At 44.4% G+C, this 72089-nt stretch overlaps 3 protein-coding genes across 3 annotated transcripts; 2 read left to right on the forward strand and 1 right to left on the reverse strand.

The window, feature by feature from the left end:
• The first annotated feature begins 22889 nt into the window (after positions 1-22889).
• Positions 22890-26383, forward strand: LOC123428211 (shikimate kinase 3, chloroplastic-like). The gene is made up of 10 exons (XM_045112395.1): positions 22890-23499; positions 24566-24618; positions 24743-24797; positions 24892-24964; positions 25080-25167; positions 25410-25492; positions 25568-25697; positions 25785-25863; positions 25985-26049; positions 26128-26383. Exons 1-10 carry the CDS (start codon positions 23274-23276, stop codon positions 26179-26181), a joined length of 906 nt encoding a protein of 301 aa, XP_044968330.1. The 5' UTR covers positions 22890-23273; the 3' UTR covers positions 26182-26383.
• Positions 26384-26455: 72 nt separating this feature from the next.
• On the reverse strand, positions 26456-34239 carry LOC123428210 (uncharacterized aarF domain-containing protein kinase At1g71810, chloroplastic). The gene is made up of 21 exons (XM_045112394.1): positions 33831-34239; positions 33668-33712; positions 33522-33560; positions 33117-33287; positions 32469-32621; positions 32246-32281; positions 31727-31770; positions 31127-31217; positions 30992-31033; positions 30784-30892; positions 30523-30637; positions 30333-30382; positions 30118-30196; positions 29982-30032; positions 29648-29789; positions 29438-29482; positions 28963-29070; positions 28840-28881; positions 28202-28381; positions 26971-27090; positions 26456-26855 (listed from the first exon to the last, which is right to left on the reverse strand). Exons 1-21 carry the CDS (start codon positions 34194-34196, stop codon positions 26751-26753), a joined length of 2133 nt encoding a protein of 710 aa, XP_044968329.1. The 5' UTR covers positions 34197-34239; the 3' UTR covers positions 26456-26750.
• Positions 34240-34438: 199 nt separating this feature from the next.
• On the forward strand, positions 34439-37004 carry LOC123428212. Its single transcript, XM_045112396.1, has 10 exons — positions 34439-34663; positions 34788-34883; positions 35016-35090; positions 35287-35355; positions 35494-35570; positions 36030-36118; positions 36203-36332; positions 36437-36527; positions 36690-36755; positions 36873-37004. The coding sequence occupies exons 1-10, from the start codon at positions 34514-34516 to the stop codon at positions 36990-36992; spliced, it is 963 nt and encodes a 320-aa protein (XP_044968331.1). The 5' UTR covers positions 34439-34513; the 3' UTR covers positions 36993-37004.
• The last annotated feature ends 35085 nt before the right edge of the window (positions 37005-72089 follow it).

Raw genomic sequence — 72089 nt, forward strand, 5'->3', positions numbered from 1 at the left:
TTTAAAAGAAGACAGACGATGATGGTGATAAGTCACTATTAAGAAAAGCTCGACTTGTCGCAAAGATGTTTTCGATAAGATCAAACAGTTGACTATGATGAGTCTTTCTCACTCGTAGCGATGCTAAAGGTCTGTTAGAATTATGTTAGTAGTTGCTGCATTATTTATGAAATATTGCACGTAGGATGTCAAAACATTGTTTCCTCGACAGTTTCCTTGAGCAAACATTGTATGTGATACAACCAGAAGGTTTTGTCGATCCTAAAGATACTAGCAAGTATGCAAGCTCCAGTGATCCTTCAATGGACTGGTGCAAGCATCTCGGAGTTGGAATAAGCACTTTGATGAGATGATCAAAGATTTTGGGTGTGTACAAGGTTTATGAGAAACTTGTATTTCCAAAGAAGTGAGTGGGAGCACTATAGAATTTCTGATAGGTATATGTGGTTGACATATTGTGGATCAGAAGTAATGTAGAATTTCTGTAAAGCATACAAGGTTGTTTGAAAGAAGTTTTCAAAGGAGTACCTGGATTACGCTACTTGAACGTTGAGCATCAAAGATCTATGGAGATAGATCGAAAGCGCTTAATAGAAGTTTAAACAAGATGCATGCCTTGACAAGTTTTTGAAAGAGTTCAAAATAGACCAGCAAAGAAGGAGTTCTTGGTTGCGTTGTGAGGTGTGAATTTGAGTAAGACTCAAAACCCGACCACGGCAGAATAAAGAGAATAGACGAAGGTCGTCTTCTATGCCTTAGCCATAGAATCTAAAGTATGCCATGCTGTGTACCGCACCTGAAGAGTGCCTTGACTCAAAGTATGTTGAGAGGTACAGAGAGTGATCCATGATTGAATCACTAGCAGCGGTCGAAATTTATCCTTAGTAACTAATGGACTAAGGAATTTTTCTCGATTATGGAGGTGGTTAAAGAGTTTGTCGTAAAGGGTTACGTCAATGCAAGCTTTGACACTAATCCGGATAACTATGAGTAGTGAAACGGATTCGTATAGTAGAGTAGATATTTGGACCATTTCCGAATAGCACGTAGTAGCAGCATCTATAAGATGACATAAAGATTTGTAAAGAATGCACGAATCTGAAAGTTTCAGAACCGTTGACTAAAACCTCTCTCACGAGCAAGACGTGATAGACCCCATAACTATATGGGTGTTGGATTCGTTGGAATCACATGGTGATGTGAACTAGATTATTGACTCTAGTGCAAGTGGGAGACTGTTGGAAATATGCCCTAGAGGCAATAATAAATTAGTTATTATTATATTTCTTAGTTCATGATAATCGTTTATTATCCATGCTATAATTGTATTGATTGGAAACACAATACTTGTGTGGATACATAGACAAAACACTGTCCCTAGTAAGCCTCTAGTTGACTAGCTCGTTAATCAAAGATGGTCAAGGTTTCCTGGCCATAGGCAAGTGTTGTCACTTGATAACGGGATCACATCATTAGGAGAATCATGTGATGGACTAGACCCAAACTAATAGACGTAGCATGTTGATCGTGTCATTTTGTTGCTACTGTTTTCTGCGTGTCAAGTATTTATTCCTATGACCATGAGATCACATAACTCACTGACACCGGAGGAATGCTTTGTGTGTATCAAACGTCGCAACGTAACTGGGTGACTATAAAGATGCTCTACAGGTATCTCCGAAGGTGTTAGTTGAGTTAGTATGGATCAAGACTGGGATTTGTCACTCCGTGTGAACGGAGAGGTATCTCGGGGCCCACTCGGTAATACAACATCACACACAAGCCTTGCAAGCAATGTAACTTAGTGTAAGTTGCGGGATCTTGTATTACGGAACGAGTAAAGAGACTTGCCAGTAAACGAGATTGAAATAGGTATACGGATACTGACGATCGAATCTCGGGCAAGTAACATACCGAAGGACAAAGGGAATGACATACGGGATTATATGAATCCTTGGCACTGAGGTTCAAACGATAAGATCTTCGTAGAATATGTAGGATCCAATATGGGCATCCAGGTCCCGCTATTGGATATTGACCGAGGAGTCTCTCGGGTCATGTCTACATAGTTCTCGAACCCGCAGGGTCTGCACACTTAAGGTTCGACGTTGTTTTATGCGTATTTGAGTTATATGGTTGGTTACCGAATGTTGTTCGGAGTCCCGGATGAGATCACGGACGTCACGAGGGTTTCCGGAATGGTCCGGAAACGAAGATTGATATATAGGATGACCTCATTTGGTTACCGGAAGGTTTTCGTGCATTACCGGAAAAGTTTCGGGCTCATCGGTAGTGTACCGGGAGTGCCGGGAGGGGTGCCGGGGACCATCGGGAGGGGTGTCACGCCCCAAGGGGTCTCATGGGCTATGGGAAGAGATAAACCAGCCCCTAGTGGGCTGGAATAAGTTCCCACTAAGGCCCATAAGGTTTGAGAAGGAAAAAACACAAGGTGGAAAGAGTTTCCAAGTGGGAAGGTGGAATCCTACTCCAAGTAGGATTGGAGTAGGACTCCTCCACCTCCAATTTCGGCCAAACCTTTAGGTTTTGAGGCTGCCTCCTCCCCTCCCTCCCACCTATATATACGGAGGTTTTAGGGCTGATTTGAGACGATTTTCTCACGGCTGCCCGACCACATACCTCCATAGTTTTTCCTCTAGATCGCGTTTCTGCGGAGCTCGGGCGGAGCCCTGCTGAGACAAGATCATCACCAACCTCCGGAGCGCCGTCATGCTGCCGGATAACTCTTCTACCTCTCCGTCTCTCTTGCTGGATCAAGAAGGCCGAGATCATCGTCAAGCTGTACGTGTGCTGAACGCGGAGGTGCCGTCCGTTCGGTACTAGATCGTGGGACTGATCGCGGGATTGTTCGCGGGGCGGATCGAGGGACGTGAGGACGTTCCACTACATCAACCGCGTTCACTAACGCTTCTGCTGTGCGATCTACAAGGGTACGTAGATCACTCATCCCCTCTCGTAGATGGACATCACCATGATAGGTCTTCGTGCGCGTAGGAAAATTTTTGTTTCCCATGCGACGTTCCCCAACAACGAGTCCCGTGCTGGGACCCAGACGTGATGTCTGCATCATCCTCGCCCCAACAGTCCCCCTTGTTCTCCAGGTAGATTACTGTCCAACTTTGCACACATCACATTTTTAGGATAAATTGTGTAATTGGGCACGCGACTGCATAATTTATCTGTAGGTTATGACTGAGCACAACTGTACATGTTTATTAATTGCTCTTCTTCTCTGAAAACAAATCTGCTCTCCTTTTTTACAGCAAGCAACGGTGATTGCTAATTCCACCAATTTCAGAGTTCAAAGTTACTACGAGGATGGTAAAAACCCAAGAGATCACGGGGACTGGGAGACAGAGATGGGGAATCTGAGGTAAGGTTTGCTCGCCATTCTCCTTGCAGGTTAATCACAATGATTTTCCAGCTTGGAAAATGTTGTAGGGAGCTATTTGCCTTATCATAAATTAGGTTATGACGCCTGAGTACTTCTTAGCAAACTTTCACCCAGAGATTATTGAACACACCCTTGTAATTTCTTCTGAATTAGTGGTCTAATTCTGCTTCATCAAGATGGACTTGTTGGAGCCACTGCAGGTTCTTGTAATGACTCCCCAGATTTTGTTGCATAGTTTGCGGCATTGTTTCATCAAGATGGACTCAATTGCACTTCTGATATTCGATGAACGCCATCATGCACAAGCGCATAAGCGGCACCCATATGCACAAATTATGAAGGTAGTGTCAAGATCTTCTTCCTGCAGTACAATTTGCAATGCACAGACTATTTTCATATGATGGAATAATTAGGTTGTCATTTCTTGGCCATCCAATGGTAGCATTGCATCATTGAATTTTCTTTGCACTTGAACTCGTCTCAATAAAACTACATCCACATGCCACAGTTGTTAATAAAACACTATTGGAGCTTAAATTGTTTGGTGCATGCTGATGGGAGAATTCATGCTTGTTGGTTATGTTTCTAATAAATGGAGAACTAAATGAAAATAACATGTCTATGTTATTGGTTTAATATCTCCATATATTTGGTCATTAACCAATACATATGTTGGTCGCCATATGTGTACTTGTATGTTTACCAACTAAGGATCACATTCAACTATAATTATTAAGATAACACAAACAAGTCGAATACTTGTCATCCATACTTTTCAAGGATAATTATGTTGATGCCTCACAACAATACAATGTTTGTACATGATTTGTTTGGCCGTGGAGTTACGCTCGGGCCACCTGGGATCACCAGACAACGATTTGCCTATGTTCAACCCCTCTCGATATGATCAATGGCCCTACTCTTGCTTTGCTTGGATTATATCTCGAGATGGGAGTACAATTGCTGTCACAATGAGGGAATTTGTCGAGTTGATATGCAATCGGATGACTACTACAGACGCACTAGATAATGCACTCTAGATCTGTAGAGTTAAGCTTGGGCATTTTGCGAAATTGTTTTGTTCGAACTTCTCTTATTATACAGTTCAACTGTGAGGTTATTATCTATGTGCAGATTTCCTTTTGGCATTGCTGATTGTGCCATAAATCTACTTATTTATCTTTTTTCGGTTGTACTAAACTTACATCCTTCTCTTGCCTAATGATTATTTAGAACGGATGCTACATGGTACTAGATCACCGTACCCTTCCCTATCCACCAGATAGCCGAAGGAGGAGTTGTCATCTCCCTCCTTTCCGTACACCAAAGGTTTTAACGTGTTGAATGGTAATGAAGCATTTTTATTAAAAACAAATAGCAGATGATATGCATGTTGATTCTCCGGTTCCGAAGAATATATGCACATTTGATTTTAGCTATTATAAAAAAGCTTATTACATCAAATTATATTTCAAGAAAGTTTCAGTTGGCTCCCATCCGTGGGATAATTCTAAAAAAAATCTACAAAATAACTAATATGGAAATTTCCTAGCGGTACTGTATATGTCTGGAGTAAGGACGTAATTTTATCCTATGTGACTTTTTTCTCTCTTACATTTCCTGATTTCGTTTTTCTTTCAATTTTTTTAGGTTCCAAGCCTTGGCCGCATCTAGCTTTATTTGGAGACATTTTCTGTTAGGAGTTAAACTTTGATTTTGACTTTGGAGGCATTGAGCTTTGGCTGTAACTAGCCGTGTTACTTGGTATAATCCTATCAGCATTCACATAAACAACTATCTACCACACTTTAATCTTGGATTTCCTCCCAGGTCAAATGCACCAAATCGTGCTTTGTGTGGAGATCTGATCATTCTTATATTGCTAGATTTGACTTTAATCTATATGTTGCTCTTTATGTATCTCGGCATAAATGATTCATCATATTATGATCATATGTATTGATTTTAATTATGTTCTTGGCGAATATGCACTACATTGTATTTTCATGGAAGTCTTCAGTTTCCCCTCTCTAATCATAATGCTGCTCTTATCCTTGCCTCTATATGAACAAACAAATATCATGGCTGGCATAGTGATACTCTCCCTCAGCGACATCCCGACGCGTGATGTTCCATCAACAACTTTGTAGCAAAACTACCTTTTGTTTTATGTAGAAAATTAACAGATTTTGTTATGTGTTTCAGTATGACATAATTATAAGAAAATGTTTTTTGTGAATTATGAGATTATGGGATATAAAACGTACTTTTTAGTACTTCTAATACTGTTTTGTGACTTGCAAAGTAGTTTGAGTCTTTTTTAAAATAATTGTAAGCACGTATTTATTGATTTTGTACCCTTTGGAACACATAGACCCTTTTGCTATCTTCCATAATATATATATATATACCTAATAATAATAAAGCGGCTATTGTTTTCGTCGGAAAAACCCATCGTGACATTTTTATAAAAAAACCCTGTAGTTTTTGTTATTCAACCCGCGCTCCATCATTTATCTGCAACGCAAAAGGAAAAAAACGATCCGTTGCAAAAATTATACCCGTACGCATCGACTCCTTCCGTCGACCCTCGGTCACCGTGGCCTGTGCCCAGGCTGCCGCCACACCACTCGCCGCCGCGGCCGACGTCAAACGCCACCGCTGCCAATCTCAACCCACCCGCCTCCGCGGCCGTACCTCTCCGCGCTCACTGCCCCCGTTGCGGCGCTCGAGCGCATCGCGTCGACCCTGGTCCACCCTGGCCTGTGCCCATGCCGCTGCCACACCACTCGCCGCCGCGGCCGACCTCAACCACCACTGCTTTCAATCTCAACCCACCCGTCTCCGCGGTCGTACCTCTGCCCGCTTGCTGCCCCCGTTTCGGCGCTCGAGCACAGCTTCTGGATCAAATCAACGCGACAAGTACAGTGACTCGGGATGATGCGTCTGCTCGATGCAGAACGGCGGCGACACGCGGATAAGGCACGGCGGAGCGAAGTACTTGCAGGTGGAGGCGGGCCTCTATGGTTCACACGGGGAACTCCGAGGTTATGGCGCGGCAACGGCGAGTCCTTATGGCCAGATAGAGGCGCCTAACCCTTGCTCCCCTCATCGTTTCCCCTCCTCCGGCAGGAACTCATCATCTGGTGAGATCCCCTCCTCATGCCTCCAACCGTGTGCCAAGCGTGTGGTATTTTTTTTTCTCCCGTTGCAACGCACGGACCCTTTTGCTAGTTTAACTCTAACTTGAGTTCCACGTAGATGTGCCGCGATACTTGTCAACAACGCTCTTACATCTGACCCGAGTCTCTTGCTTGAAAGCATCTAGACAAACAGTTTTGTAGGTCAAAAATCAGTTAAGAGAAAAAGACTCATGGATTGAGTAGAACCACCGCAGGCCTCCGGTAGTGGCTTGTCAGCTGTCACGCTCACTCCACGGCGACGCCGACGGCACCTAGTCCGATCGAGCTTCCTACACAAGAGAGGAGAGGAGGAGACGTCGCGAGCCGGAGCACGAAACCTTTTGGACGTCTCACCTGTCACCCGCGCGTCGCACTCGGCCACCAACCCTTCTCCCACGGAATCGTCTGACGTAGGTAGAAGTACTGCAGAGGGACGTCGATCGTTTTCCTTGCCCGTCCTACGGTGACCGCTAGAACGGAGCAACTAGTTAGCGAGCGTTCTCTGGCGAGCCTTTCAGCGATCGCTTCCGGGCGCCGCCACTTGATGCGTTTTCAGCCGTCGTTACGTGTCGCGTTCTGAGTGTTTCTTTCACATTTTATTTTTTTATTTTTTCGCATGCGTTTTTGATTTTTTTTGAATGGTTTTTTCTGATTTTTTTGGTGTTATGATTTTTCATCGGTCTTTCGTAACTTTTGGATGAAAAAAAACTCGCGAAAAAACGCGTTTTCTTTTCTTTACGCGGAAAAACTCGTTTTTTTTGCGAAAGGCACGCTTTTACTTCAGCAAGAGGCACGGTTTTGCTTTCGCGAGAGGCACAACCGTGCCTCTCGGAAAGGAAAAAAATGTGTTTTCATTTTTTTGCGAGAGGCACGGTTTTCCTTTCACGAAAGACATGGTTTTGCCTTCGCGAGAGGCACGTCCGTGCCTTTTGAAAAAGAAAAAACGTGTTTTTTTGTTTTTTTGCCGAGAGGCACGGTTTTGCTTCCGTGAAAGGTACGGTTTTGCCTTCGCGAGAGGCACGCCCGTGCCTCTCCTGAAAGTGGAAAAAACGTGTTTTCTGTCTTTTTTTGCGAGAGGCACGGTTTTGTTTGCGCGAAAGGCACGATTTTATCTTTGCGAGAGGCACGTCCGAAAAGGAAAAAATGCGTTTTCTACTCTTATTTTTTTCCACGAGAGGCACGGTTTTTGCTTCCGTGAGAGGCACGACCCGTGCCTCTCGAAAAGGAGAAAAACCGCGTTTTCTGTTTTTTTTTTCTATCACGTAAGACACGGTTTTTTCGTCCGGTTTTTTCATAAAAAAAAAGTTCATCAAAACCTATCAACATGGGATCTAGTTTTGAAGATCTCGACGCGAGAAAGCCAACGGTGAAAACGGTTCGAGATTTGAACGCACGGTTTAGAAGATAAAACGTTTTAAAAATACGGATCTACGAAAAAAGGAAAACTTCCTGGTTGCGACAAATGTCACGCATGCAGTGCGCCATTTGTGACAACCTGTGAAGATGGGAGTAATCGTTGTAAAGTACATTCGCTAACTAGTGATTTTGCCGCTAGAACCGAACCAAGACAACGCTCAACGTACAAAGGCCTTGCAGCACACGAGCGCAATCCCTCTATGAACAGCCCATTAACTCGTCCCAGGAAAAAGAAACAGGGGAATCCAAAAAAAAAAAGAGGAAAAAGAAACAACGTAGATACTGCCGCGGCCAACAGTAGACTAGTTAGGGTACTTCCGTGGATGCTGCTCTATGATGCTCGACTAGTGGTTGGGGCGCCACCTCTTAGTGCCGTTTGAAACTACTCACAATGTATAATAACATAGAGTAGTAACATACATATGTTACTAATCTAATTACTATTTTCACAATGATAGTAACATAGATGTAGTAACATTGAGTCTTTTGTTTATTAGACTATAGACTCATGTTGTCTTGGTATCCGCTATGTTACTCCTAGTATGAGTAACGTGCTAAGTTACTCAATTTCTCTCTCCTCTCATTAATTAGTTGTCACATCATATTTTTTGCTTAGGTGACATCTATGTTACTACCTATGTTATTTTCATTGTGAGTAGGCGTGATGCCGCGGTGCCTAATTTGTTGTTGTCCATTGAGCTGGCTTGTTTGGCCCATGTTTTCACAACATGAGCATTTTTAAAAGTCTGAATAGTTAAATTTTAAAAATAACAAAGTTATATGAGCTTTTTAAAGTATGTCTATATATATCCATATGTAATCTATAGCGTAATCACGGGAGAGGTGTTTTGGCTCCCGGGTGCATATGCACCCGGATGAGCAGTACCGCGAAAAATAATAGTAAATGTTTTCAAAAAATTCTGATTTTTTTTGTAGATGATTGTATTAGTGTCGCGAAGATGCACGACAATTTTCGTGCGATAAGGAGCATCGGTGTTTCGTCAGCAAAAAAAACAAATGTAAGGTGACATTTTGGGGTAACTTTTGGTGTTGAATTTGTTTTTTTGCACAAACCAAAATATTTTATCTTTTTGTCTCAAAATTTGCAGGTATTACTTGGATGTGACAAAGCACACAAACAAATTTTGTCTTGATTTTTTTTGCCCCGGGAGCATACCGAATTGCATTTCCGTGTAATCTCTATGAAAACTTATATTTAAAAACGAAGGGAGTAGCTACTTGTTGCACATGCATAGGGAACCTTGTGCATGTGTAACTAAACTGATTATAGAGATAATGAAGTCCACACAATATAGTTGGTCCAAAGGTAGTTAGCACAGGAAAGAAGACTTACGAAGATACAGACTGCTCTTATTACTTTCACAGCTCTCCACTATCCACCATTGAGCCGACACTCGCCTTCATCATCGCCTATTTGAGCAGCTGTTCGTCGGCGCCATCATTGGCTCGCCATCGTGGTACTCCTTGATGAAGACCATGTCCCTCTTGCGGGCGTCACACAAGAATGTTCTTCTCATGCCATAATATATTATGTAGTGTACAATAGAGATCAAGTGTGAAGATAGTCACCATCCACTGGCCCGTCCTTGTAAATTTTGTTGCTGCTAATGATTATTGATGTTTGAATGCATCATAAACCAATGCTCCAACAAAATCTAGGAAAGAAACAAAGAGAAGTGAGTAAATATCCAAAATTGGAACTGAACATATGTTTTTAGTGAGAAGATGAGCATGAACTAATCATCACTATGAAGTGATATTAATAAGATATTTTTTATCACTAAAATCTTATATTAGTTTACAAATGGAGTATCATACAGTGCAAGCCAAAATAAATAAATAAATTACCATGTTGTCCAAATCGATGGTTTACTTTTCTTATTTTCAAAATTAAATCATGGATCACAACCATGATTGTCCAAATCCAATGTGTATAGCGGAAAAATTATGGAGATGGGAGGGGCGGGGAGAAATCACCATTTCAGGGCACCATGTTGAGCTCAGTAACGACGTTGATTCCACATGCTTCTCATATGAACTGACAATCAAATGAATTAAATGCTACATGTCACTGCACGTAATCATATTTAAGTGACGAAAGACAATTGAAACCAATTTAGAAACCCTATATAAAGGGGAACTAAAATCAATTTAAACATGGTGCTTTCTGGTAATGGGTATATTAATGTGGATTTACGTCCAAAATTCAAGTGAGCACATATGAGTTAACGACATAAATCTTCAACAATAGATCTGTTGGGGAACGCCGCATGGGAAACAAAATTTTTCCTACGCGCACGAAGACCTATCATGGTGATGTCCATCTACGAGGGAGATTTCAGATCTACGTACCCTTGTAGATCGCACAACAGAAGCGTTAATAAACGCGGTTGATGTAGTGGAACGTCCTCACGTCCCTCGATCCGCTCCGCGAACCGTCCCATGAACCGTCCCGCGATCCGTCCCACGATCCGCTCCAATCTAGTGTCGAACGGACGGCACCTCCGCGTTCAGCACACATACAGCTCGACGATGATCTCGGCCTTCTTGATCCAGCAAGAGAGACGGAGAGGTAGATGAGTTCTGCGGCAGCGTGATGGCGATCCGGAGGTTGGTGGTGATCTAATCTCAGCAGGGCTCCGCCCGAGCTCCGCAGAAACGCGATCTAGAGGAAAAACCGTGGAGGTATGTGGTCGGGCTGCCGTGGAAAAGTTGTCACAAATCAGCCCTAAAACCTCCATATATATAGGTGGGAGGGGAGGGGCCTTGCCTTGGGGCTCAAGGGTTCGGCCGAAGCAAGGGGGAGAGTCCTCCCCTTCCAATCCTAGTCCAACTAGGATTGGAAGGTGGAGTCCTTCTCCACTTTTCCACTCCCCCTTTTTTTCTCTTTGATTTTTCTTTCTCCCGCGCATAGGGCTTCTTGGGATGTCGCACCAGCCCACTAAGGGCTGGTGTGGCACCCCTAAGGCCTATGGGCTTCCCCTGGGTGGGCTGGCCCCTCCCGGTGAACAACCGGAACCCATTCGTCACTCCCGATACATTCCCGGTAATGCCGAAAACTTTCCGGTAATCAAATGAGGTCATCCTATATATCAATCTTCGTCTCCGGACCATTCCGGAAACCCTCGTGACGTCCGTGCTCTCATCCGGGACTCCGAACAACATTCGGTAACCAATCATATAACTCAAATACGCATAAAACATCGTTGAACCTTAAGTGTGCAGACCCTGCGGGTTCGAGAACTATGTAGACATGACCCGAGGGACTCCTCGGTCAATATCCAATAGCGGGACCTGGATGCCCATATTGGATCCTACATATTCTCCGAAGATCTTATCGGTTGAACCTCAGTGCCAAGGATTCATATAATCCCGTATGTCATTCCCTTTGTCCTTCGGTATGTTACTTGCCCGAGATTCGATCGTCAGTATCCGCATACCTATTTCAATCTCGTTTACCGGCAAGTCTCTTTACTCGTTCCGTAATACAAGATCCCGTAACTTACACTAAGTCACATTGCTTGCAAGGCTTGTGTGTGATGTTGTATTACCGAGTGGGCCCCGAGATACCTCTCCGTCACACGGAGTGAAAAATCCAGTCTTGATCCATACTAACTCAACGGACACCTTCGGAGATACCTGTAGAGCATCTTTATAGTCACCCAGTTACGTTGTAACGTTTGATACACACAAAGCATTCCTCCGGTGTCAGTGAGTTATATGATCTCATGGTCATAGGAATAAATACTTGACACGCAGAAAACAGTAGCAACAAAATGACACGATCAACATGCTACGTCTATTAGTTTGGGTCTTGTCCATCACATGATTCTCCTAATGATGTGATCCCGTTATTAAGTGACAACACTTGCCTATGGTCAGGAAACCTTGACCATCTTTGATCAACGAGCTAGTCAACTAGAGGCTTACTAGGGACAGTGTTTTGTCTATGTATCCACACAAGTATTGTGTTTCCAATCAATACAATTGTAGCATGGATAATAAACGATTATCATGAACAAAGAAATATGATAATAACTAATTTTTTATTGCCTCTAGGGCATATTTCCAACAGGATCAATAAAAAAATGCATCCAATAATAGATAATTATGCATATGACTTACTCAATTGCCTAATTTGAGAAATTTAAATAAACATGTTCCATTTAGATAAGTGTGTCGATCTGCTCCTGCTGCCGCAAGTATTTGCGTTCCAATTCCTCAAGCGAGTCAGTATCCTGCTTCTTCTTGGCTGCCTCCTGATTCTTCTTTCTCGAACGACTTTTGTAAAAGTCGTTCCAGTCCTTAAGCCCCTCAAACCACGAAAGAACGCCTTTGCCTCGTTTTCGTTCCGGGTATTCAGGATTCTTGAGGATGCGTCTAAGATCGTCTTTTTCAGGGTGAAACACCCTCGTTCGAGCATCTTTTATTTCAGCAAGTATAGCGTCAGAGGCATTTTTAAGACTTGCCTGCTCTAGAATCTCCCATGTATTTGGGTCCAACTTTCCACCATGCGCATAAAACCAAATCCTGCACCTTTTGGACCAAGTCAATGTTTTTGGAGTCACCACTGCATCAATCATCTTTTGCTCATATTCATCCCACTTCGGCATGCCACTCTGATAGCCACCTGGCCCCAGAGAATGGTGCCACTCTTTTTTTGAGCATTTTGCCGATTTATCCTTGACCGATCCTGATCCGGTTTATCTACGAGAGAGGAGATCGGATCCACATACCCTTGTAGATCGCTAAGCGGGAAGCATTAAGGAACGCGGTTGATGTAGTCGAATATCTTCGCGATCCGAATCGCAAGCGTCCCACGAACTCCGTCCCGATCTAGTATCGAACGGACGACACCTCCGCGTTCAGCACACGTACAGCTCGATGACGATCTCCGCCTTCTTGATCCAGGAAGAGAGACGAAGAGGTAGCTGAATTCTCCGGCAACACAATGGTGTGGCAGTGATGGTGGTGGAGCTACTTCGACAAGGCTTCGTCTTGCCGTACCGAACTAGCTACGGGGTGTCACGAAGTGGTGGAGGGAGAGAGGGTTGCACTATGGCTTGGGGTGCCAAAAGCCTCTATCACCTCCACTATATATAGGTGGGAGGGAGGGGTGGCGCCCTAGGGAAACAAACCTAGGGTTCGGCCGTCCCAAGAGGAGAGGGAGGAGTCCTCCTCCAACACAACTTGGAAGGAGGAGTCCTCATTCCCCAATTCGGTTTGGCCTCCTCTCCTTTCCTTTTTCCTTCTTTCGGCCGAAGTGGCCCTTCTTGGGCTGGCCACCAGCCCACTAAGGCTGGTGCGCCACCCTTGGGCCTCTTTGGTTCTCTCCCGGGTGGGTGGCCCTCTCGGTGGAACTCCGGAATCCATTCGTCACTCCCAGTACTTTACCGGCAATGCCCGAAAACCTTCCGGAAGCCAAACGGATACTTCCTATATATCAATCTTCGTCTCCGGACCATTTCGGAAACCCTAGTGATGTACGGGATCTCATCCGAGACTCCGAACAACATTTGGTTACCAACATCAATAATTCAACTATACCGAAACGTCACTGAACCTTAAGTGTGCAAACCCTGCGGGTTCGAGAACTATGTAGACATGACCAAGACACTCTCCGGTCAATATCCAATAGCGGGACCTGGATGTTCATATTGGATCCTACATATTCTACAAAGATTTTACGGTTGAACCTCTATGTCATGGATTCAGTTAATCCCGTATATCATTCCCTTTGTCCTTCGGTATGTTACTTGCCCGAGATTCGATCATCGGTATCTCCATACCTATTTCAATCTCGTTATCTACAAGTCTCTTTACTCGTTCCGTAATACAACATCCCATGGCTAACTCTTTAGTCACATTACTTGCAATGCTTGTTTGTGATGTTGTATTACCGAGTGGGCCCCGAGATACCTATCCGTCATACGGAGTGACAAATCCCAGTCTCGATCCATGCTAACTCAACGGACACCTTCGGAGATACCTGTAGAGCACCTTTATAGTCACCCAATTATGTTACGATATTTGATACACACAAGACATTCCTTTGGTGTCACTGTTACATGATCTTATGGTCATAGGAACATATACTTGACATGCAGAAAACAATAGCAAAAAAATAACACGATCACATGCTACATTTATAGTTTGGGTCTTGTCCATCACATCATTCTCCTAATGATGTGATCCCGTTATCAACTGACGACACTTGTCTATGGCTAGGAAACCTTAATCATCTTTGATCAACGAGCTAGTCAACTAGAGGCTCACTAGGGACATTGTTTTGTCTATATATCCATACATGTATTTGTGTTTTCATTCAATACAATTATAACATGGATAATAAACGATTATCTTGAAATAGTAAATATAATAATAACTATTTGATTATTGACTCTAGAGCATATTTCCAACAGGTAGGTCTACCTATAAGTTGTAGCATTGAACAACTATAGTTTGTAATCGGACTACTCCAAAATACGGCATAAAGTACATTGTTACAAAACATTGTCATATGTATGTCTAGTATGGACATGACAAATCCTTGTATAACTAAATAGCTGGATTTAGCTTGCATTTATATATTTTCTAATAGAAAATCAATCAATGCTTCGGACAACACTTGCATTTGCTTGGTATCTACCAACGCAAACATACTTAAGCAAATAGGGTAAATATGTGTTGTCTTATTAGGAAAAGTGACCAGCGTCGCGAGAATATATACCTAGCTGGAGTATCAAATCCAGCCCTAGCTCGTCCCATACTCGTCATAACGGATGATCGTTGTTTCCGTAGGCATGCGGGATGCAGCAACCATCGTCCCATACTCGTCATAACGGATGATCGTTGTTTTCATAGGCATGCGGGATGCATCAACCATCGTTGGTCAACATCGCTTGACGAAGCATCGAAGGGTTCACGCTTCCAAAAGATTGTACACATTTATGCCCTAGTGTGACAACGATGGCCGATGGCAAAGCTTGATTAAGTTAGGCGGCGGCAACCAGAGATCAGTTGAAGCTTCATTAGGTCAAAGGGCACCGAAAGGAAACGAACGCCCAGGTGTAGATGCGTGTATTACACATGATCTGCGATCGATTGGTGATTGGGTTGGTGGGTCCAATTCACTCACGCGAAAACAAATGCCATTTTTTTGGGCTTGGGCCAACCACTATATCGAGATGCATGAATGAAGGCCTACACTTTTACTAAATATAACAATTACAGAGTATATTAATACTAGTCCCCTTAAAAATCCATGGGGGTGGCCGATCCATAGGGAGGGTCTGCCCCCCTCCCCCCAAACACCCAATTGGTTCCGAGGAGGAGATGATCGTCCGCCTTGCGCTCCGCCGCTTTTGAGAGGCGGCAGCCCGACGGCAGCACTGGGACTCACAACGCCAGGAATCCATTGCATCAGCACAACCAGTGCATGGATCAGGCATTGCTGCCTCACCGAAGGCGGTGCGGTCCGTCCGGCGTCCGAACGCCATGGCGAACGTGCAACCCCTACTGCGGACGCAAACATGGCGCGGAGTGCCCCCGAGAGTACATGACACTCTACAACGCCATGTATGGTGAACCAGTGTAGGCCGCAACCGCGTCGTGCTGAACATCGGCTCCTCCCAGACCTCACGTTCACCGACACCGTGAGTGTTACACGCTCTGACGAGGAAGAGTAAGGCATGGGAGACGGCGGGAGCTTGACTCCCGTGAGCCGGCTAGTCCCATGTCCTACTCTACCTCGCCGGCGGCCAGAAAAACATTACAAGGGGTGCAGCCAGCCGTCGGACATGGGCACGGCGGAGCCGGACGAGCTCAGTTTAGTATTTGAAAACAATAGCAAAAAAATAACACGATCACATGCTACATTTATAGTTTGGGTCTTGTCCATCACATCATTCTTCTAATGATGTGATACCGTTATCAACTGACGACACTTGTCTATGGCTAGAAAATCTTAATCATCTTTGATCAACGAGCTAATCAACTAGAGGCTCACTAGGGACATTGTTTTATCTATATATCCATACATGTATTTGTGTTTTCATTCAATACAATTATAGCATGGATAATAAACGATTATCTTGAAATAGTAAATATAATAATAACTATTTGATTATTGACTCTAGAGCATATTTCCAATACCTATAAGTTGTAGCATTGAACAACTACAGTTTGTAATCGGACTACTCCAAAATACGGCATAAAGTACATTGTTACAAAACATTGTCATATGTATGTCTAGTATGGACATGACAAATCCTTGTATAACTAAATAGCTGGATTTAGCTTGCATTTATATATTTTCTAATAGAAAATCAATCAATGCTTCGGACAACACTTGCATTTGCTTGGTATCTACCAACGCAAACATACTTAAGCAAATAGGGTAAATATGTGTTGTCTTATTAGGAAAAGTGACCAGCGTCGCGAGAATATATACCTAGCTGGAGTATCAAATCCAGCCCTAGCTCGTCCCATACTCGTCATAACGGATGATCGTTGTTTCCGTAGGCATGCGGGATGCAGCAACAATCGTCCCATACTCGTCATAACGGATGATCGTTGTTTTCATAGGCATGCGGGATGCATCAACCATCATTGGTCAACATCGCTTGACGAAGCATCGAAGGGTTCGCGCTTCCAAAAGATTGTACACATTTATGCCCAAGTGTGACAACGATGGCCGATGGCAAAGCTTGATTAAGTTAGGCGGCGGCAGCCAGAGATTAGTTGACGCTTCATTAGGTCAAAGGGCACCGAAAGGAAACGAACGCCCAGGTATAGATGCGTGTATTACACATGATCTGCGATCGATTGGTGATTGGGTTGGTGGGTCCAATTCACTCACGCGAAAACAAATGCCATTTTTTTGGGCTTGGGCCAACCACTATATCGAGATGCATGAATGAAGGCCTACACTTTTACTAAATATAACAATTACAGAGTATATTAATACTAGTCCCCTTAAAAATCCATGGGGGTGGCCGATCCATAGGGAGGGTCTGCCCCCCTCCCCCCAAACACCCAATTGGTTCCGAGGAGGAGATGATCGTCCGCCTTGCGCTCCGCCGCTTTTGAGAGGCGGCAGCCCGACGGCAGCACTGGGACTCACAACGCCAGGAATCCATTGCATCAGCACAACCAGTGCATGGATCAGGCATTGCTGCCTCACCGAAGGCGGTGCGGTCCGTCCGGCGTCCGAACGCCATGGCGAACGTGCAACCCCTACTGCGGACGCAAACATGGCGCGGAGTGCCCCCGAGAGTACATGACACTCTACAACGCCATGTATGGTGAACCAGTGTAGGCCGCAACCGCGTCGTGCTGAACATCGGCTCCTCCCAGACCTCACGTTCACCGACACCGTGAGTGTTACACGCTCTGACGAGGAAGAGTAAGGCATGGGAGACGGCGGGAGCTTGACTCCCGTGAGCCGGCTAGTCCCATGTCCTACTCTACCTCGCCGGCGGCCAGAAAAACATTACAAGGGGTGCAGCCAGCCGTCGGACATGGGCACGGCGGAGCCGGACGAGCTCAGTTTAGTATTTGAAAACAATAGCAAAAAAATAACACGATCACATGCTACATTTATAGTTTGGGTCTTGTCCATCACATCATTCTTCTAATGATGTGATACCGTTATCAACTGACGACACTTGTCTATGGCTAGAAAATCTTAATCATCTTTGATCAACGAGCTAATCAACTAGAGGCTCACTAGGGACATTGTTTTATCTATATATCCATACATGTATTTGTGTTTTCATTCAATACAATTATAGCATGGATAATAAACGATTATCTTGAAATAGTAAATATAATAATAACTATTTGATTATTGACTCTAGAGCATATTTCCAATACCTATAAGTTGTAGCATTGAACAACTACAGTTTGTAATCGGACTACTCCAAAATACGGCATAAAGTACATTGTTACAAAACATTGTCATATGTATGTCTAGTATGGACATGACAAATCCTTGTATAACTAAATAGCTGGATTTAGCTTGCATTTATATATTTTCTAATAGAAAATCAATCAATGCTTCGGACAACACTTGCATTTGCTTGGTATCTACCAACGCAAACATACTTAAGCAAATAGGGTAAATATGTGTTGTCTTATTAGGAAAAGTGACCAGCGTCGCGAGAATATATACCTAGCTGGAGTATCAAATCCAGCCCTAGCTCGTCCCATACTCGTCATAACGGATGATCGTTGTTTCCGTAGGCATGCGGGATGCAGCAACCATCGTCCCATACTCGTCATAACGGATGATCGTTGTTTTCATAGGCATGCGGGATGCATCAACCATCATTGGTCAACATCGCTTGACGAAGCATCGAAGGGTTCGCGCTTCCAAAAGATTGTACACATTTATGCCCAAGTGTGACAACGATGGCCGATGGCAAAGCTTGATTAAGTTAGGCGGCGGCAGCCAGAGATTAGTTGACGCTTCATTAGGTCAAAGGGCACCGAAAGGAAACGAACGCCCAGGTATAGATGCGTGTATTACACATGATCTGCGATCGATTGGTGATTGGGTTGGTGGGTCCAATTCACTCACGCGAAAACAAATGCCATTTTTTTGGGCTTGGGCCAACCACTATATCGAGATGCATGAATGAAGGCCTACACTTTTACTAAATATAACAATTACAGAGTATATTAATACTAGTCCCCTTAAAAATCCATGGGGGTGGCCGATCCATAGGGAGGGTCTGCCCCCCTCCCCCCAAACACCCAATTGGTTCCGAGGAGGAGATGATCGTCCGCCTTGCGCTCCGCCGCTTTTGAGAGGTGGCAGCCCGACGGCAGCACTGGGACTCACAACGCCAGGAATCCATTGCATCAGCACAACCAGTGCATGGATCAGGCATTGCTGCCTCACCGAAGGCGGTGCGGTCCGTCCGGCGTCCGAACGCCATGGCGAACGTGCAACCCCTACTGCGGACGCAAACATGGCGCGGAGTGCCCCCGAGAGTACATGACACTCTACAACGCCATGTATGGTGAACCAGTGTAGGCCGCAACCGCGTCGTGCTGAACATCGGCTCCTCCCAGACCTCACGTTCACCGACACCGTGAGTGTTACACGCTCTGACGAGGAAGAGTAAGGCATGGGAGACGGCGGGAGCTTGACTCCCGTGAGCCGGCTAGTCCCATGTCCTACTCTACCTCGCCGGCGGCCAGAAAAACATTACAAGGGGTGCAGCCAGCCGTCGGACATGGGCACGGCGGAGCCGGACGAGCTCAGTTTAGTATTTGAAAACAATAGCAAAAAAATAACACGATCACATGCTACATTTATAGTTTGGGTCTTGTCCATCACATCATTCTTCTAATGATGTGATACCGTTATCAACTGACGACACTTGTCTATGGCTAGAAAATCTTAATCATCTTTGATCAACGAGCTAATCAACTAGAGGCTCACTAGGGACATTGTTTTATCTATATATCCATACATGTATTTGTGTTTTCATTCAATACAATTATAGCATGGATAATAAACGATTATCTTGAAATAGTAAATATAATAATAACTATTTGATTATTGACTCTAGAGCATATTTCCAATACCTATAAGTTGTAGCATTGAACAACTACAGTTTGTAATCGGACTACTCCAAAATACGGCATAAAGTACATTGTTACAAAACATTGTCATATGTATGTCTAGTATGGACATGACAAATCCTTGTATAACTAAATAGCTGGATTTAGCTTGCATTTATATATTTTCTAATAGAAAATCAATCAATGCTTCGGACAACACTTGCATTTGCTTGGTATCTACCAACGCAAACATACTTAAGCAAATAGGGTAAATATGTGTTGTCTTATTAGGAAAAGTGACCAGCGTCGCGAGAATATATACCTAGCTGGAGTATCAAATCCAGCCCTAGCTCGTCCCATACTCGTCATAACGGATGATCGTTGTTTCCGTAGGCATGCGGGATGCAGCAACCATCGTCCCATACTCGTCATAACGGATGATCGTTGTTTTCATAGGCATGCGGGATGCATCAACCATCATTGGTCAACATCGCTTGACGAAGCATCGAAGGGTTCGCGCTTCCAAAAGATTGTACACATTTATGCCCCAAGTGTGACAACGATGGCCGATGGCAAAGCTTGATTAAGTTAGGCGGCGGCAGCCAGAGATTAGTTGACGCTTCATTAGGTCAAAGGGCACCGAAAGGAAACGAACGCCCAGGTATAGATGCGTGTATTACACATGATCTGCGATCGATTGGTGATTGGGTTGGTGGGTCCAATTCACTCACGCGAAAACAAATGTCATTTTTTTGGGCTTGGGCCAACCACTATATCGAGATGCATGAATGAAGGCCTACACTTTTACTAAATATAACAATTACAGAGTATATTAATACTAGTCCCCTTAAAAATCCATGGGGGTGGCCGATCCATAGGGAGGGTCTGCCCCCCTCCCCCCAAACACCCAATTGGTTCCGAGGAGGAGATGATCGTCCGGCTCGTGCTCCGCCGCTCTTGAGAGGCGGCTGCCCGACGGCAGCACTGGGACTCGCAACGCCAGCAATCCATTGCATCTGCACAACCAATGCATGGATCAGACATTGCTGCCTCACCGGAGGCGGTGCGGTCCGTCCGGTGTCCGAACGCCATGGCGAACATGCAACCCGTACCGCAGACGCAAACATGGCGCGGAGTGCCCCCGAGAGTACATGACACTCTACGACGCCATGTATGGTGAACCAGTGTAGGCCGCAACCGCGTCATGCTGAACATCGGCTCCTCCCAGAAAGGATCCGTCATTGACCTCACGTTCACCGACACCGTGAGTGTTACATGCTCTGACGAGGAAGAGTAGGGCATGGGAGACGACGGGAGCTCGACTCCCGTGAGCCGGCTAGTCCCATGTCCTACTCTACCTCGCCGGCGGCCAGGCAAACATTACAAGGGGTGCAGCCAGCCGTCGGACATGGGCACGGCGGAGTCGGACGAGCTCCGTTTAGTATTTGATTTACGTTACATATAATAGTATGGATTTTAGGTTTCTAATTTAAAGTATCCAGTTGTAGAATGCATTATTTGAGGGGTGATTGGTCAGTGTCTACGGACGCAACAGGATGTGTCCGCGGGTATTTGAGTGATCGGATTTGCCAAATCGGGCCTCTAAGAGCATCTACAACTGGAACTTGACAATCCAGTTCCTCAAACTCCGGCGGACGTGCCCGGTCAGTGACCGGGCGTGTCCCCTATTTGTCCGTCCGCGTAGCCATCCTCCTCATTTTCTTCCTCATATGTCCGGTCACCCGCACATGATTGGTGAAGAGGAGGAGAGAGAAAGAAAATAATGAATAAAGAAACGATAAATGTGATCCGGGTGGGGTCGTGTCCTATGTGGCAGACTGACTGGGCGTGTCCGGCCGCTTCCGCGAGCCCTCATATCCTCCCCATATTTAAGATGTATACGAGGGTTCACGGACAATCCGACGTATAAGGTTGATATGTCGGATACGGTTAGGTCAATTTTTTTCTTTTTTCTCCTATCTGATCATTTGGGGTCCAGCTGTAGATGTTGTAAGAGCATCTCTAGCAGACCCCATAAAAACGATTCATGAAAACACGTATAAGGGGCGTTGTAAACCGTTTTTACGGTGCGAAATTGCCCCGCACAGAACAGACCCCGTAAATGAAATTGTATTTTACTATAGCTCATTTTTTTCTTTTTTCCTCCTGTCCCGGCGAGCCGTCTTCGACCACGGCGTGCCTCGCCCTAGCGCCCCAGCTCGCCCCAGCGCCGCCCACCTCGCCCCCGCCTCGTCCTGGCGCCGCCCGTTTCCGGCCATGCATGCAGTGGAGGAGCCCTACGCCACCCGCACCTGATTGAGCTCGACACTGCCTGTCCCCGATTGAGCTCGACACTGCCCGCCGCCGCGCGTACGTTCCCCGTCTTGGCCACGCGAGCTCCCCCATCTTGCCTCGTTCTTTTCCGGTGCCGCCCCGTCCTGATTCAGGCCGTGGGCGGCCTGCTCCATCCTGCTCGTGGACGGCCTCGTCTCGACAGTGGAGGTCAAGCTGGCCGCAATTTGGACTGGCACGACAAATTCTGGCGTGCGGCGGCTTCTTATGACATGCGACGACTGATTCCGATGAGTTTCACGTAGATTCCCGCCAATTCCGCGGCGGCGCGTTTGCTCCGACGAGGCTTGACCAGTTTACGGGTTGAACTTTATACTGTCTTCGAAACTACACATATAAGGATTTCGCGGATGGATTTACCCTGCCGCGAGTTTTACGGAATCTGCATGGCGCCGTTTTTCGGACCGAAATTATAAACACCTGATTTTTTTTGCGGGTTTGACCTTTACGGCGTCTACTAGAGCTGAAACTCGCTGAAACCCTTTGGACGTCTCACCTCCCGCAGGCTGACTCTCGGACACGCGCGGCCGGCGTCGCCATCGGCCACCAACCCTTCTCCTCGCCCCCACCTCGGTCGCTTCCGACGTGGCGTCGCCGTGTGCCGAGGCGGTGGTGGTTGGAACCACATCCACCCGGCTCGCGCGGGGCAACCCTACTCCGCCCACCGGATTCGGACTTGGCTTTTCCCCGGCGGTGAAACGCCCTCCCCTCCCCTCCCCTCCCCGTGTCGCCAACAGACGCGGACGACGACGACGACGACGCGCCCACGCCGGCCCCATAGACGACTGGGTGGAGGCTGAGCTCGGCACATCATTTTCTTTGTTTCACCGATGGACGGACGACCCTTTGCTTGCTCTCGACTCTCCATCCCCGTCTCCGTCCGGGACTCCGGGTCTATACTCTATAGCTCCATCAAAGTCTTTGCCTCAGGTTTTTTTGCTGCGTCTGGTCTGAGAAACCATAGCCTACAGGAAGCTGACCCCCTTCCCCATTCTTGGGACGGGATTTTGTAGACGATCCGGGGCTTCTCGGCAAGCAACAGATAGGAATAGTACCTCGCCACCACCCACTCTGCGAGCCTCGTGGCCTATATAAAAGCCTCCGCGACGCAACGACAAACCGGCGATCTCCCACCTTCCTTCACCTCTTCTGCCTCCACCCGGGCCGGACACGTACCGGCTCGTCTCTTCTTCCCTCCGCCGCGGGCGCCGCCACCTGCCACCGTTCCTGCGATGGCCGGCACAGTTCATATCCAGTGGTGCACATAGATTTTGCTTCTAGCCAGCCGTCTCGTAGTCGAGCCGGAGGGAGAGGAGATGGACGCCGGCGTGTGTCTCCGGCCGAGGCCCCGTGCATGGGCCGGACGCCGAGAGCAGCAGGAATTCCCCCCGGCGATATTGCCGGCGGCAAGGCTCGCAGTCGCAGCCGACCAGAATCCGGCGCGGCGGCCGCTGGTCCTGCGTTCCGGCGCGGGGAGGAGGAGCGCCGATCCGATCCGTGGCGCCGCCAGGCTGAAGGGCCTGTGCTGCCAGAAATCGGCAGGTAATGAACTGCTTCTGCTCGTTCTGCTGCATGCCAACAAGTACAATTTCTGCCGCCAACTCGGTGCAAGAAAGATTAATTAGCAGTACTACACCGGATAAGATGATCGTGCCATGTCAATGACAACTCACTGCAACGCTTTGTTAAACAACCAAGTGGACCATGCTGCATCAGCGCATGATCTCATTTGCGTGTCCCGTTCCTTTGATCTTTACACATGTCAGCTACGTAGCATTTTATTTTTGTTTCTTCTTAAACCAAGTTGCAAACAACATACGCTAGTACCGTGTTCGAAAGAGCAATACGCGTTGAAAATTGAGAGTGCAACCTTTAATAATGGAAAAATCCATCCAACTTTTTCTGATCTGACAAGCAGAGTAATAGACTTTTCACGATGTTGGTTTTGTGGGAAGATAGCCTCTGCCTATACCTGCAGCAGCAGCTGCTGGCCTTTGTTGCATCATGCATGACACGCTTCACACGTGAGAATGCGAGGAGCAGACAGAATTAAAGTTAGGACGATTCCCAAAGGATCCGTTAATAGTGGTGCAATGCAATCAGTAGGGACCTTGGAACCTTTCTATTCCACAGCAGCCACCAGCTGCAAGTAGCCCTTGAAATGGACATAAGCCTAATCACAGCAGCATCATACAGCCGTGAGCAATTTAGATTTTAGTGCCCCGCTTTTTTCTGAACAGTCATTCAAACTGACTCCTCATCTCCGAGGAGTTGTGTATTTTTATTTTTTAGCTTTTGGGCATGTTCCGTGTTGTTGCCCCCATACGCCTCTTATTTATTTTCCTTGTACTCGGATAACTTGTATGGACATGGTTGATGCTTTATGTATAAAGCGGAGCGAAAGCTTGTTTCGAGATGCTTTTGAGAAGTTAAAAGGAATGTATCATGGAATCTAAAATAATATCTAATGGGTCGCAAATAAACAGCCCACAAAGATTGATTAATTCTCTGCAGCTGCCATGCCAGGATAAATTATACTAGGAGTCAACCACTACTGATTGATGGTGTTATCAAAGGATTGTGATCTGATGTGCGTGCACCATTGCAGATGCAGGTACTGAGAAAGTCCATTATTCTGCTGACGAGGCTCTTGTACTCAAGGTTAGGAGATAATGAAACGAAACGGCATTTACCTTCGCAAGTTTACATGGAAGAATTCACACTGTGGATCCATCAACTACCTGCACATTTGTGTTGATGTAACTGACCTCCGTGTTAACCGCAGCAAAAAGCAGAGGATGTGCTCCCTTACCTGAATGACCGATGTGTTTATCTAGTTGGTTAGTTCATACATACCACCTCGTCAGCTCTTGCTTGAAGTGAATCCCTCATGTCGTATTTCCTATGTAATGCTTGTATATATTTATGCATTAGGAATGATGGGTTCTGGCAAAACTACAGTTGGGAAGATAATAGCTGAAGTATTAGGCTATTCCTTCTTTGACAGGTTTGAATTTCTCTCTGATAACTGTAGCAACTGCTAAAAGCCAACCAAGATGTTCTTTGAACTAACCGTTTGTTGGTCACGGTTTACTAATGTTACCGCCGCTTCCCTTTCACAGTGATAAGCTGGTTGAGCAGTCTGTTGGCATACCGTCGGTTGCTGAGATTTTCCAGGTCCATAGTGAAGCATTCTTCAGAGATAACGAGGTGCGCGCTTATTTTTCTTACGAGATAATAGGACATAGCTCTACCTCCTTTCTACTGAGGATTGGGGGACTACTCAAAAGTCCTACAGGCTGGATTTTTCTCTCTGTCAAATTATGTAGTTTGCCATTGTCCACCTTAAATTTGAATACTGTGATATAGCACTGGACTATAATACTAATCTCGTCTACAAGTACCTTTAATCAAGCTTTCTGATATTCTCTTATTTCATTCGACTTCTCAAGAGTGAGGTGCTCAGGGATTTGTCGTCAATGCACCGGTTAATTGTTGCAACAGGAGGTGGTGCGGTGATACGACCAATCAATTGGTACTGGAACAGATAAACTAGCCTGAATTGCTCATCAAGGTAATACTTACTAAGTTTACTGTGTGAAATTTGCAGGAGTTATATGAGGAAAGGACTCACTATCTGGTTAGATGTTCCAGTGGACGCCCTTGCAAGAAGGATTGCTGCGGTCGGTACAGCTTCACGGCCCCTCTTGCATCATGAATCTGGAGATCCTTATGCGAAGGTAGGTAGCTACTGATGCTCTTATTTATTTCTGCAATTTGAGTTTGGCATGCAGACAGAGCTAATAATTTGTTGTTTTCTGATGCAGGCCTATGCAAAACTTGCGACACTTTTTGAACAAAGAATGGACTCATATGCTAATGCTGATGCCCGAGTTTCCCTTGAAAGTACGTCGGATAACGCCATTATGCATAATTCTGGTTTTCATTCTAGTGCTCCATCCTACTACAAAGGTCTACATGGCCCACCAATACGATGCTTTTTGTTCACATTCAGTTTGTAATGCAGATATTGCATTCAGACAAGGCCATAATGATGTGAATGTACTTACACCAAGTGCCATCGCTATTGAGGTATTTGAGTATTTCTGACTTGGTTAGATGATCTTTTGAACTGTGCCTGACTGGGATTTGTACCTTCCATTCTTCCAGGCATTGCTAAAGATGGAGAGCTTTCTTACTGAGAAGGCCATGGTCAGAAACTGACCAGATATCGGTGGTTTCAAAGAACGATGACAACCACGGTTCTTGGTTGTCGTGATGTATATACGTTTGCATAAGATATCCTTGTTGATATAGCCACAGCTGTGACAGAGGAAAACTTGGGCTTTTACACAAGTAATTGTCATGATGTATATATCTTGTCGCGGTTTGATATATGGGATTTGGATAGCTATGTTGCCGTTCTGATATCCCTTGCACTCTACATTTTTAAACAACCCGAATTTACAAGAATCCATTGTTTTGAGGCGAACTGCAGTTCTCAAATATTTTATAATAGCATAGATCTAAAAAGAAGTTTGTTTGTTACAGCATGCTGGCATTATGGTGCCTGCTTTTCTTCCGAGATATGTACATATTCTCTCAACAAAGATGTACAGGGAAAAGTAATATCTCCAAAATAATCACAGCTAAGCCAATAATTAGATGTGCCTATTTGATAATGCTACTGTATGGGAAACAAATCTCTTTATACATCTAGCGGACAGCTAAACAGCTAAACAAAAACACTGCAGGAACCTGAGATTGAAAACCTGTACATGTAGGCTTTAAGTTCATATGAACATTCTTCTGATGGTTCTTGCAACAGCCCGAGATAAAACGAGATTTGTTAAATCCGCAGGCAGGAGTAGAAACTGCTGTTGGGACTCTGGTGAAAGCTGCATAGTAGAAGAGTATGTACAAAAATGAGTTCATGGAGCACTGGATGTATGAAATATATGCCAGATGAATTTTTGATAGATAATCTCATCCAACCCATATGTTCCTTCTTACCTCAGGAATGATAGAAAGAACTGGCAAAAACTCTGGAAAAGACCTCATTTCATTTAACACAAGAGAAATATCATTTGTGCCATCATCTCCTTTCTCCCCAGTGCTTTCATATCCAGGAGCCTGCAAAACATGAATGATAAGTATATGAACAAAGGCTACACACAGTGGTGCATCTTGCAGTCTTAATAGATCAGCTGGCTTTACATGCATAAGAGATGAAGTGATGATAGTTCATAAGTGTGTATATTTTAGATGAATCGTGCGAAATCTGATGCTCAAAGTACTCGCCCAGTGTATGTGATATTAGTTGATCAATAGTATAAGTTGTTACAGTATATGTGGATTGCACTAGCCCTTTCCACCAGTTCGGACTTTTGGTTGCGTTGGCTAGTTCATGAAGCTTAACATGGTATCCGAGCTAAGGTCTTGAGTTCAAGTCCTGGCTTTCGCAATTTATGTAAAAAATTGCTGGTAGCCCCCCTTTGTGTCCACGTAGAGACCTCTTGAGTCATACATGAGTTTCGCACGTGTTGACTTGTCTTTCCCGTCACACGTGAGATGGGGTGTTACAGTATATGTGGATTGCACTAGCCCCTTTCCATCAGTTCGGACTTTTGGTTGCGTTGGCTTGTTCATGAAGCTTAACACAAGTACATGCATACACAACATTGCTGAACTTCACAATATACTAGTCAAAGTGTCAAACAAAGTGAAACCCTGAAAGCTTCCCCAAATATTTATTTGAGCTAGGGGTGTTCATGCTGGTTGTAGCCAAATTTAAAACTCAGGGAGTATGATCGTTTTACTAGTACTAATGTGTTGCGCTTTGTTAATTTGACAAACCCTGTTTGAGCACCCTAGACTGAACTGACTTTGTCAAGATAAATTTGTTTTCACATATTACGTTAGCTCATTTTAATTAAAAAAATGTGTAATCCGAGTATTAGTTTTACATCTTGTAGTTAGTTTCAGCTCAAAGAGAACAATTTCATAGATAAATCATTGCAGTTCATCACTTAATGTGATTACCAGATCTAACTAGCATGTTGCAATCAGAAGCTCCAGAGTTATCTTTTCAGTTAAGTCCACAATTCATTTCTGTCTGAACAAGTTTTTTTAATTATCAGCAGCTTGCTTAGTTATGTAACATACTCTGCTATAATCTGGAAGCATTTTATGCATTCCATCGGAACATAGTGGGAATCGATGTTCTGTTGAGAATTTTACTTACCCGAGATGTGTTTTCCTTCTGAGGAGTCTTAGATACAAGTTGGAGAAGGCGGTAGAGGTTTCTCAAGTTAGTGGCCTCCTCGTTGTTCAGTGAGGGTGATGAGGATGGTGCAAATGGCAATCTTGAGGCTGCAGCAGACGTTACAGAACTTAATGTGGCCACTCCAAGTGCATCTAGTCCCTGCAAACATTATCGTTACAGAATTTAATGTGGCTACACCAAGTGCATCTAGTCCCTTTAAACATTATTTTTTTACTATCCTTTAAACATTACTACCTACTATAAAAAGGTGTCCCAACTTCGTTTACAGCATTTCTCAAGCAAACAAAAAAAAATCATTTCAAGCAAAAATGCATGATGCCAGAGATAATTCCTTATCTACTAAAAAAATAAATTTAGTCGTCATGGAATCACAGGAATATGACCCACATGGAGTGCATCAAAATTTTATATTATATGGTGCCAAATTGCATTTATGCCTTATTTGCAAAACTACATGACAATTTGTTGAATTTCCTTGCACAATTTTTCTAATTCAAAAGCAAAGAATATAGGTCTGATAGCTATTTCGCCAATTGGAACAGAAACTCACACGGAGCAAACGGGGCATGGAAAGTACATCTACTGAGCTAACTGACCTTAGCAATCTCCTGAAGAAGTAAATCCTTCACAAAGGCACCCTGGAAAGAGTTCAGACTCGGCTAATTATCTGACGGATTCAATACTAGTATCAAATAACTACCAATTTATCTCAGTTTTACCTGTTCAGTGAGTGTAAATGACAGCACTTGTTTAATTGCAAATCTTGAACTATCACTTTCATCTTGTTGAGTTCTGACCAAGGTCTGCTCTGTTCTGGCCCGGAGCGACTGTAACAAGAAAACAAAAGCAGTGATGTGTCAAGAAGGTAAGAATAAAGTACATAAAACCAGAAAGGACATACTTCGCACGACCCAACAGTTCGCCAAAAACTGGCTGATTTCTACCCATTTTACAGAATTTAGCCGAACCAATCATCTAAAATCTAAATAGTCAACGACTCGGCACAAAGATTTTGGAATTTAACAAACCACCATTTGACCATAAAATGACAAGAATTGGCTGGTTCCCTACATGAATTTGCTAGAAACTTTGGTTGATTCCATGTGTCCCAAATTTCAAATAGTGAACTGTTATTCATGTGAGGACAAGTAAGACCAGCAGCATATGCATGTATCTGTGAGTACATAAACCAACCTCAGTTAACAAAGACTCCAACCGGTCAATCTGGAAAGTGCCATCCTGCAACACATTTTGGTTAAAGAGGACATAAGATGTTTGTTATAACTGGCAGAAGTTGCAGTAGACAAAAAAATCAACCTGAAACAAAATGACTTGCTAGGATGACCACACGATCTCATCACAATTCAAAATTTCTGAAAGTGAAGGCAGCAAGGAAGAGCAAACCTTATAAAGTAGCGTGTACAATGTTGATCGGAGGTTAGGTGAGTTGTCTGTGAGAACTTTTCTTGCGATCCATGGGTATGAACTGCTCAAGACTTTGTAGTTGGGATTGAAGCTTATTGCAATGCCTTCCAAGACAGCAAGACTGAAAAATCACATGAAAAGCCTCTCGAATGTAGCACACAGATCATTTATAAACCAATCAGTGAGAATATATAGATAAAAAAACTGTTTTCCTTTTCCGAATCAGTTTGCCAGTTTCTTGTCCATTATAAAATGTATTGACTAAAAGTAATACGAAAGCTATGAGACAAACTCATTAGTTGTTAGTTATTACCTTCGGATCACAAGAGAGAAGTATGAAGGTATCTGGAACTTGAATTTATACCTGAAGCAAGGTTAGCTCTAGTTAATGAAACAAACTTAATGAGGGTTTGCACTACATTTCTTTTTGCATAAACTAAGATCAGTACATTGTCTGCCCAAGATTCCCTGACAAATCTCCAAAGCTTATATTTTGAACTCCTTTGTTGACTGCACTTTCAAATACACCTGAAATAAAGATAGCAAACACAGAATAATGAGTGATATACCAAATGGACATGCACAGATGTGCTATTGTTGCCATCATTTCTTAAAATCAATTACATGTCTTAATATTAATGACATTCGTCTGAAGCTGGAGTACCTGTCAATGCCTTTGTCACTTCATCTTTCTGAGCAGTTGCAGGAAGCAAACTACAAAAGATTTAAAGGCAGGTCAGATCTACTCAGTTATGGTGATATCCAGCAGGAAGAAGGAAGTTATTTCTGACAACTGGCATCCAGCTCTATGCACACAATTTTCGCAAGTTTAGTGATACCAGTGTTTTTCTTACCCAAGAGTAACAAAATCTTTTGCTAAACCATCAAAATCCCGGTTAACAAGATGTAGACAAGCTTCAATAAATCCATCACGGAGTTCTTGTCGGAATTCTCCCATCATTCCAAAATCTACATAATGAATAGTGTGTTTGAATTAGCTAGACATAGGGCTTCATGTAATTGACTGTGAAGCAAGGCAGCAAATTAGGGACCCAATGGTAACTAAAATTTTAAAGTGGGTAACCTATGTACGAATAGTACAGTAAAACAATTACCTAAGTATGCTAGCTTCCCATCAACTGTACGTAGAAGATTTCCAGGATGTGGGTCTGCATGATAAAATCCATATTCCAAAAGCTGGGAAAGCGAACAGTATACTCCAACCTACAATGTAGCAAATGCCAGCAGATCTAACTCGTAAGAGTGTTTACTGAGATCCAATATTTACTTGATTTACTTGAGTCCTGATTTGCACTGCTTTACCTCAACCAGGTATTGATCTCTGACTTCTGATAACCTTTCCCCCTAAAAGATCAAACTACAGTAAGTCAAAGTAGTTATTTATGCAACATTGTGCATGTTTAGTTGCTAACAAGTGACTAAAATCATAGACTGCACCTCAACCCATTCCATGATAAGGACCCGTCTTCTCGTCTGTTCCAGATACATTTCTGGAACCATGACATCTCTAAGTTTCCCGTATAATTGCCTGATGCAGAAAGGAAAGTACAGGGTTGATATTGATGTTATAATACAAATATCAAGCTTCTATATTGTTCTTGCCACAAAAACAAAGAACTTGCAAAAGTAATTCTAAGATCAGTTGTCCTTCATAAATTTGGGTATAACAGAGTACACCCATTTCTTTTTAGTGGAATGGTCAGAGTATTTGAACAAAATCCTAGTTAATGAGGTTTCTCGAGGGAATTAGCCGGTTTGGTGATTGCAAGGACTTAGATAACAGATGACCATATGCCCGTAAACTTATAAAATGGTTCGAACTGCAACTCCATACAAATTACTTATGCTCAATTATCTATGTTGATTGTTGTCCTGAAATATTAACTGACATAGTGATAATATTAGATGGAGTAATTAAAGAAACTTTTGGCTTGTAAATGAAGAAGTAGTTGAACAAGTAACTGAAAACATTGACTTAGCGATCATATTGGATGAAGTAATTGAACAAGATTTTGGCCTGTAAATGAAGAATGCAACCTGAACTTAAGTCCATTTCTCGCTTCTTCTCTATAATCCATCTCCTGCATTAAATGCGATTTACCTGTATTCAATGTGAAGCTCTAAGGATATGCGCATAACTTTTTAAAGAAACATCGAGAATTGCTAATGTAGTTTTGCAAGTGACAGAATCAGACTTGACAGAAGCCCATAGTGGTAAAACTGACCGGAATGCTTGGAACTTTAGCTAAAATATTTTGCTTGCTTCCTCTCTGAAGTCTGATCCACAGCCCAATTTGGGTGATGCTTCTATAATAATTTTCTAGCTAGATTTTATCTTCTATAAATAGTCCACTGAAACAATGTTCTAAAAGAATACTTCCAAAATGAATCTAAGCGACGATTAACTTCCCTACCCCTATCTTACGCCTTCGTACACACTATCCCCAAATTGAGTACTTCATATATGACATGAGTAGAAGTAATCAAGTAAAAGAACAATAAGTACATACATGAATTTACGAAAAGATACCATATAAGCATGCATAGAAAAGTTACCCGAAATAGACTTGATGCCCATTCATCAAGGACAGCCTGCATGTAAGGTAATAAATACATACGGTCACAAATTAAGTAAATATAAGTATGACGAAAAAAAGTTAGAAAATAGGACAATAGAAAAATCATTTAAAGAGGAGAATTCTCTCTTCTTTTTTCATTTGCTTCTGATTTGTATCTTTAAAAGAGGCAAACTCGAGAGCATATAGGAGTCTGGCCTTACCTGAAGGTCTGTGTTGAGCTTGCCAGCCTTCCTGGCAACACCAGCGAGGAACCTCAAGATATAGATATCCAAGGAAATTACGGCTTGGACTCCAGGCCTTTGTACTTTTACGGCAACCAACTTCCCATTGGAACGTAACCTAGCCTGGTAAACCTGCAACAGTAAGAATATAACATGTCATATCATCCAAAATGAGAGCAACTGACAGATGCCCATACACTCGAGGAACTACGAAGTGTTGTTTCACCAATAGTTGAAAATATCATGGTTAATTAGTAGGGATCTGAAACATCGTGAGTTCTGAGATTTCCATGGTCCCCATCCTACTAGTTTGTTCATTTTCCTATTAGCTGCTTCCAACCTGCTAATATATGAAAGTAGGTCCTTGTTATTGCTTTAGGGAGGTGTATAGTATAGTATAGCCATACAGAACACTGAGTTGCATATCAGATTTCGTGCTTGAAGTTCAAACATAAACAAGGCGGTGAGGTATCCTACAGTTGAACTCAACTATATAAACGAAACCGACTGGAAACAGTCACGGGACATTGATCTGTTTCTGTAGCTAAACTTACGAAGGTCTGGTTATTAAGTCACGAGAGAAGGCAATTGAATCCTTAATTTATTACAAAATGGTAGAAAACAGACCTGCCCAAGAGATGCAGCAGCAACAGGCACTGGTGACATTTCAGAGAAAATCATGTCGAGTGGCATCCCAAGCTCCTTCTCTATAATATCGAAAGCAACCTCAGTGGAAAATGGTGCTATACGGTCTTGAAGTAGTGAAAGCTCATCAAGGTATGCAGGAGGGATCACATCCTGTAGCAAATGAAACAAAGGTAGTCACATCCATGACCCGTCAGCCAACAATGATTTGAACACTAAAGGGAATAAGCAAGCGCCTTCTCTACGGTTCATATCAGTGCTGCTGTCTGGAAATGGTGTACAGATAGTCATTTGACAGTTCATGACATGCCATCCAGCAAACAGCTAAAAATTGAGGTCCTGTCACAACTGAGGAAGATAGAAGGACTAGTTGACTATGAGGCTCACCGGCCGAGACGAAACTGCTTGTGCAATCTTCACAAATGCCTGTTATCAAAAAGAGCGGCAATGCGTACCCGTTAATCACCATCATCTACAGTTCTACACACATGGACGATGGCATGCACAAGCACGCATTGGAAGAGGAAGCATACCGGGCCAAGCTCCAGCAGGATCCTCCTGAGCTGAGCAGCTCTGATCTGCATGGACACCACCAAACCATCCCGTGAACCAAGCGGGCAGTAAGACATTTAATCAAACAGTGACCGTGCGCCATGGACAATGGCGATGGTGACGTGAGGCGGGGCGTACGCGTACCTCGAACATGTCGTCGGCGCGCTCGTTGAGGCTATCGAGGTAGCGCAGCGCGAACCATCGGCCGAAGGAGGTCCCGATCTGCAGCGAGCGGCGGAGCACGAGGAGCGGGCGCCGGCCGTACACTCTGGCGATGCCCGGGATGTCGTACGCGGTGGGGAGATCCCCCTCGGTCGCCAGCCCCTCCTCGAACAGGTACCCTGAGCACCTGGTGAACGCGTCCTCCTCCGATATACCACCGGCGCCGTAGGCGGAGGCGGAGGCGGAGGCGCGAGGACGCGGCGGCCGCCTCCGAGGCCGCTGCCTCCGCGCGGCGGGGCTGGCCCGCAGCGCAGGAGCTGGGAGCGGGAGCGGCCGGAGGAGAAGCATATCGACGCGTGGAGGGCTCACCGGCGGTTCGAGTCGGGGATTGGGCGCCAAGGAGAGGAGGAGGGAGTGGTTTCCAACTGGCGTGGTTTATTTGCGGCGCAGGATTTTCCGGCGACGGCGTTTTCAAACGCGCGGCTCCGATCTGCCGCGCGGAGAGGAATCGGGCGGCGCAGGGCGCGACACGCCGACTCCGATCGTAAGGTCGAACCGAAGAAAACTGCGAGACGTGTCGCTCGCCCGGCTCTGGATTCTGAAACTGTGTTATCCTCCCCTTTGCTTGGCGGTCGGCGGCAGCAGCAGAAGGAGAAGAGAAAGGCATGGCGGTCGTGGCGGGCCTCGTTGCGCCGGCCGCGAAACCTCTCGGGCTCGCCGGCGCGCGGCGGCAGCACCGTGGACGATGGAGAGTTGCGGCGGCGGCGGCGGCGGCCGGGGTGGACCTCAAGGCGCTCGGGACCGCCATCGATAAGGTGAATGGAACGCGCGCGGCAGTGCTCCTCGCTTCTGGACCTGTAGCAGAAAGGCAGGCTGAGCAGGAGGAAAGGCGGCGAGGCGAGGTGAGCTGACGATGGGTTTTGCCTTGTGGCGGTGCAGAAGGACGGCGACGAGGCCAGGCGGGCGCTGGACCGGCTCAAGGAGCTCGGCTGGGCCAAGCGGTGGAGCTCGCAGCCCTACATGTCCCGCCGCACGGTCAGTCGCCGCCACGCGCCACTCCTTGCATCAAACATTTGGGATTTTGCAGGTGTTTGATCAATGCATGCGGTGGTGTGGCGCTGGGGCTGATAAACCTCTCCTTGTTTTTTCTGAATTCTGTGCGAGCAGACGTCTCTGAGGGAGCTCACCAACCTCGGGATAAAGAACGCCGAGAACCTCGCCATCCCCAGCGTCAGGAACGATGTAAGTCGTCAACCCCCCGCTCCATAACTGAAAAGGAGTTCTCTGCTAGTCTGGTTTGCTCAAGGTGCAGAGGAAGAGAGCATGCATGAATGAAATTGGCACTTCAGATGCGGACCATCACCGTCGTCAGAGCTAAATTACATTGCATTTTTCAGAATGTAGTTCTGCATTTGATTTGGCCTGATCATGCATGCAGGCAGCGTTTCTGTTCACGGTCGTCGGCACCACCGGATTCCTGGCCGTCCTTGCGGGACAGCTCCCCGGGGTATTTGCTCCCTGGCTCTCCCTAAGTGATGAAACAGTCTAGTGAACCACTCAGCACTTTGCAAAAGTCTGTCATGTTCCACTGAGCTTAATGGACTGCGAATAGATCGTCTGAACTTCAAAACATTTTATGTCTCAGGATTGGGGCTTCTTCGTTCCCTACTTGACCGGAAGCATTTCGTTGGTAGTATTAGCCATCGGCAGCATCTCTCCAGGGTATGTTTGTTGCTCCTGCCATAACAAAGGCTTCGTCAGAGTAGGAGAAAATTGGTTATTTGCCATTTTCAACACCTGGCTTCGCAAAATTGCCACTTCCAACGTTGGCTTCACAAAATTGCCACTCTGATCGTTGGCTCCTTGATTACCATACCACTTCTCTCTTTTTAGTGATTTCCTTTTTCTTTTTTACATTTATAAGCATAAGAAAAGACCAAACTATCTGAAAAGATAAAAGAAAATCACTAAAAGGAGGGAAGTGGTATGGTAATCAAGGAGCCAACGATCAGAGTGGCAATTTTGCGAAGCCAACGTTGGAAGTGGCAATTTTGCGAAGCCAGGTGTTGAAAATGGCAAATAACCAATTTTCTCTCAGAGTACTAGTTTGCCTGCTTAGATAGATTGTTTTTCCTCTGCATCTTTCTGAAAAATAAGTACTAATGTCGCACCCGTCATCAGTCTTCTGCAGGTGGCAATAGGTTCTTTCTCTGCGGTTTTCCCTGACTACCAAGAGAGGATTGCTAGGCATGAAGCTGCTCATTTTCTGGGTATATGCTCTCTCATTTGCCGTAGCAACAGAACAACTGCAGCTAGAAACACTTACTGACTGTAAAGATCTCCTTATGAATCAGTTGCCTATTTAACTGGCCTACCTATCCTGGGATATTCTTTGGACATTGGTAAGGAGCATGTTAACCTGGTTGATGACCAGCTACAGAAGCTGCTGTACAGCGGCCAGCTCGATCAAAAGGAAGTGGACAGGTAATGCTTGAGTTAAATCTTTCAGTAGCATCCATGTCCAATTTTTGTGAAATATGGTCAGAGATAGGATAAACTACTGACTGACATGTGTAATGTGTCACCAGGTTGGCTGTGATCTCCATGGCCGGACTGGCTGCTGAAGGCCTGCAGTACGACAAGGTCGTCGGCCAATCAGCCGACCTCTTCACCCTTCAGGTCATCTACCACTGATCCATCAGCCCCTTCTAGTCTCAGCATTTGCACTATTCCTTTCTTATGTCTCCTGAAGAAAAACTTATCATTCCTGTCTGAAAATTTCACCTGGTGTCTCCTGAAAGCTTCAACTGAAGAATTCATTTCCTCCCTGTCGGTTTGCAGAGATTTCTGAACAGGACTAAACCGCCGCTAGGCAAAGCGCAACAGCAGAACCTTACGAGATGGGCGGTGAGTTGTATCATGTCCCATCGCCTCATTCTGAAGCCAAGTAGGAGAAGAGAGAACCTGTTGCGTTTGCATGCATGCATGTTTGATTGATGCAACGGATTGTTTTTGGATTGGTAGGTACTGATCGCCGCCTCGCTTCTGAAGAATAACAAGGCGGCTCATGACGCGCTCGTAGCCGCCATGTCGCAGAAGGCCACCGTGTTGGGTTGCATCGAAGCGATAGAGAACGCCTCCTGATTAGTGATGAGCTTGGGCGTCCTATTCGCAACAAGAGAAAAATCAAGCACGGGAAGAAACGGCGTTCTTTTTTTACATGCTTGTATATATCTGTCTGAAACACAACTTTCGGTGCCTAGCTGTTTAGCAGTAGTTGACAGTCAACATGTTGACTGCTCAACGCTGACTGAAGTTTGTACAGATACAGTTACGGAGAACCGTGAGCGGAAGACTAAAACGAAACGCGTGCACTGGAAGTCCGCTCGAGGGTACAATTTTCTTGTTCAGACGTATTGATTGATTGTAATTTTGTTTGCATTCACAGCCTCCTTTTGATTGGGTAATTAGGATGAAGGGGCCCCACCCTGAAATTGGGTGAGGGAAAGATTTGACTACCCACGAGTAATTTAGAGTAGTAACATTCATATGTTACTAGTCTATATTACTATTTTCATAGTGAAGTAATATATATATATATATGATGTCATGCTACATTTTATTTATTAGGTTATAGACTCTTTTTATCTTGATATGTGTGATGTTACTCATACTACGTTACTCCCTCCGTTGCGGTTTAGAAGATACAGTTAAATTTATGTACGTTTTCACAATAGACAAGGTTTGATGTGCCAACGCAATTACTCCTATTAATTAGTACTCCCTCTGTCCCAAAATAAGTGTCTCAACTTTGTACTAGATCTAGTATAAAATTGTATAAGCTTGAGACACTTATTTTGAAACGGAGTGAATATTACTCATGTATGCATGCGTCGTGTTAATTTCTTAGCTCATTAGGCGCATGAGTATTGTTGATGCTATTTTTTTAGCTCATCTCTCAGCCAATCGGTAACTACCTAGATTTCAGAGATTTTCCAAGCATGTCTTTTAAACCGTGACGGAGGGATTACTCAATTTTCTCTCTCCATATTAATTAGCTTCCACATCATATTTTTTACTTATTCTATATTACTCTTTATGTTACTCCCACTATGGATATTCTTAGTGAGACTGGTCGTAACGAGGAGTATCATATACTAATATGATGCACATGATATTAGTTTATAATACTGCATACGTAGTGCATACTACCATGCACTACCATAGATTAGTACTCCCTCCGTCCTGGTTTATAAGTCATGTTAGGTTGTGCACCGCGACCAAGACAAAGAGGAAAACGGGAGACATTAATATTAACTTGCTAATTAATATCATTGCATGCAATGAATTGACCACTGCATGTCGTGTTAGTTAGTCTCAAGTTAATAAAAACATACATCCCTACGTCTCTTGTTGGTTGATTTCTTTATTCATATCAGAAAAACAAGAAACGAGGTAGAACTTAATGCATCGTACTTCAGTGTTTTGGAATTACTTGGTTTTCGTAAGATGACTTATAAAACGAGACGGAGGAAGTAGCATAGATAATTTAATTTATTGGCATGCATGACATATAGTAACATATACTTTATTATGACACTGTATCATAATAGTATGATACTTAAACATCTTTTTTCTCAATTAATTTTATGACATCTCGTTAAATTGACATGCATGACATTATTTATGATACTTTCATTATGGATAGCTTAAAGGGAGAATGTTAGTCCGCCCGATTCCTTCAATATGCTAGATAGACTGTATTCGGTAGCATACCTGGCCAAACAGGCCGGTACGACAGGGTCCGACACGGCCCGCTGTAAACGAGCCAGGCACGGCGCGGCCCGCCTCGGCATGTTTACTAATCGGGTCGTGCCGTGCCAGCCCATGGGCTGCGCCTCCAGGTCCAGGCATGGCCCGGTTATTAAACGGGCCGGCATGTTGGCCCGATTAACATGCTGGGCCGCATATTTTTAGCCTAATGGGCTCATTTTTAGATCCTTTGGGATATATATATATATATATATATATATATATATATATATATATATATATATATATATATTAAACGGATCGTGTTGTACCGTCCCGCGTGCCCAACCTCCAGGTCAGACACGGCCCGAGGCGTGCTGCGTGCCGGGCACGAGCACGATTAAAATGTGCCGGGCCGGGCCCGTCTCGTGCCGGGCTGGCGTGCTATCAAGCTGGCCCGATTGACATGGCCCGTTTGTCCAGGTATATTCAGTAGGCAACGCACACACCCGGTTGAAAACTCGCAACCCCATTTAGCAAAGTAGTGACAGTTTCGTGCATCTTGCTGTTTTTTTGGTTATCTTTTCTTTTCTATTTTGCTTTTGTCCAGCTTTAGGACAAATTTTGGTTGTTTTCCTTTTTGTTATTTGATTTACTTTTTATTATTTTTTATTTTACATTTCATATTTCCTGAATTTTCTATATTTCAAATTCATTTTTTCCCAAATTCATGAACTTTTATTTTAAAATTATGAATATTTTTTTTAAAAGGTGAACAAATTCCTGGACTTAATGTCTCAAATTCTTGAAGTGCTATTTAGGAGCTCTCGTAGATATCTGAAAAAAGGAGCTCTCATCGCTACACTGATTCTGGTAAAAAAAAGGGGAGCTCTCGTAGATATCCCTCAAAAAGCAGGAGCTCTCGTTCACACATTAATTTAGTCTTATACTGTAGAAACCCTTGACAATTATTTGCAAGATAGATATGCTCTAACACAGTCTAGAAAGTTTTGTAGATATATAATGATTCTGTAGCAAAAGATACACACAAATACACAAGTGTGGTAATACTGGTTTGTTGTGTTTTACTGTGAGATGCATTTTAACAACAAACCTTTAAATATTCTATGTTACAAGAAAAAGAAACGGGAGAACAAACAATTACAATTTAGTGCTATAAATATATTTATATAATAAATGTTGGAGGACATAATATGTACACACACTGTTTATTATATTTATTATATCCAATAAATGAGTATTCTAAATATATCAAATGATGCACATCGGTGGAAAAACATATCTTTAGCAACAATATGAGTTATTATGAAGTAAAAATGTTTAGTATAAATGTGTTCTTAGGCTAAAAATGGTTAGTAAGATGTTATCGACAACTTCACTTAATTCCGTAATCTTACTTCTAAAAGTACATGTTTATTTTGTAATATTATTATTACTTAATATAATAAGGAAACGTGAGTAGACTTTTGTCTTAATTCTGGGTGATTTATAATTTAATATAGAAATGATGGGGGCAATTGGAATAGAGAATTAAGAAACATACTTTGTATAAGAACTGTGAACAATAAGTTGTTACAAGTTGGCATGAAAATAACTACAAATTTTCAGACTTAATCAAAATCACAAAATGGGAATTGCTGCAGTTTATAACATCATAATAATTTTAATAGAAATAACTCTAAGATGCAAAAACATATTTGGTAAGGTGAAGGCACCAATTTATAGAGGGTAATTAGCACAACAATTCATGACATTGCACCAAGCACAAAGGAACAATAAATTCATGGGAATTATCAACACAACATGGTAAGTAAAATAAGAGATTCCAACACTCAGAAATATTTGACCAAGTGAATCAACAACATTTTCTTAACAACTTTGCAGCAAGAAACTCACTAAACTACAAGCTTATAAAATGGTAAAGAAAAATATGAGGGTCTAGTACACCCAAAACTCTATCACATTCATGTTGACAAGATCCCTAAATAGTGTAATGATAATTCATGCAAAAATCACAAAATGACATCTCATCGCAAAATAACATTTTTTTCAACCTTGAATAAAAGACAAAACCAATGCGGTCATTGAATTCACTGAATTTTTCTGCCCCAAAATTATCTATCATAAACCTATGTCCTATGGACAATACTCCCACAAAACAACTAGAAAATCTGCATAACTACTTACAAACTAGTATATGCAAGATTTGGCATGTCCCAAATAGGCACTGAAATTTAGGAAATATCCAAATATGGACTATTTCCTTAAAAGGAAAAAAACAGACCACACCGAATAATCACAAAACAAAATGAAAAACAAAAAAAACAAGGACCCACCTAGCAGTCAGCCAGGTCCCTATGGGGATGATCCATGGGCCCACGATGAGTGGCTAGCGGCTAAACGGAAAACAAAAGGGGGCTAATTTGCCTTTGTGGGGGTTTGAACCCGCGGCTCCCTCGTAGGAGAGACAGGGGTCTACCACTGGGTTGCGGGCTGGTTGCTCGACACAGGGGGCTCGAGTTCTTTTGAACTGACCCCGACAACTTTCTTCCTCCTCGACGTCAAGGAGAGCGCCAAGCCCCACATCGCCGCCGTCCCGAGCCCCTTCTTCCTCTAATTCACGTCCCCGAGACCCGTCACGCTCCGATGTGCCTCGCATCGTCTCCGACCTCGATCCGACTTCTTCGTGTTGTCCTTTGGACGCTAGGGGAGTTGACGAACCCCCTCCAACCTTTGCTAGTCGTTGTCCGTGCCCCTAGAAGTTGCCATGTTCGTGCCAGTCCCGCGCTCCCATAGCTCCTGCAAGGCATGATTTTTTTTCGTTGCATATCGTTGTGGTTGCGTGAGTAGTCGTCGGTTCCCTCGCCCGCAGTGCTCGCGTGGGAGTGCTGCTCTCCGCCCGCTGCGCCACACAATCGCCGGTGCCGCCTGCGTTGCCTCGGCCTCGCCGCGCCACGGCCCCGAGCCGAGCATCTGCTCAAGCTCGAGTGCCACCTTGCTCGCCTCGCTACCGTTGAAAACCCATGGTGATGGATCCCCCGCTCAATTCCGCACCCCCACCGCTTAGGTGAGTTCGCCGTGCCATAGTCGTCGACGCGCCCGCGATGCTCCGGCCAAGCTTCTGCTCGTGCTCGGGGTGACCTCCTCGCAGTGTCTCCGATGTCCTGGTGCCGCGGGAAGGATCTCCTGGCATGCTCTATTCTACCTCGACGTCAAGGAGAGGGCCAGGCCCTAGATCTCGCCGTCCCGTGCCCCTTCTTCCTCTGCTTCGCATTCCCGAGACCCACCACGCTCCGGCGTGCCTCGCATCGTCTACAACCACGACCCATCTTCTTCGTCTTGTCCTTTTGACGCTAGGTGAGCTGACAAACCCCCTCCAGCCTTTCCTAGTCGGCGTCCGTGCCCCTAGACGTTGCCATGTTTGTGCCAGTACCGCGCTCCCGTAGCTCCTGGAAGGTGTGATCTTTTTTCGTTGCATATCGTCGCGGTTGCGTGCGTAGTCTCCCAGTTCCCTCGCCCCTAGTGCTCCCGTGGGAGTGATGCTCTTCGCCCGTGTCGCCCCGCAATCGCCTGTGTCGCCTGCGCTGCCTCGGCCTCGTCGTGCCATGGCCTTCAACCGAGCTTCTTCTCGAGCTCGAGTGCCACCTTGCTCGCCTCGCCGCTGATGAAAAACCATGGGGATGGATCCCTCTATGGATTATGCATCCCCGCCGAGCGGGGGATCCATCCCCATGGGTTTTAAACCGCGGCGAGGCAAGCAAGGTGGCACTCAAGCTTGAGCAGAAGCTCAGCTCGGGGCCATGGCGTGGCGAGGCCGAGGCAACACAGGCGGCACTGGCGATTGCGGGGCACAACAGGTGGAGAGCAGCACTCCCACACGAGCACTAGGGGTAAGGGAATCGAGCAACTACTCATGCAACCACAACGATATGTAACAGAAAAAAATCACGCCTTCCACCAGCTACGGGAGCGCGGGAGTGGCATGAACATGGAAACGTCTAGGGGCAAGAACACTGATGACCCACAAGTATAGGGGATCAATCATAGTCCTTTCGATAAGTAAGAGTGTCGAACCCAACGAGGAGCAGAAGGCTCTGATAAACGGTTTTCAGCAAGGTAATAACTGCAAGCACTGAAATTAGCGGTAACAAGTGATGGTGTAGTGAGGTGAAACGTACCAGGTGAAAAGTAACAAGCAATAGCAACGGTGCTGCAAAGTGGCCCAATCCCTTTTGTAGCAAGGGACAAGCCTGAACAAAGTCTTATAGGAAGTAAAGCGCTCCCGAGGACACATGGGAAATCTGTCAAGCTAATTGTTATCATGTTCACATGGTTCGCGTTCGTTACTTTGATAGTTTGATATGTGGGTGGACCGGCGCTTGGGTTCCGCCCTTACTTGGACAAGCACCCCACTTATGATTAACCCATCTCGCAAGCATCCACAACTACAAAAGAAGAATTAAGACAACGTCTAACCATAGCATTAAACTAGTGGATCCAAATCAGCCCCTTACGAAGCAATGCATAGACTGCGGTTTAAGCTTCTGTCACTCTAGCAACCCATCATCTACTTACTAATCCCCAATGCCTTCCTCTAGGCCCAAATATGGTGAAGTGTTATCTAGTCGACGTTCACATAACACCACTAGAGGAAAAGACAACATACAACATATCAAAATACCGAACGAATACCAAATTCACATGACTATTAATAGCAAGACTTATCCCATGTCCTCAGGAACAAAAGTAACTACTCACAAAGCATGGGTATATTCATGACCAGAGAAGTAATTAATATCATAATGGATCTGAACATATAATATTCCACCAAGTAAACCAACTAGCATCAACTACAAAGAGTAATCAACACTACTAGCAACCTTACGGGTACCAATGGTCGTCGCGAGACGGTGATTGGTTACAGGAGATAGACTAGGGTTTGGATAGGAGATGGTGCTGATGAAGATGTTGATGGAGATGACTCCCCTCCGACGAGAGGAGTGTTGGTGATGACGATGGCGACGATTTCCCCCTCCGGGAGGGAAGTTTCCCCGGCAGGATCGTCCTGCCGGAGCTCTAGATTGGTTCTCCTCAAGTTCCGCCTCATGGCAGCGGCGCCTCCTCGAAAAAGCTCCGCCCTGATTTTTTCCGGACGAAACCCTTCATATAGCAGAAGAGGGGGGCCAGTGGGCCACCAGGGTGCCCACAAGCCCTGTAGCCGCGGCCAGGGGGGCAGGTCGCGGCTACCAGGCTTGTGGGCCCCTGGCAGCTCCCCTGTGGCACTTCTTTCGCCCAATATTTTTTATATATTCCCAAAAAAATCCACGTTGATTTTCAGGGCATTTGGAGTTGCGCGGAATAGAGGACTCAGACTTGCTCCTTTTCCAGTCCAGAATTCCAGCTGCTTGTATTCTCCCTCTTCAAATAAACCTTGCAAAATAAGAGACAAAAGACATAAGTATGGTACCACAAAGTATAATAACAGTCCATAAAGCGATAAATATCAACATGAAAGCATGATGCAAAATGGAGGTATCAACTCCCCCAAGCTTAGACCTCGCTTGTCCTCAAGCGAAAACCAAGATCCATAAACATGTCCACATGTTTAGGGATGAAGGTGTCGATAAAACATAATACGGACATGATGGCATCATGATCACACATAGAACAACAATACATCATAAAGATTCTTATGGGAAAGTAACAATTCCTTCACAAAGCAAAGTATGAATCAAAAACCTTACCGAGAAGTAGCCAACAATAGTCCATAGTCATTGAAGCAATTGCAATTTATGATAACATCAAAAAGAGTCAAATAAGAGCTAGTAAAGCAAATCCACATACTCAATCATCTCTTTTGTTTTCCACAATTGTTACAACTCACGTGGTACTCATGGTATCAAAGTTTTAGCTGGACACAGAGAAAGATAGGGGCTTATAGTTTTGCCTCCCAACCAGTTACCTCAAGGGTAAAGTCAACAATAATAAAGCATAAGTACTCATCTCCAAGTTGGAATATGAATATAGATCTTTCCCTAGCATATGACGTTCACCAAGATGAAGACGGAATAGGGAATTGGTGTTGATCACCATGACTTTCGCAAGGACAAAAGTAAAGGTACAAGATAGGCCCTTCGCAGAGGGAAGCAGAGGTTGTCATGCGCTTTTAAGGTTTGGATATACGACCTCTTAGTATAAAGGAACGTCACTTTATATTGCCCCCTGTGATAAAGAATTTTATTATGCAGTCTGTCGCTTTTATGTCTTCCTCATCACAGGTTTGTACAAAGCTTATTTTCCACACACTAATAAATCATACATACTTTAGGTAGCAACTTTTTATTGCTTGCACCGATGACAACTTACTTGAAGGATCTTACTCAATCCATAGGTAGGTTTGGTGGACTCTCGTGGCAACACTGGGTTGAAGGTTTACGGATGCACAAGTAGTATTTCTACTAAGTGCGGGAGTTTTGGCTAATATGAGGTGGAAGCAATCGTCACATGCTAAGGGATCTCTAGACATATAACATTGTTTGGAACCAAGAAAACACAATTCATTATGTTGTCTTCCTTGTCCAACATCTACTTCTGAGCATGTAATAGTTTGGTGAGTGCTCACAATTGTAAAAAGTGTCTAAGATGATATATTTATATGTGAACCTCTCTTTCCTTATTACTTCTTATTAATTGCAACAATGACTAGGGTCTATGTTGGTCTATTCTCAACAAGTTTCAATCATCATACTTGTTATATGTGAAGCTATCACTTTCCATAAGATCATCTCATGATCTTTCATGCTATCGTTCTTTTCATACTTTTGATCATGACACAAAACAAAGCCCTTGACTAAGATACTATTTATCATATAGCTCGCAAGCTCGAATACATCGGGGGAGACACAAGGCAAAATACTCAAACTAAACACTAAAGACTTATCCCACTAAGAGAAGAAAGTAAAAAGTGAAAAAGAAAGAACTAAAACAAAGGTAAAAGCAAAAGATATAAAGGAGATACGATACCAGGGCAGCTCCCCCAAGCTTGGCACAAGCCAAGGGAGTTGCCCATACCAATGCTTAGTTGTCTTCCTTTGGTGGAGATGGTGGTGGAGTCTTTGCAGAGGTCTTGAGCTTGTTTAATTTCCAATGGAGCATGAAATTCTGCTCCCTCAGATCGTTGTTTTCTTCTTCAAACTTCAACACCCTTTGGCATAATTCCTGCTTTCTTTCCAAAGGAAATGAGAAGGGATAAACAAAGTCTTATGCTTCTTCTTGGAGTTGGGGAGGCTTGACTTCTTGAACTCCACATGGGTGTTTGAAGGTTGAGGTAGAGGAGCCTCCTCCTCGTCAGAGCTTGTTTGCTCCTTCCCCTTTGGTTCATGATCCTCTTCCTCATCTGTGGTCCAACCATAAGGCTCTAAGTCCCCATTAATCCTGGAGTTAGCACGGTCATCGGCCACATAGATCTCTTCTTCTGAATCTTGAGAAGACATCTTGACATAAATCTGCGGCACACAAGAGGCTCGAAACGAAAACAGAGGAAAACTGCGCGATACGGAGATCAAAACCCTCGGGCGTATAAATAATGATTTTTTCTGGACCAGAAGGAGTGCTCCGCAAGAAAACGGAGTCCGGGAGGCACACGAGGTGCCCACAAGCCCTGTAGCCGCGGCCAGGCGGGAGGCCGCGTCTACCAAGCTTTTGGCTGCCTCGTGCGCTCTCCGGACTACTTTTTATTTTTCTATTTTTCCATAAATTCCAAAACGGAGAAAATTTCCTACTGGAAAAGTTTTGGAGTCCAATTACTTACCGAAACACATACCTCTTCGTTTTCAGAGTCTGAAACAGGCTGATAAACATCCCTTATGTACTCCTCTGGAGTTATGATATTGATGATATTGCTCTCAACATTTATGGGAGTACCAGAGATATAATGCTTGATTCTTTGCCCATTTACCACTCTCGGAAAATTACCTTCCGTGTTGTTGATTTTGATGGCACCGGAACGATATACTTCCTCGACAACGTAGGGACCTTCCCATTTAGAGAGAAGCTTGCCTGCGAGAATCTTAAGCGAGAATTGTATAGTAGGACATAATCACCTACATTGAACTCACGTTTTTGTATTCTTTTATCGTGCCATCTCTTAACCTTTTCCTTGAACAACTTGGCATTCTCATATGCCTGGGCCCTCCATTCATCTAATGAGCTGATATCAAACAACCGCTTCTCACCGGCAAGTTTGAAATCGAAGTTGAGCTCTTTGATTGCCCAATAAGCTTTGTGTTCTAGCTCAAGAGGTAAATGACAGGCCTTACGGTAAACCATTTTATACGGCGACATGCCCATGGGATTCTTATAAGCAGTCCTATAAGCCCATAGTGCATCGTCAAGTTTGCTAGACCAATTCTTTCGAGATCTATTGACAGTCTTTTGTAAGATCAATTTGATCTCCCTATTACTCAACTCCACTTGACCACTAGACTGAGGATGATAAGGAGATGCAACTCTATGATTGACATCATACTTAGCGAGCATCTTGCAGAAAACACCATGAATGAAGTGTGAACCGCCATCAGTCATCAGATATCTAGGGACTCCAAATCTTGGGAAAATGACTTCTTTAAGCATCTTAATAGAGGTGTGGTGATCAGCATTTCTAGTGGGGATAGCTTCTACCCACTTAGTGACGTAATCAACAGCAACGAAGATGTGAGTATACCCATTGGAACTCGGGAAGGGTCCCATATAATCAAAGCCCCAGACATCAAATGGTTCAATGACAAGTGAATAGTTCATAGGCATTTCCTGAAGTTTACTGATGTTCCCTATTCTTTGGCATTCGTCACAAGACAAGACAAACTTACGGGCATCCTTGAAGAGAGTGGGCCAATAGAAACCTGATTGTAATACCTTATGAGTAGTTCTATCTCCAGCATGGTGTTCTCCATAGGCTTCGGAATGACACTTCTGCAGGATCTGTCCCTGTTCATGTTCAGGCACACAACGACTAATAACACCATCTACTCCTTCCTTATAAAGGTGAGGATCATCCCAAAAGTAGTGTCTCAAATCAAAGAAGAATTTCTTCTTTTGCTGGTAGGTGAAACTGGGTGGTATGTATTTGGCTACGATATAGTTTGCGTAATCAGCATACCACGGTGCACTATGTGAAGTGCGGATAACATTCAATTGCTCATCGGGAAAGATGTCATCAATAGGTCGTGGGTCATCAAGGACATTCTCTAGCCTGGACAAGTTATCTGCTACAGGGTTATCAGCACCCTTTCGGTCAAGAACTTCCAGATCAAATTCCTGTAGCGGGAGAACCCATCTGATTAGCCTAGGCTTAGCGTCCTTCTTCTCCATAAGGTACTTAATAGCAGCATGATCAGAATGAATAATGACTTTTGAGTCAACTATATAAGATCTGAACTTTTCACATGCAAACACGACTGCTAAAAATCCCTTCTCCGTAGTGGCATAATTTCTTTGGGCACTGTCTAGAGTTTTACTAGCGTAGTGAATAACATTCAACTTCTTGTCAACTCTTTTCCTAGAACATCACCAACAGCATAATCACTAGCGTCGCACATGATTTCAAAGGGCAAGTTCCAATCAGGTGGTTGAACAATAGGTGCAGTTATCAAGGCCCTCTTAAGTATTTCGAAAGCTTCCTCACAATCCTCATCAAAAACAAAAGGAACATCCTTCTGCAAGAGGTTGGTAAGAGGCCTAGAAATCTTAGAGAAGTCTTTAATGAACATTCTATAGAAACCAGCATGACCTAGGAAACTTCGTATACCTCTGATATCTGTGCGGCAAGGCATTTTCTCAATTGCATCAACCTTAGCCTTATCAACTTCAATGCCTTTCTCAGAGATTTTGTGTCCTAAGACGATGCCTTCATTAACCATGAAGTGGCACTTCTCCTAGTTCCAGACGAGGTTGGTATCTTTGCATCTCTGTAAGACTCGATCAAGGTTGCTGAGGCAATCGTCAAAGGAAGAACCGTAAACAGAGAAATCATCCATGAAAACCTCAACAATCTTTTCACAAAAGTCAGAGAATATGGCCATCATACATCTTTGAAAGGTGGCAGGTGTATTGCATAAGCCAAAAGGCATACGTATATAAGCAAAGGTACCGAAGGGGCAGGTGAAAGTGGTTTTCTCCTGATCAGATTGTGCAACAGGTATTTGGGAAAAACCAGAATAACCGTCTAGAAAGCAGAAGTGTGTGTGTTTAGATAGCCTTTCTAGCATTTGGTCGATAAACGACAAAGGGTAATGGTCTTTCCTAGTTGCCTTGTTCAGTTTTCGGAAGTCGATCACCATCCTATAGCCAGTAATAATCCTCTATGGGATTAGTTCATTCTTATCATTAGGAACGACGGTGATACCTCCCTTCTTAGGTACGCAATGTACTGGACTTACCCAATCACTATGAGCAACAGGATAAATGATTCCTGCTTCTAGAAGCTTTAATATTTCTTTTCTCACGACCTCTTTCATCCTAGGATTTAATCTCCGTTGATGATCAACAACTGGCTTAGAATCAGGATCGGTTTTAATCTTGTGCTGACATAGAGTGAGACTAATACCCTTAAGATCATCAAGAGTATATCCAATAGCAGCACCGTGCTTCCTCAAAGTTTTTAATAACTTCTTCTCTTCATGATTTGAGAGATGAGCACTAATAATAACAGGATATATCTCCGTCTAATCAAGATAGGCATACTTAAGAGTATCTGGTAACTGTTTAAGCTCGAACACAGGATCACCCTTTGGCGGGGGAGGATCCCCAAGCAGTTCAACAGGCAGATTATTCTTAAGAATAGGATATTTTTCTAAAACAATTTTATCTATCTCATCTCTTTCATCCATATGCATATCATTTTCATGCTCAAGCAGATATTGCTCTAAAGGATCCGTAGGAGGTACGGCAATAGAGGCAAGAGCAATGATTTCATCCCTACCAGACGACTCTTTTTCATGGGGTTGTCTTCCAAACTTGGAGAAGTTAAATTCATGAGACACACCCTCGAAAGTAAAAGTGACAGTCTGTTTAACGCAATCAATATGAGCATTGACAATGTTGAGAAAGGGTCTACCAAATATGATGGGACAAAAGCTATCTTGTGCAGTAGCAAGGACGAGGAAATCAGTAGGATACTTCGTCCTACCACACAGGACTTCTACGTCTCTCACAATTCCCACAGGGCAGATAGTGTCTCTATTAGCTAGCGTAATAGTGATATCAATAGGTTCTAACTCAGCAGGTGCAATCTCATCTTTGATTTCATCATATAGGGACCGGGGTATTGCACTAACACTAGCACCCATATCACATAAACCATGATAACAGTGATCTCCTATCTTGACAGAAACAACGGGCATGCCAACAACATGGCTGTGTTTGTCTTTCGCGTGAGGTTTAGCAATTCTAGTGGCATCCTCACAGAATTTGATAACATGCCCGTCTATGTCTTCGGCTAAGAGATCTTTGATAATAGCAATACTAGGTTCAACTCTAATTTTCTCAGGGGGTGCAAGTGGTCTAATGTAACCCCTACGTAACACAGTTGAAGCTTTAGAATAATCCTTTTTCCTAGCAGGGTAAGGTGGTTTCTCAGTGTAGGCACAAGGAACAATAGGATCATTATAGGCAATGACTTTCTCTTCAATTAGATTGGGTTTAAGTATGTTGACTTCTACAGGAGGATGATACTTAAACCACTTCTCTTAGGGAAGATCAATATGAGCAGCAAAAGATTCACATAAAGAAGCTACTATCTCAGAGTCAAGTCCATACTTGACGCTAAAATCTCTAGAAGTGTTTGTTTCAACAAAAGATTTAATGCAATCAAACTGGAAATTCATACTTGACTCCTTACCTTCTTCAAGCTCCCAATCTTCAGAGTTACGTTTGATTCTTTCCAATAAGTTCCACTTGTGGTCAATATCCTTCTTCATAAAAGAACCGGTACAAGAAGTGTCAAGCATGGTACGATCTTCATGAGAAAGCCGAGCATAAAAGTTTTGAGTGATAATTTCTCTCAAGAGCTCATGATTGGGGCATGAATATAGCATTGATTTAAGCCTCCCCCAAGCTTGAGCTATGCTTTCCCTGTCACGAGGCCAAAAGTTATAAATATAATTCCGATCACGATGTACTAAATGCATAGGATAAAACTTTTGATGAAATTCCAATTTCAACCGATTGTAGTCCCATGATCTAGTATCATCACATAGCCTATACCATGTCAACGGCTTATCCTTCAAAGATAAAGGAAAGAATTTCTTCTTGACCTCATCCTCGGGCAAACCTGCAAGCTTAAATAAACCACAAACTTCATCTACATAGATTAGATGCAAGTCTAGATGTGATGATCCATCTCCTGTAAAAGGATTAGCCAGCAGTTTCTCAAGCATACCCAAAGGAATTTCATAAAAGATATTTTCAGTAGGTACCTTAGGTTGAGGAGCAACTCCTTGTGCTTCGTTCGTGGTGAAGATACCCCGAACAAATTCCTCAAAGGAACAGTTTCCATAGTGACAAGTGACAATAAATTTTAGCACAGTATATAAATGTTTCCTTACCAAATTCCACTTACCAAAGGCGCTTCACTCCCCGGCAACGGCGCCAGAAAAGAGTCTTGATGACCCACAAGTATAGGGGATCAATCGTATTCCTTTCGATAAGTAAGAGTGTCGAACCCAACGAGGAGCACAAGGCTCTGGTAAACGGTTTTCAGCAAGGTAATAACTGCAAGCACGGAAATTAGCGGTAACAAGTGATGGTGTAGTGAGGTGAAACGTAGCAGGTGAAAAGTAACAAGTAACAAGTAACAAGTAATAGCAACGGTGCAGCAAAGTGGCCCAATCCCTTTTGTAGCACGGGACAAGCCTGAACAAAGTCTTATAGGAAGTAAAGCGCTCCCGAGGACACATGGGAAATCTGTCAAGCTAATTGTTATCATGTTCACATGGTTCGCGTTCGTTACTTTGATAGTTTGATATGTGGGTGGACCGGCGCTTGGGTACCGCCCTTACTTGGACAAGCATCCCACTTATTATTAACCCCTCTCGCAAGCATCCGCAACTACAAAAGAAGAATTAAGACAACGTCTAACCATAGCATCAAACTAGTGGATCCAAATCAGCCCCTTACGAAGCAACACATAGACTGGAGTTTAAGCTTCTGTCACTCTAGCAACCCATCATCTACTTACTACTCCCCAATGCCTTCCTCTAGGCCCAAATATGGTGAAGTGTTATGTAGTCGACGTTCACATAACACCACTAGAGGAAAATACAACATACAACACATCAAAATACCGAACGAATACCAAATTCACATGACTATTAATAGCAAGACTTATCCCATGTCCTCGGGAACAAAAGTAACTACTCACAAAGCATGGATATATTCATGACCAGAGAAGTAATGAATATCATAATGGATCTGAACATATAATCTTCCACCAAGTAAACCAACTAGCATCAACTACAAAGAGTAATCAACACTACTAGCAACCTTATGGGTACCAATCGGCGTCGCGAGACGACGATTGGTTACAAGAGATAGACTAGGGTTTGGATAGGAGATGGTGCTGATGAAGATGTTGATGGAGATGACTCCCCTCCGACGAGAGGAGTGTTGGTGATTACGATGGCGACGATTTCCCCCTCCGGGAGGGAAGTTTCCCCGGCAGGATCGTCCTGTCGGAGCTCTAGATTGGTTCTGCTCAAGTTCCACCTCGTGGCGACGGCGCCTCCTCGAAAAAGCTCCGCCCTGATTTTTTTCCGGACGAAACCCTTCATATAACAGAAGAGGGGGCCAGTGGGCAAGAAGGGTGCCCACAAGCCCTGTAGCCGCGGGCAGGGGGGCAGGCCGCGGCTACCAGGCTTGTGGGCCCCTGACAGCTTCCCTCTAGCACTTCTTTCGCCTAGTATTTTTTATATATTCCCAAAGAATTCCACGTTGTTTTTCAGGGCATTTGGAGTTGCGCAGAATAGAGGACTCAGACTTGCTCCTTTTCCAGTCCAGAATTCCAGCTGCCGGTATTCTCCCTCTTCAAATAAACCTTGCAAAATAAGAGAGAAAAGGCATAAGTATGGTACCACAAAGTATAATAACAGTGCATAAAGCGACAAATATCAACATGAAAGCATGATGCAAAATGGACGTATCAAACACCAACTAGGAAAGGCTGGAGGGGGGTTCGTCAGCTCGCCTAGCGTCCAAAGGACAAGACGAAGAAGCCGGACCGGGGTCGGAGACGATGCGACGCACGCCGGAGCGCGACGGATCTCGAGAACGTGAAGCGGAGGAAGAAGGGGCTCAGGACAGCGGCGGTCTGGGGCCTGGTGCTCTCCTTGATGTCGAGGAGGAAGAAAGTTGTCGGGGTCAGTTCAAAAGAACTAGAGCCCCGTCTGTCGAGCAACCAATCCGCAACCCAGTGGTAGCGCCCTGTCTCTCCTACTAGGGACACACGGGTTCGAACCCCCGCGGAGGCAAATTAGCCCCCATTTTGTTTTTGTTTAGCCACTAGCCACTAACAGTGCGCCCATGGCCCACTTGTCATCCCCACGGGGACCTGGCTGACTACTAGGTGGGTCCTTGTTTTTATTTTGTTGTTTTTCATTTTGTTTTGCGATTATTCAGTGTCATCTAGATTTTTTTCCTTTAAAGGAAATGGTCCATATTTGGTAATTTCTAAACTCTCAGTGCCTATTTGGGACATGCCAAATCTGGCATATACCAGTTTGTTAGTAGTAATGCAGATTTTTCGAGTTGTTTTGTGCGAGTATTGACCATAGGACCATAGGCTTATGATAGATGATTTTGGGTTGAAAAAAAAATCACTGAATCCAATGGTGGCATTGGTTTTGTATTTTGGGCAAGTTTGCAAAAAAATGTTATTTTGTGATGAGGTGTCATTTTGTGATTTTTGCATGAAATAATCATTGCACTATTTAGGGATCTTGTCAAGATGAATATGGTAGAGTTCTGTGGGTACTAGACCTTGGTATTTTTCTTTACCATGTTAACCTTATAGTTTAGTGGGTTTCTTGCTACAAAGTTGCTAAGAAATGTTGCTGATTCACTTGCTCAAATATTTTGAAGTGTTAGAATCTATTATTTTCTTACCATGTTGTGTTGATGATTCCCATGAATTTATTGTTCCTTTGTGCTTGGTCCAATACCATGAATTGTTGTGCTTGTTACCCTCTATAAATTGGTGCCTTCACCTTGCCAAATAGGTTTTGCCACTTAGAGTTATTTCATGTTGAAGTTATTATGATGTTATAAACTGCCGCAATTCCCCTGTAAGATTTTGACAAATTGTGAGAATATGTAGTTATTTTCATGCGATCTTTAGGGGATGCTACCAAGCGATATGTGATGTTTTAGCTCATGTTGAGTGCTAGAGTTTTGCAGTAGTTGTTGTCCACTACAACCTTGTTAAATTTCATGCCATGAAACTAGCTTTAGAGTATACTTTTATTATTGTTCACATGTCACTTCTACTGCAACAAAAGACCTTCCAACGGCGCCAGAAACACGTGCTGACGGGAGACTGTTCTTGTCTTGATACTCCTCAGCAACGGCACCAGGAATCCTTCTGCTACCGCTATGCCTTAAGGGACTTCCTAGGAAAATATGCAAAGGATTTCCCCCGTGGCCTTGGAGCCTTGCGTTGGTGTTCCCTCAAAGCGGAAAGGGTGATGTAGCGCAGGGGTGGTAAGTATTTCCCTCAGTTTTGAGAACCAAGGTATCGATCCAGTGAAGGAGTATCACAAGTACCTGCACAAACACAAAAAGCTTGCTCCCAATGCTATGAAGGGGTTGTCAATCCCTTATAGATTGTTTGCCAAGTGAGAACTGAAAGCAACAAAGTAAGAAAGCAAAGTAAAACCGAAAGTGGAAACGATAGGTGCGAATAGACCCCGGGGCCGTAGTGTTCACTAGTGGCTTCTCTCATGAAAGCAAGTAGACGGTGGGTGAACAAATTACTGTCGAGCAATTGATAGAACCGCGCAAAGTCGCGACGTCACCTATGGCAATGATTATATCTATAGGCATCACGTCCAAAACAAGTAGACCGATACTTTCTGCATCTACTACTATTACTCCACACGTCGACCGCTATCCAGCATGCATCTAGTGTATTAAGTCCAAAAGAACAGAGTAACGCCTTAAGAAAGATGACATGATGTAGATGGAAAATCTCATATCTACGATAAAGCCCAACTTGTTACCCTTGATGGCAACTACACGATGTGTGCCTTGCTGCCCCTACTATCATTGGGAAAGGTCACCACACGGTAAGAACCCAAAACCAAGCACTTCTCCCATTGCAAGAATCATAGATCTAGTTGGCCAAAAAAAAACCAAGACTCAGAGAGACTTACAAGGATATCAAATCATGCATATAAGAAATCAGCAAAGACTCAAATATAAATCATAGATAATCTGATCACAAATCCATGATTCCGTGATAACAGACCTTCCCCTGCAACGGCACCAGAACAATGCTGCTAGCACTCCCTGGTAATGAAACTAGAAGAATGTTGTTGACGGCCCACCATCGCGTGGGATCGCAGCAATTTTCGAGGGTAGAGTATTCGACCCAAATTTGTTGATCGCCAGGCAGGAGGTGAGAGAATACTCTCGAGTATTAGCAGCTGAATTTATCAGATTCAACCACACCTGAAAGATTAGTATCTGCAAGCAAAGAGTCAGCAGCAAAGTAGTATGATAACAACGGTGTCAGAAACGATCTGTTGACGGCAGACTATTCCTAACGATTGTATCAATGGCGACAGAAGTTGCCCCATTGACGGAAATTGTCTGTTCCCGTCAGCGACCAACGAATCAAAATTGTAGCAGGTAGCAGCAGTGTAAGGAGTAATAGCAGTGGCTAGGAACATCAGTAGTGACAACAGTAGCAAGTAGCAACAGTAGTAAGCGACAGTAGTAGCAACAGTAGCAGCAGAGCAAGACAAGTAACAGCAGCAGAGCAAGACAAGTAACAGCAGCAGTAGGACAAACTCGTAGGCAATGGGTCGGTGATTTGTTTGGATGATATTCATCATGCAACAGCTATAACACGGAGAGATATGTGGCTATCTCCCGTTCGTCAATGTGATGTAGGCATGCATTCCGTGTGTCGTCATACGTGCTTAGGGAAAAGAACTTGCATGACATCTATTGTCCATCCCTCCCGTGGCAGCGGGGTCCAAAAGGAAACTACGGGATATTAAGGTTCTCCTTTTAATAAAGAACCGGACCAACGCATTAGCACTTGGTGAACACATGAACTCCTCAAAGTATGGTCATCACCGGGAGTGGTTCCGGTTATTGTCACTCCGGTGTTGCCGGATCATAACACATAGTAGGTAACTACAACTTGCAAGATCGGATCTAAAACACACATATATTGGTGACAACATAATAATTTCAGATCTGAAATCATGGCACTCGGTCCCTAGTGACAAGCATTAAGCATGGCAAAGTAGTAGCAACATCAATCTCAGAACATAGTGGATACTAGGGATCAATCCCCGTCAAAACTAGCTCGATTACATGATAGATCGCATCCTACTCATCACCGTACAGCGAGCCTACGAATAGATTACTCACGAACGACGAAGAGCTTCATGGAATTGGAGAGGGAAGAAGGTTAATGATGACGATGGAGACGATTTCCCCTCTCCGGAGCCCAAAACGGACTCCAACTCTGCCCTCCAGATGAAGAACAGGATGTGGCGGCGCCTCTGTATCGCAAACGCGACAAAATCTTCTCTCTTGATTTTTTCTGGGATGAAAGTGAACTTATAGAGCTGAGATTGGGGGCGGCAGAGCCACGTGGGCCCCACAAGCTTGCCATCCGCCACCACAGGGGGGGGGGGCTACAGGGCTTGTGGCCCACTGGCCCACCTCCTCTGATGGATCTTTGCCCAGGTATTTTTCATATTTTCCAAAAATATTCTCCATAAATTTTCAGGATGTTCTGAGAACTTTCATTTCTGCACAAAAACAACACCAAGGCAATTCTGCTGAAAACATCATCAGTCCAGGTTAGTTCCATTCAAATCATGCAAATTAGAGTCCAAAACAAGGGCAAAAGAGATTGAAAAAGTAGATACGATGGAGACGTATCAATCCACAATTCACCGGATCTCGACAAACACACCGCCAAAGAGGATTACATCGTATAGTTCTCCATGAAGATCATGGAGAACTTTGTATTGAAGATCCAAGAGAGATAAGAAGCCATCTAGCTACTAACTATGGACCCGTAAGTCTGAAGTGAACTACTCACGAGTCATTGGAGGGGCGATGATGTTGATGTAGAAGACCTCCAACTCCAAAGTCCCCTTCGGCAGGGCACCGGGAAGGGTCTCGAGATGAGATCTCGCGGAAACGGAAGCTTGCGGCGCGGAAAAGTGTTTTCATGGATTCCCCTGATTTTTTCTGTATTTTAGGGAATATATAGGCGAAGGAGCTAGGTCAGGGGGGCGCCAGGGAGGCCACAAGCCTGCTAGCCGCCGCCCCCGTGGTGGCGGCTACAGGGCTTGTGGGCCCCTGTAGCTCTCCTGGCTTGGCCCTCAAGCCCCCTGATCTTCTTCCGTTCGGGAAAATTTTATTTCGGGGATTTTATTCCATTTGGACTCCGTTCCAAAATCAGATCTGAAAAGAGCCAAAAACACAGAAAAAACAGGAACTGGCACTTGGCACTGAATTAATAAGTTAGTCCCAAAAAAGATTTAAAAGGTACATAAAACATCCAAAGATGACAAGATAACAACATGAAACCATCAAAAATTATAGATACGTTTGAGACGTATCAGTCACCAGGTTAAAAACTGCAAGTGCAAACTGAGATTTTCACTAAGTCCTAAACTGTAATATTTCTTGTCGTGTTGAGAGCTTGATTGCCATTGTTTCATGAACCCTTCAAGATTGTTTTTGGTTAGGTATTGTTGTGCTCTTTGATAGATTCTTATTGATGCCTTGGTTAAACTTATTGGGTGGTTGTAGCTACTAGTTTGCACATGTTTAAAGTGGTATGGTGCTGTTAGTGGACAGATTGGATGCCGTTTTGTTTTGTGCATTGTGTGAGTTGTGCTTTGTTGTTTTTCATCTATTTTAGGTCTATTGCACCTGCAATTTTGTGCCCTGTCCATTGTAATACTTGGAGTGCCAATAAAATGCCCATAGCTCACTCTCAAATGATGTTTATTCATTGTTGCCTTTCGTACCTTGTTTAGTGATTTCTGAGAAATATGTATCTAGGCTTGCGACGATCGTTATATGTTTTTGCACCATTTTGGCATGATGCATCCATTCATTCCATGTTCATGCATATCCAAATTAATAAACTTGAGGTTCTGTCCAGAATGATAACAACTTAGTTAATGCATGCGAAACTTGACTAGTTAGCATTGGCATGCTCTTTTGTTTCACACACTCATGCATCATATTGTTTGAAGCATTGCACCATGTATTGTGTTCATTGGATGTGTATTTTATTTGGGTAGCAACCAGAGCTGAGAACGAGTGCGAGGATCACGTTGAGTACGTTCCTGAAGAGCAAGAGTTGTACCTGTCACAAGAACCAACAGGCAAGATGATTATGACTTTGAGACTGTCTCTAATTTTGTTGTGCTTAGATGACACGTTGCCATCGCTATTTTATCACCGCCTACCACCTGAATAAATAGCCTCCAAACATTGTCATGATAAGCCTCTAACCCCTCCACCACCTAACAAATATTGCTTGGCTAAGATATCGCTTGCTCAACCCTCTTATAGCATTGCTAGTTGCAGATGCAGGCTGATCCATGTGTTAACATGGGTTTTTGAATATCATCTATTTTACTGCTATTTAATTTAATGCACCTATATACTAGGTAAAAGGCGGAAGGCTTGGCCTTTTGCTGGGTGTTTTGTTCCGCTTTTGCCGCCTTAGTTTTGGCTACCGTTGTTATGTTCCATATTGAGCACTCGTAACAGGCTTGGGGTTGTTATGGGAACCCCCTTGATAACTCGTTTTGGTTAAGAATTGTGTGGCAAGACCCAACTTTGGTACTCAATTTGAAACTCAATAATAAAAGCATAGGGAATAGCTACCCCGAGGATAATTAATCAATCCCCGGCCAGTGTTCCTCATGAGTGTTGGTCCAACCGAGAGCATCGTGCGGGGCTAACCCAGTGCAACTTGGGTGATCTCTATCAGCCCCCCGTGCGCGTAGCTTATCCGACGTGTCCTGAGACCGAGATACACGACTCTTATCGGGTTCGTCGACATGTCGGGTGGTCTTGCTGGATTTCTCTTCCCCTCCTCGAGGTGTCTTGTGCATTGGGATTCCGATGATACTTTGGACTACCTCAAGGTTGAAGTTTTTCACTAAGGAATCCGAGGAGATTACGAGTTTCCTGTGGTCAAGGCTTCCTATGCAGCTTGTGGTAATTTGTGATGGATTAGTTGGAGCATCCTAGCAGGGTTAGTATCTTTCGAAAAGTCGTGCCCACGGTTATGTGGCAACTTGGAAACTCTGTTTAACATCCGGTTCTTGATAACTTGAAGTAAACTTAACTAAAATACGCCAACTGTGTGTAACCGTGACTGTCTCTTTTCCGTGAGTTCCTTCTCGGACTGAGAACACGGTGGGGTTATGACCGACGTAATTAGGTGTTCAGGATCACTCAGTGATCATTATTAGTTCACAACCGTCATGCATAGACGACCCACTTTACTTCATGTCCCCGTAAGTTAGCCACCATATATGCTTAGTGTTGTTGCAACCTAAACACTAAACCTTCCATACCCAATAACTTGATTAGTTCCGGTATCATGGTCGCAAGATTGATGAGTCCTTTTGGATCACAGTTTACTACAACACCACAGGTCCAGGTACAGTAGATCCAGAGGCTTTTGATGCTACACAGTTGCAGTGGAAGTTCGATGAAGGCAGTGGGCGCATGTACATGACGTACCCCGACGATTAAGGGGCAAATCATTGCAATTTTATCGTTTATCTTGTCCGTAGTCGGACCCTATCTTTTGGGATGATTTGAAATAATTGTTGAGTGCATCGTAACTTAACTTGTGGCAAGTGTAAGCCATTCCATATACTCATATCTTCATGTATATATTGCAACGATTCATGTGCTTGCGAAACACTAAGATGCTTCACTTTTCTTATTGAGGCCTCGACCCCAAATATGAAAAGTGTCACATCTTTTGAACTGACCCCGACAACTTTCTTCCACCTTGCTCTGATACCAACTTGTAAATAAAAATTTAGCTTTTTTTGAATTTAATAGGTAGCAAGTTTTAGCAATTATACCAAGTTAAGCACACCCAACACATGCAAGTCTAAGAGTATAGCAGTGGAAAGTAAAGACATGCACATGTAAGTAGGGGGTAGGGATAGGAAGATCAAACACAAAGATGACACAAATATTTTTGATGTGGTTCTGAGAGATGGTGCTATCGTACATCCATATTGATGTAGACTTCAACCCACAGAGGGTAACGAACGCGAGAGTTCACGGAGGGCTCCACCTACGAAGGATCCATGGAGAAGCAACCTTGTTTATTCCATCATGGCTTACGTTCATGAAGGACTAACCTCACTTGGGGTAGATCTTCACGACGTAGACGATCTCCTTGTCCTTACAACTTTTTTGGACTAGCCTCATAATAGGAGTCGTTAATAATCTGCAACTGAAGAGATGGAACGATATTGCTTTCTTGTTTCTTTAGCACTTAACCACAGGAAGATTTTTTTTATGAATATCAGAATCGAATAGAAATGAACGAATCAAATAGATACATACAAATTCACTCAATACAAAAATAATAGTCTTGAAAATTTCTGGCACGATGTTGCCTGGGTTGTCGCCCTTCTCAACTGCAATATCCGGTTGCCAAAGTTAAGCCCCTCCTCCTTATCAATGACCCACCTTGATGGTGGCATCCCATAAAATGTGTTAAACCCTACCGTGAAGCCTCATGGCAACACATGAGGAATTTTCCTAGTCTCTCCTAATTAAACTAAATAAGATATTAACTAATTAAATATAATTAATTATTCAACACACTGAGCACAACCAAACAACTACATGATCAGAACTAGTAGTAGACATAAAAAACAAAAGAAGACTATGTGAGTCTGCTCTCGTGTAGCTACACATGAATCAGATTGGAACCTATCTTTACCTACTAATAAAGCAAATAGTGCTTCTTCCATACGTCATCCAAATTGCCCTTAAAGTTGACTAAAATTACCCACCAATGCCACCTATAAGTCATAAAAAACGCTTTAAACAGGAAAATCTCCGGACTGGGACGACCCATGTAGGCATCTCCTATATTACGCTCTGGGCGTTGGAAAAAGATGCAGCACACCTGTTTGGGCCGGCCCATGCGTGGGCGTCTGTTTTTTTAGTTTAGTTTTTTTATTTTTCTTTTCAGTTCCATTTTGTTTTCCTACTTTAAATAATTTAGAACTTCAAACAACTTTTCTCAAATTTAAGAAACTGAGAATTTCGAAATAAAATATTCAAAAAACATATTTTTTTAGAATTCAAAAACTACTCAGGAGTTTTGATAAATGTTTGCATATAAAAAATGTTAAAACTTTGAGAAAATGTCCATAAAATAAAAAAGTCAACGACTTTAAACAAAAGTCTGTGTAAAAATCTTAAAAACAGTTTGTGCCTGTGTTTTAGTCTCATTTTTTATTTTCATTTTTCTGTTCCATTTTCTAGTTTAAATAATTAAGAACTTTGAAAAACTTTTGCAATTTATAAAACTGGGAATTTTGAAATAAAAGTTTGAAGAAAATATAAAATGTTTGTGAATTCAAAAAATGCTCAGGATTTTTGTAAAAATATTCGCATATTCAAAAAAATGTTCATAATTTTGAGAACAATGTTGGTGAAAACAATAAAAGTACATGATTTTGAAAAAAAGTTTGTGTGTTATTTTTTGAGTGCAATTGAAAAAAATGTTTGCTAATTCAAAAAATGTTCATGCATTTCAAGAAATGTCCTAAAATTTTAATGACATAATATGATCAGCATCATTGGAGATTATAATTATTTTTCTCCGGTTGCAACGCACGGGTCCTTTTGCTAGTAATTCTATCCCTACTAATAAAGCATGTACCGCTTCTGTCGTCCGTCGTGGCTTTTTTGCAAAAAGTCCCTCCATTTTCGAGCATTCAATCCGCAGTCCCTGATTAAGTTAAAAAATGGTTTTTTTACGTAGCGCCCCCAGGCTTATCCATTCCCGTCCTCAACCGCAGGGCTGACGAGAGAGGAGGTGATGGAGCTCGGGGCGGGGCCTTGTCGCCGGCGACGCCAGGCCGAGGGGCAGTGTGCGGGAACGAGGAGGCAGGGTCGAGGAGGGATGGCGCGTGGGCGCAGGAGGATAAGGATGTTGGGGAACGTCGCATGGGAAACAAAAATTTTCCTACGCGCACGAAGACCTATCATGGTGATGTCCATCTACGAGAGGGGATGAGTGATCTACGTACCCTTGTAGACCGTACAGCAGAAGCGTTATAGAACGCGGTTGATGTAGTGGAACGTCCTCACGTCCCTCGATCCGCCCCGCGAACAATCCCGCGATCAGTCCCACGATCTAGTACCGAACGGACGGCACCTCCGCGTTCAGCACACGTACAACTCGACGATGATCTCGGCCTTCTTGATCCAGCAAGAGAGACGGAGAGGTAGAAGAGTTCTCCGGCAGCGTGACGGCGCTCCGGAGGTTGGTGATGATCTTGTCTCAGCAGGGCTCCGCCCGAGCTCCGCAGAAACGCGATCTAGAGGAAAAACTATGGAGGTATGTGGTCGGGCAGCCGTGAGAAAGTCGTCTCAAATCAGCCCTAATTGCTCCATATATATAGGAGGAGGGAGGGGGGGGGGGCCTTGCCTTGGGGTCCAAGGACCCCCAAGGAGTCGGCCGAGCCAAAGGGGGGGCAGGACTCCCCCCCCAAACCGAGTTGGACTTGGTTTGGTGGGAGGAGTCCCCCTCCCTTCCCACCTCCTTCCTTTTTTTTTCTTTCCTCTTGATTTTTCTTCTCTTGGCGCATTGGACACTTGTGGGCTGTCCCACCAGCCCACTAAGGGCTGGTGTGACTCCCCCAATGCCGATGGGCTTCCCCGGGGTGGGTTGCCCCCCCCCCCCCCCCCGGTGAACTCCCGGAACCCATTCGTCATTCCCGGTACATTCTCGGTAACTCTGAAAACCTTCCGGTAATCAAATAAGGTCATCCTATATATCAATCTTTGTTTCCCGACCATTCCGGAAACCCTCGTGACGTCCGTGATCTCATCCGGGACTCCGAACAACATTTGGTAACCAACCATATAACTCAAATACGCATAAAACAACGTCGAACCTTAAGTGTGTAGACCCTGCGGGTTCGAGAACTATGCAGACATGACCCGAGTGACTCCTCGGTCAATATCCAATAGCGGGACCTGGATGCCCATATTGGATCCTACATATTCTACGAAGATCTTATCATTTGAACCTCAGTGCCAAGGATTCGTATAATCCCGTATGTCATTCCCTTTGTCCTTCGGTATGTTACTTGCCAAGATTCGATCGTCAGTATCCGTATACCTATTTCAACCTCGTTTACCGACAAGTCTCTTTACTCGTTCCGTAATACAAGATCCCACAACTTACACTAAGTTACATTGCTTGCAAGGCTTGTGTGTGATGTTGTATTACCGAGTGGGCCCCGAGATACCTCTCCGTCACACGGAGTGACAAATCCCAGTCTTGATCCATACTAACTCAACTAACACCTTCGGAGATACCTGTAGAGCATCTTTATAGTCACCCAGTTACGTTGTGACGTTTGATACACACAAAGCATTCCTCCGGTGTCAGTGAGTTATATGATCTCATGGTCATAGGAATAAATACTTGACACGCAGAAAACAGTAGCAACAAAATGACACGATCAACATGCTACGTCTATTAGTTTGGGTCTAGTCCATCACGTGATTCTCCCAATGACGTGATCCAGTTATCAAGCAACAACACCTTGTTCATAATCAGAAGACACTGACTATCATTGATCAACTGGCTAGCCAACTAGAGGCATGCTAGGGACGGTGTTTTGTCTATGTATCCACACATGTAAATGAGTCTTCATTCAATACAATTATAGCATGGATAATAAACTATTATCTTGATACAGGAATTATAATAATAACTATACATTTATTATTGCCTCTAGGGCATAATTCCAATAGTCTCCCACTTGCACTAGAGTCAATAATCTAGCCCTCACATCACCATGTGAATTACATTCTAATAAATCTAACACCCATACAGTTCTGGTGTCGATCATGTTTTGGCCGTGGAAGAGGTTTAGTCAGCGGGTCTGCTACATTCAGATCCGTGTGCACTTTGCATATATTTACGTCCTCCTCCTCGACGTAGTCGCGGATGAGGTTGAAGCGTCGTTTGATGTGTCTGGTCTTCTTGCGAAACCGTGGTTCCTTTGCTAAGGCAATGGCACCAGTGTTGTCACAGAACAAGGTTATTGGATTCAGTGCGCTTGGCACCACTCCAAGATCCGTCATGAACTGCTTCATCCAGACACCTTCCTTAGCCGCCTCCGAGGCAGCCATGTACTCCGCTTCACATGTAGAATCTGCTACGACGCTTTGCTTGGAACTGCACCAGCTTACTGCACCCCCATTAAGAATAAATACGTATCCGGTTTGTGACTTAGAGTCGTCCGGATCTGTGGCAAAGCTTGCATCGACGTAACCTTTTACGGCGAGCTCTTCGTCACCTCCATACACGAGAAACATCTCCTTAGTCCTTTTCAGGTACTTCAGGATATTCTTGACCGCTGTCCAGTGATCCACTCCTGGATTACTCTGGAACCTACCTGCCATACTTATGGCCAGGCTAACATCCGGTCTAGTGCACAGCATCTCACACATGATAGAACCTATGGCTGAAGCATAGGGGACGGAGCGCATATGCTCTCTATCTTCATCAGTTGCTGGGCACTGAGTCTTACTCAATCTCGTACCTTGTAAAACTGGCAAGAACCCTTTCTTGGACTGTTCCATTTTGAACCTTTTCAAAACTTTATCAAGGTATGTGCTTTGTGAAAGTCCTATCAGGCGTTTTGATCTATCCCTATAGATCTTAATGCCTAGAATGTAAGCAGCTTCTCCTAGGTCCTTCATAGAGAAACTTTTATTCAAGTAACCTTTTATGCTCTCCAAAAGCTCCACGTTGTTTCCAATCAGTAATATGTCATCCACATATAATATTAGAAATGCCACAGAGCTCCCACTCACTTTCTTATAAATACAAGATTCTCCAACCACTTGTATAAACCCAAATGCTTTGATCACCTCATCAAAGCGTTTGTTCCAACTCCGAGATGCTTGCACCAGTCCATAAATGGATCGCTGGAGCTTGCACACCTTGTTAGCATTCTTAGGATCGACAAAACCTTCGGGTTGCATCATATACAACTCTTCCTTAAGGAAACCGTTAAGGAACGCCGTTCTGACATCCATCTGCCAGATTTCATAATCGAAAATGCAACTATTGCTAACATGATTCTGACGGACTTAAGCATCGCCACAGGTGAGAAAGTCTCATCGTAGTTAACTCCTGGAACTTGTGAAAAACCCTTTGCCACAAGTCGAGCTTTATAAACGGTCACATTACCGTCAGCGTCCGTCTTCTTCTTAAAGATCCATTTGTTCTGAATAGCCTTGCGGCCCTCAGGCAGTATCTCCAAAGTCCACACTTTGTTCTCATACATGGATCCTATCTCGGATTTCATGGCTTCTAGCCATTTGTTGGAATCTGGGCCCACCATTGCTTCTTCATAATTCGCAGGTTCATTGTTGTCTAACAACATGACTGACAAGACGGGATTACCGTACCACTCTGGAGCAGCGCGTGATCTCGTCGACCTGCGTGGTTCAACAGAAACCTGAACTGGAGTTTCATGATCATCATCATTAACTTCCTCCTCAACCGGCGTCGCAACGACAGAGGTTTCCCCTTGCCCTGCGCCACCATCCAGAGGGATGAGAGGTTCGACAACCTCGTCAAGTTCTATCTTCCTCCCACTCAATTCTCTCGAGATAAACTCCTTCTCGAGAAAATCTCTGTTTTTAGCAACAAACACTTTGCCCTCGGATTTGAGATAGAAGGTGTACCCAACTGTCTCTTTTGGGTAACCTATGAAGACGCATTTTTCCGCTTTGGGTTCCAGCTTTTCAGGCTGAAGCTTTTTGACATAAGCATCACATCCCCAAACTTTAAGAAACGACAACTTTGGCCTTTTGCCATACCACAGTTCGTATGGTGTCGTCTCAACGGATTTTGATGGTGCCCTATTTAAAGTGAATGCAGCTGTTTCTAATGCATAACCCCAAAATGATAACGGCAAATCAGTAAGAGACATCATAGATCGCACCATCTCTAAAAAAGTACGATTACGACGTTCGGACACACCATTACGCTGTGGTGTTCCAGGCGGTGTTAACTGCGAAACAATTCCACATTGTCTTAAGTGAGCACCAAACTCGAAACTCAGATATTCACCCCCACGATCAGACCGTAGGAACTTGATCTTCTTGTTACGATGATTTTTCACTTCACTCTGAAATTGCTTGAACTTTTCAAATGTTTCAGACTTGTGCTTCATCAAGTAGACATAACCATATCTACTTAAATCGTCAGTGAAGGTGAGAAAATAACGATATCCGCCGCGTGCCTCTACGCTCATTGGACCACACACATCGGTATGTATGATTTCCAACAAGTCACTTGCACGCTCCATTGTTCCGGAGAACGGAGTCTTAGTCATCTTGCCCATGAGGCATGGTTCGCACGTGTCAAGTGAATCAAAGTCAAGTGACTCCAAAAGTCCATCAGCATGGAGTTTCTTCATGCGCTTTACACCAATATGACCCAAGCGGCAGTGCCACAAAAATATGGCGCTATCATTGTTTACTCTAACTCTTTTTGGTCTCAATGTTATGTATATGCGTATCGCTATCAAGATTCAATATGAACAATCCTCTCACATTCGGTGCATGACCATAAAAGATGTTACTCATAGAAATAGAACAACCATTATTCTCAGACTTAAAAGAGTAACCGTCTCGCAATAAACAAGATCCAGATATAATGTTCATGCTCAACGCAGGCACTAAATAACAATGATTTAAGTTCATCACTAATCCCGATGGTAGCTGAAGTGACACTGTGCCGACGGCGATTGCATCAACCTTGGAACCGTTTCCTACGCGCATCGTCACTTCGTCTTTCGCCAGCCTTCGTCTATTCCGCAGTTCCTGCTTCGAGTTGCAAATATGAGCAACAGAACCGGTATCGAATACCCAGGCACTACTACGAGAGCCGGTTAAGTACACATCAATAACATGTATATCAAATATACCTGATTTTTCTTTGCCCGCCTTCTTATCTGCCAGATACTTGGGGCAATTGCGCTTCCAGTGACCCATACCCTTGCAATAGAAGCACTCTGTTTCAGGCTTAGGTCCAGCCTTGGGTTTCTTCGGCGGATTGGCAACAGGCTTGCCGCTCTTCTTCGAATTGCCCTTCTTGCCTTTGCCGTTTCTCTTGAAACTAGTGGTCTTGCTCACCATCAACACTTGATGCTCTTTACGGAGTTCAGACTCTGCGACTTTCAGCATCGCAAACAACTCGCCGGGAGACTTGTTCATCGCTTGCATGTTGTAGTTCAACACAAAGCCTTTATAGCTTGGCGGCAGTGATTGAAGGATTCTGTCAGTGATAGCTTCTTGCGGGAGTTCAATCCCCAGCTCAGCTAGACGGTTTGAGTACCCAGACATTTTGAGCACATGTTCACTGACAGACGAGTTTTCCTCCATCTTGCAAGCATAGAATTTATCGGAGGTCTCATACCTCTCGATCCGGGCGTTCTTCTGAAAGATAAACTCCAACTCCTGGAACATCTCAAATGCTCCATGACGCTCAAAGCGACGTTGAAGTCCCGGTTCTAAGCCATACAAGACTGCACATTGAACTATTGAGTAGTCCTCCTTACGTGCTAACCAAGCGTTCTTAACATCCTGATCAGCCGTAGCGGGTGGTTCATCTCCTAGCGCAGCATTAAGGACATAATCCTTCTTCCCAGCTTGTAAGATTAGCTTAAGATTACGAGCCCAGTCTACAAAGTTGCTTCCATCATCTTTCAACTTAGCTTTCTCTAGGAACGTATTAAAATTCAGGATGACTGTCGCGTGAGCCATGATCTACAACACAAATATATTCAAAGTGGACTTAGACTATGTTCAAGATAATTAGATTTTAACTTAATCAAATTATATGCTAAACTCCCACTCAAAAAGTACATCTCTCTAGTCATTTGAGTGGTTCATGATCCACTTACACTATCCCAAGTCCGATCATCACGTGAGTCGAGAGTAGTTTCAGTGGTAAGCATCCCTATGCTAATCATATCAACTATATGATTCATGATCGACCTTTCGGTCTCATGTGTTCCGAGGCCATGTCTGCACATGCTAGGCTCGTCAAGCTTAACCCGAGTGTTCCGCGTGCGCAACTGTTTTGCACCCGTTGTATGTGAACGTTGAGTCTATCACACCCGATCATCACGTGGTGTCTCGAAACGACGAACTGTAGCAACGGTGCACAGTCGGGGAGAACACAATTTCGTCTTGAAATTTTAGTGAGAGATCACCTCATAATGCTACCGTCGTTCTAAGCAAAATAAGGTGCATAAAAGGATTAACATCACATGCAATTCATAAGTGACATGATATGGCCATCATCACGTGCTTCTTGATCTCCATCACCAAAGCACCGGCACGATCTTTTTGTCACCGGCGCCACACCATGATCATCCATCAACGTGTTGCCATCGGGGTTGTCATGCTACTTATGCTATTACTACTAAAGCTACATCCTAGCAAAATAGTAAACGCATCTGCAAGCACAAACGTTAGTATAAATACAACCCTATGGCTCCTGCCGGTTGCCGTACCATCGACGTGCAAGTCGATATTTCTATTACAACATGATCATCTCATACATCCAATATATCACATCACATCGTTGGCCATATCACATCACAATCATACCCTGCAAAAACAAGTTAGACGTCCTCTAATTTTGTTGTTGCATGTTTTACGTGGTGACCAAGGGTATCTAGTAGGATCGCATCTTACTTACACAAACACCACAACGGAGAGATATGAGTTGCTATTTAACCTCATCCAAGGACCTCCTCGGTCAAATCCGATTCAACTAAAGTTGGAGAAACCGACACTTGCCAGTCATCTTTGAGCAAAGGGGGTTACTCGTAACGATGAAATCAGTCTCTCGTAAGCGTACGAGTAATGTCGGTCCAAGCCGCTTCAATCCAACAATACCGCGGAATCAAGAAAAGACTAAGGAGGGCAGCAAAACGCACATCACCGCCCACAAAAACTTTTGTGTTCTACTCGAGAAGACATCTACGCATGAACCTAGCTCATGATGCCACTGTTTGGGGAACGTCGCATGGGAAACAAAAATTTTCCTACGCGCACGAAGACCTATCATGGTGATGTCCATCTACGAGAGGGGATGAGTGATCTACGTACCCTTGTAGACCGTACAGAAGAAGCGTTATAGAACGCGGTTGATGTAGTGGAACGTCCTCACGTCCCTCGATCCGCCCCGCGAACAATCCCGCGATCAGTCCCACGATCTAGTACCGAACGGACGGCACCTCCGCGTTCAGCACACGTACAGCTCGACGATGATCTCGACCTTCTTGATCCAGCAAGAGAGACGGAGAGGTAGAAGAGTTCTCCGGCAGCGTGACGGCGCTCCGGAGGTTGGTGATGATCTTGTCTCAGCAGGGCTCCGCCCGAGCTCCGCACAAACGCGATCTAGAGGAAAAACTATGGAGGTATGTGGTCGGGCAGCCGTGAGAAAGTCGTCTCAAATCAGCCCTAATTGCTCCATATATATAGGAGGAGGGAGGGGGGCCTTGCCTTGGGGTCCAAGGACCCCCAAGGAGTCGGCCGAGCCAAAGGGGGGGGAGGACTCCGCCCCCCCAAACCGAGTTGGACTTGTTTTGGTGGGAGGAGTCCCCCTCCCTTCCCACCTCCTTCCTTTTTTTTTCTTTCCTCTTGATTTTTCTTCTCTTGGCGCATTGGACACTTGTGGGCTGTCCCACCAGCCCACTAAGGGCTGGTGTGACTCCCCCAATGCCTATGGGCTTCCCCGGGGTGGGTTGCCCCCCCCCCCCCCCCGGTGAACTCCCGGAACCCATTCGTCATTCCCGGTACATTCCCGGTAACTCCGAAAACCTTCCGGTAATCAAATGAGGTCATCCTATATATCAATCTTCGTTTCCGGACCATTCCGGAAACCCTCGTGACGTCCGTGATCTCATCCGGGACTCCGAACAACATTCGGTAACCAACCATATAACTCAAATACGCATAAAACAACGTCGAACCTTAAGTGTGCAGACCCTGCGGGTTCGAGAACTATGCAGACATGACCCGAGAGACTCCTCGGTCAATATCCAATAGCGGGACCTGGATGCCCATATTGGATCCTACATATTCTATGAAGATCTTATCGTTTGAACCTCAGTGCCAAGGATTCGTATAATCCCGTATGTCATTCCCTTTGTCCTTCGGTATGTTACTTGCCCGAGATTCGATCGTCAGTATCCGCATACCTATTTCAATCTCGTTTACCGGCAAGTCTCTTTACTCGTTCCATAATACAAGATCCCGCAACTTACACTAAGTTACATTGCTTGCAAGGCTTGTGTGTGATGTTGTATTACCGAGTGGGCCCCGAGATACCTCTCCGTCACACGGAGTGACAAATCCCAATCTTGATCCATACTAACTCAACTAACACCTTCGGAGATACCTGTAGAGCATCTTTATAGTCACCCAGTTACGTTGCGACGTTTGATACACATAAAGCATTCCTCCGGTGTAAGTGAGTTATATGATCTCATGGTCATAGGAATAAATACTTGACACGCAGAAAACAGTAGCAACAAAATGACACGATCAACATGCTACGTTTATTAGTTTGGGTCTAGTCCATCACGTGATTCTCCCAATGACGTGATCCAGTTATCAAGCAACAACACCTTGTTCATAATCAGAAGACACTGACTATCATTGATCAACTGGCTAGCCAACTAGAGGCATGCTAGGGACGGTGTTTTGTCTATGTATCCACACATGTAAATGAGTCTTCATTCAATACAATTATAGCATGGATAATAAACTATTATCTTGATACAGGAATTATAATAATAACTATACATTTATTATTGCCTCTAGGGCATAATTCCAACAAAGGAGGTGGGGTGGACGAGGGCGGTGTGCGGGCACAGGAGGATGCTCCACAGCGAGGATCCCGTTCCCGTCGTGTCCCCCATCCCGGTCGCCGAGCCCCTGCGTCCCAACCGCGGCTTCCTGTTCAACGTCGGCCGCCGGCTGGAGCTGCTGCTGACCTCCGAGCCTTCCGAGCAGGCGATGCGCTCCTTCTTGCTGCGCGACCCGCGCCGGATGGACCACCACATCTGGTAGTCTGCCCCGGCGCCAGCGCCGTCGTGACGGAGGAGCTTCTCCCCCGGCTGCCCTACCTTAAGGCGGTGGTGAAGGAGACCCTGCGGCTCCACATGCCGACGCCGCTACTACTGCCGCGGGAGACGCTGGAGGACACGCTGGTACTGGGGTACGACGTGCCGGCGGGCACCCGGGTGCTGATCCACGCCTGGGCCATCGGCCGCGACCCGGCGACGTGGGGGAGCCGCGCCGGAGAGGTTCCTCAGGTACAACCTCAAGATGGGGCAGGACTTTGCGTTCTTGCCCTTCGGCGCCGGGAGGAGGGGCTGCCCCGGCGTCGGGTTCGCCATGATGTCCAACGAGCTGGCGCTGGCGAGCCTTGTGTGTAACTTCGACTGGGAGCTACCCGGCGGGAGGATGCTGCCGGTGGACATAAGCGAGTTGCACGGCCTCTCCGTGCGCCTCAAGGTGCCTCTGCTTCTCATTGCCAAACCTTGGCCGCATGTGTCGTTTGCTGTGGATGGAGCTCTATGAACGGAGCAATTAAAGCAAGAATTAAAAGTTGTCTTTTTTGGCAATAGAATGAATTAAAGGATATGCATGCATGTTCACTTTTGCAGTATGTAAGTTACCGAAAACGTTTATTGCTGCTACAAAACTCATGTTTCATTCTTTCCTTTCCGGTCGTGATATTCACCATACATGTGGACGCCCAACCACACGATGATGTGTGACATATCCAGAAGACAACTCACACGATTCTGTGTGGGACAAAGTCTAGAAATTACACACGTTGGGGCGAATATTCGAACGAAATATCCTATTTAACTTTCA

This window comes from Hordeum vulgare, chromosome 2H (genome assembly GCF_904849725.1).
Source record: "Hordeum vulgare subsp. vulgare chromosome 2H, MorexV3_pseudomolecules_assembly, whole genome shotgun sequence".
Classification (NCBI taxonomy): domain Eukaryota; kingdom Viridiplantae; phylum Streptophyta; class Magnoliopsida; order Poales; family Poaceae; genus Hordeum; species Hordeum vulgare.

Bases quoted from the DNA above. Each gene is read 5' to 3' on its own strand.
- LOC123428211 (XM_045112395.1), top strand. From the start codon at position 23,274: ATGGACGCCGGCGTGTGTCTCCGGCCGAGGCCCCGTGCATGGGCCGGA. The intron at 24,619-24,742 runs GTTAGGAGATAA...TGTTAACCGCAG, and splicing joins ACGAGGCTCTTGTACTCAAG to CAAAAAGCAGAGGATGTGCT. The intron at 26,050-26,127 runs GTATTTGAGTAT...CCATTCTTCCAG, and splicing joins CAAGTGCCATCGCTATTGAG to GCATTGCTAAAGATGGAGAG.
- LOC123428210 (XM_045112394.1), bottom strand. From the start codon at position 34,196: ATGCTTCTCCTCCGGCCGCTCCCGCTCCCAGCTCCTGCGCTGCGGGCC. The intron at 29,071-29,437 runs GTTGGTTTATGT...TTCTTGTTACAG, and splicing joins TGGAGTCTTTGTTAACTGAG to TCGCTCCGGGCCAGAACAGA. The intron at 28,382-28,839 runs GTCAGTTAGCTC...TAATGTTTGCAG, and splicing joins TTCTTCAGGAGATTGCTAAG to GGACTAGATGCACTTGGAGT.
- LOC123428212 (XM_045112396.1), top strand. From the start codon at position 34,514: ATGGCGGTCGTGGCGGGCCTCGTTGCGCCGGCCGCGAAACCTCTCGGG. The intron at 35,091-35,286 runs GTAAGTCGTCAA...TCATGCATGCAG, and splicing joins TCCCCAGCGTCAGGAACGAT to GCAGCGTTTCTGTTCACGGT. The intron at 36,528-36,689 runs GTCATCTACCAC...GTCGGTTTGCAG, and splicing joins CCGACCTCTTCACCCTTCAG to AGATTTCTGAACAGGACTAA.